Source organism: Centruroides vittatus, unplaced genomic scaffold (genome assembly GCF_030686945.1).
Source record: "Centruroides vittatus isolate TY-2023 unplaced genomic scaffold, ASM3068694v2 contig_766, whole genome shotgun sequence".
Taxonomy (NCBI): domain Eukaryota; kingdom Metazoa; phylum Arthropoda; class Arachnida; order Scorpiones; family Buthidae; genus Centruroides; species Centruroides vittatus.
In genome coordinates this window covers 901,765-973,853 of record NW_027122495.1, presented here as the reverse complement: position 1 = coordinate 973,853, position 72,089 = coordinate 901,765, and the positions used below count along the sequence as shown (strand labels likewise).

Below are 72,089 nucleotides of genomic sequence, written 5' to 3'. Positions count from 1 at the left end.
GCCCGTTAGTGAGACGCATTAACGGCTGAGCAGTTTTCAATTGTTTTATCCGCTCAACCACTGGTGAGCTACTTCTTGATTGTAAATACAGTAAAATAAACCAGCAACGAGTATAAAACTTCGTCAGAAATGTTTAAAATTTTGGTGGCACCATCTGTTATCATATTTTATTTTAAAAATTTTTACGTTTTTAACTATCATAAAATGGCAAAAAAAAGACTTAATTTTGAGAGTGGAGATAAGTTTTAAAAAGTTTTAAATTGCTAATAACGAGTTAAATCGTCATTTACTGTAGTCCGACCTACTCGAAATACACACGACCCCCATTATTTCCTCACTCCTTCGACCTTTAACCACCAAAATTCAACAGCATGAATACCCGTAGTACACAAACCTCCCTGCAAAATTTCAGGAATATTCGACAAAAACCACAGGAGTTGTTAAGCTTCAAATAGGGTGAACAAAATCGTGCCCCACACCCACCCACACACACTAAACATTCATATATAGAGAAATTATACTTAATTTTTTTGGATTTCTTGATGTTTCAAGGTCCTAAGTCCAAAAATGAAAAATCCTCGGGGAGAGGATCATTATTTGGCCGATCGCAATAGTTATTTGTATTATATATAACAGCCAGAAAAGTAATAACTCATAAAATAAAAATTTCATTTTCGATATATTAAATTTTCATATTTATATAGTTATTATGACTTGTAAACCACTACGTAAACAAGAAATTCAAAAACGAAGTACAGAATTAATCTAAAACTCACATCTTTTCCACATTAAACTTTTTATAAAAGTTATTCAATTATTTTATATATTAAAAAATATATATATAGAATAAAATATGGATATAAATCTTTCGAATTATTTTTTCTCTGCATCATAAAAATGTTCGAGTGACTTTTTATCTGTCCAAGGTCGAGCTTGCAGCACACAAATCAAGGTCGAATATAATTCGAGTCACGTATGTCTTTTTCGTTGCTTACTAAACTTACATTCTCTGGTTTCATCCGACTGCTATTATTAATATTTTCAATATAATTCTTCGTGTTTCACAGAAAGAACTAACCTTAGAAATTCCCGCGATTGAAGTTATGAAGTAAAAAATACAATTTCCTCCTGTTAAGCAACAACTTAACACTCAGAAAAAGTGTCTCGTATTTTCAGAGATGCGTGCATCTTAGGTCAAGTATCATTGTTCTAAGCAATCTCGTAATACTTTGCAAGAATTAGTAATGTTGAAAGTTATAGTTTAAAAGCACATAAAATGAAGATATAAGATTCTAATATAATATAACTCAAAGACAATCGAGTTTAATGAGGTTTGTCCACTGACTGGGTTATGGGAAATTCAATGTATTAGTGGTCCTTTTAAGTTTATTAAAATCATATAGATAATATAAAACTTCTTAGTTTTTCGAAATAAAATGTAAAAAAAAATTTATAAGTTTTGCTTATTGGAAGTTTCTAAATAAATTAATTTAATTACTTTTTATATTGTAGATAAAAATCTATTTTTAAAAAAGAGATTCAACTACTGGAAAGAGATGAAGATGAAGAGCGTCCAGACGTTCCTGATAATTTTTCCTATATTATCAAAGTTAACACAAGTTGTCTTAAGTGAAGAAGAATTGACTCTAAATTCTACAGAAAGTTTAGCGACTAAGTTTTATAATTATACAGAAATTAATGCAGAAAAATTCGGAAATTTTAGTGAGCAGTTTCTGTCGTGTCTGAAAACATTAATCGAACTCGAACATTTTCAAATACTAGAAAATGAAACTGTGTACATCCCGAATTATTCATTTCTTTCTCATCGAGGACTTTACTCACCAGCAGATTATTATCTAACTGAGAATGGTGTATACGTGTGTTTTCCGCAAATTTTCATAGAAGAACATAAAGAAGATTGCTACATGCAAGAAATTTTACAAATATACACCGTTGTAGGTTTCTCGTTGTCAGTTGTTTGTTTATTTCTACACTTCGTAGCATTTCTTTTCGTGCCAGATATGAGGAATTTGCCAGGTAAAAATATAGCATCCCTCGCTTTATCTATGTTCGTAGCTAATTTAATTTTTATGTTAGGAAGGATAAAATTCACGTCCACTTGGACATGCTACCCTCTGGGATTAGCCGGTTATTATTTTATGATGACGTCTTTCTTCTGGATAAATGCAATATCCTTCAATGTGTTTCGTTCCTTCAGACAAGCAACAACTAAACTGCGGTTGACGTGGAAACATGCGGAACTGAAGACGTTTTTCTTCTATTCCTTATATTCCTGGGGAATTCCGGCATTGTTCTTGATTGTAGTGATCACAGGAGAAGAAAGTGCAATATTTCCCGAAGTTTTAAAACCGGGATTTAAGTCACGTTTACGCATATGTTGGTTTACTCGACTACTGTCTATGGTTGTCTTCTTTGCCATTCCCATAGGTCTGCTAATATTTATAAATATTTTATTCTTTGTATTCAGTGCCCATATCATATTATCAAATTCCATGAAACTCGATAACCAAAACAATGGGAGAAAGAAAAAGTTTGTTTTGTATGTAAAACTTGCAATTATAATGGGTGTAGGATGGATTTTTGGACTGCTGACGTATTTTATATCCTCGGTGGTAATCCAATTCATTATGATTACAGTCGTAACGCTTCAGGGTGCCTTTATTTTTGTGGCTTTCACTAGATTTAGTAAAACCAAAACGATTTTACTTCATCGATATCACCAATTTAGAAAGTCCATGGGTTCGTTAAGCACATGTCGTAGTGAAGAATTGAGATCTAATTCCAATAAATTCAGTATTCCTACCACTAATTACTATTCATCTAGCAAGATAAAATATTAAGCAAATGAAATCATTTTAAAGGGATCTAATATAGAAACAATTAGAATTCTTTGACAGAGTCATGTATCAAAGAATTTGATGCACAATTCATTTGCGTGTTACTAAACATTTTTTCTATTAATTTTTTTTACCTTTTGTTATTTATTGTATTGAATATTTTGTAATATAAGTTAATAATAAATACGTTTTATGATTTTTATTTAAATGTCTAATATTAATTATTTCACTTTAATAACACAAAAAATGTTTAAAACGCTATCAGCAAAATTATATTCAAATTTTCTTTATTATAGTGAATTTTTTCTAATAAAATTTACCGTTTTCGTGGAAAAAATATTTATACTAAAAGTATTTTTGACTATTCTAATTTATTATTCAGCAGAACTGTAAGTAACATAGTCAATAGATGCTGAGTATAGTATTTGCTGTTGTGTTGATTATTTTATTTAGTGAACTGAAATTTGAAAAAAATTGTAGACCTATAAATTTCCTGTCTTCAGTCTGTTTCTCTGTTCTTCCGTAATATCGAGAAAGGTGTTAGATAGATGAAAGCCAAGATAGATATCGAAAGATTAGGAGCAGGAGGCTGGACTATATACGAAGGTCTTGTCTAGACCGGAAGTCACATGATTTCAATTCGAAAATTTTGTCCAGAAACGTGTTAGATAGATGATCGGACGACTCCGTTGCTAACTGGAAAAGTATGATGTATACGAGCAAGATACTACTAATTTGAAATGGAGAGCATATATTTTAAATTAATGAATTTATTAATTAAATTTAAACAGTATGTTAAAAAATTTCATCCAGGCATTGTGACGGTGTCAGAATAAATAATTGCTCGTTCAATTTATGAATATTTTACGAACAGAATATATTCTGAATAATAAAATAGAATTGATTTTAATTTATTATATAAGAACATTAAATTTCGAAAGATGAAAATCAAGTTGCAGACCCTTCGTGCATGAACTAGATAGATACTCTGTAAACAATCCTTATAATTTTGTTACTTTTAAATTATTCACTATTAAAATATTCCTTTTCGATACTTATCATTCCTTTCGTAACTTCATGTATTATTAATTTTATTAATTAAAAATACATTCAAATTTTAAAATAAATATCTAGTACATAATCATTTTAAAAAATAATATAAGGAATAACGAACAATTATTTATTATGAAATCGTCACAATGCCCTGCTGCGATTTTTAACCATTTTTTCAATTTACTTAATTTAAAATATATGCTTTTCACCTCGATTTATAGTGGCTTGTCTCTGTACGTTATACTTTTTCGTTAGCAAGAAAGTCGTGCCGGGCATCTATCTAACATTTTTCGGGGGAAAATTTTTGAATTCGAATATCATGATTGTACATTTGCATCGGAAGTTCGAGTATAGTTAATCGGAGCCTTCTGACCCTATGGTTTTTATATATGGTCTCGTCTCATCTATCTAATTCGTTATCGAGTTTAAGAAAAGACGAATAGACAGACGGACAGCCAGACTGACAGCACGGGAAATTTATAAGTCTTCATTTTTTTCAAATTGCAGCCCAAATAATTTGTACGCACTGAATTAGCCTCGTTCTTAAAGATTTGTCAACGATAATAAACATGAAATTATTATTTTATGACGTTTAAATTATGATAATTAATCAAATATTTGATATTAAATATATCAACAAAACTACATTATACTCTTTGACAATGGGTTTAATCCTGGTAATTAGGCCTAATAATATCTGATTACTTTATTGCCGTTACCAGATGGTTCAGCCTAGTATAATATATTAATCGCAGCTTCCGAGATAGCTGATGCAAAAAAAAAAAAAAAAAAACATGTATAACGTGATCTACGCAATGCACCTACCGAAGAATTATTCCAATAATTGCAAATTTAAGAAAGCCATGTGATAAAAAAAATCCTGTAAACATCAAACACTTGACTTTTATTGTTAATCTTCTTCCTGTTAAGTGATCAAAAAGCCGAGCCATTTATTATCAAAGTAACGATCAGTTGAAAGATTCGATCAAGATATTGGAGACTTGCTGGTGGCTCATTTGTCCAACAAAAAACGCAAAAATGACTGAAAGAGCTTTAGTTTATTATTTATTTATTTAACGTATATTCATACATTCCCTGTTCCGCCAGAGGCACTACCAGGGAGATAGTGTACAATTTAAATGTAAAGCAATTGTGATATTGTAGATTACATGCAGCAATAAGAGTGGTGAATCAATATATACATAACATAAGATTGCGCGATACAGCTAGACACGCAGGCACAGTGAGTAAATGAACATAAGAGAAAATGCTGTCATAGCTTATGACATGCAATTACAAACTGGATGCGGAACATAGGCATTTAACAGAGAAACATTAAGATTACCAAGTTACAATGATAAAATATGAATAGAGTAAGTAGAAATAGAAGTAGCACAAGGAGTGTGCTACTGAATGGCTATCCAAGTCAAATATCAAATACCTTGTGCACGAGTTAGGCTGAGATGGTCCTTACACTAAATTACATTATGTTGTCCGATGAGGCCTTCTTTGAAGGAGCGGATTGATGGTTATGATAGCTTTTTTGGCTAGCATTTTGAAAGTACGAAAAATTTCAGTAGTTTTCCATATATCCTTCATGTCGCAGGGCCAGTCTGTATGAATTTCATTTAAGAGGACGCATAGTTCTGTTCGCTCGCTGGTGGTGATGGTGCAGTCGTATAAATAGTGAGTGGCGCCGTCTCTGACGGTGCAGGTGGGGCAGTGATCGGAAGCGTGGTCGGTGAATCTGGCCAGATAACTGGCGAAGCCGCCGTGATCGCTCAGGAACTGTGTCGTGTAGTGATCAGGTGTAAACCAGCTGATCTTGAGGAATTGTTCAAGGTCGGGAATAAACCGATAAGTGATGTGTTGATTCATCTCATTCCAGCGTGTTTGCCATTTGCCAATGGCCTCTTCCCAAAGTAAGTGTTTTAGGGTGCCCTGACTGATCTTGTCATAGATGTATTGGTTGTTAGGGTCCAGTGCTGCCTCCTTCGCAAGGGCATCCGCCCTCTCATTTCCCTCAGTCCCTTGATGGGATCTGACCCAGTTGATTTGGAAATTGTTTGTAGAAGTGTTAATTTTATTCCAAATGTCCACAGCCAGAGGATGGAGTTTGCAACTGTGAATTATATTGAGGGCTGAGAGAGAGTCTGTGAAGATTGAAATCTGCATGTTGGTGTAGGTGGTATTGGACCAGTCTATTGCGTTGTTGATGGCCAGGAGTTCAGCTTGGAACACGGTAACAAATAAAATGTAGCTTGAATTTTTGGTGATGCGTTTTCCGTACGATAACGTATGCCACGTAGTTGCATCCCACATTCCCGTCAATGCCGGATCCAGGGCCGGATTTACCAATCCAGGGGCCCTGGGCAGAAATTCGGTGGGGCCCCCCTTTAAGAGTAGGCAAATTTAATGATTTAGAAAATTTACACAAAGTACTGTACTTTCAACTAGATTTGAACTAGGAAGTTGTAAATTTCATTTTAAAATAAGGTTATTGTAAACATACACATATTTTATTGTGTAAAACGAATTATTATTAATTTAATTGAAAAATATCTATGTAAAATTTTTTCCCGAAATTTTCCGATGTTTCATAGGTTTTTTCCCGGGTTTGGTTTTCTTTGCCTGTGGCCCTCACGATTAGGCCACACTAGTCTGTGGCAGTAATAGGAAAAAAATTATGTTTAAACATAGTTTTGTGGGGCCCCTATTTTGTGGGGGCCCTGGGCACAGGCCCCAAATGCCCTTATGTAAATCCGGCCCTGGCCGGATCCATCGGTATAAATTTCGATGTTGGCGTTAATACGTGTGTAGTTGCTAGTAGTGAAGTTATCATTTACGCCAAGAAATGTGTTAAAGTACGAGTACGGTTTTTCCATTCTCTGTGATTCAATAATATCATCACCAATTGGAATATCCTTTCCCCATCTAGATAGCTTTAGTTTATCACAAGAAAGAAATACGAGCTTAGCAATCAGGCATCAAGACAAAGTCACTATAAAGATTGTTCGAACTACACAGACGATTGGACTTGCCAATACTTCTTTCTTGAAGATTTTTACTCTGCAAAAATATCGATAAACAATTGGAACAGCTTTTAATGCAAAAATGAACAACAGTTAAAAAAAGCAAGAAACTAATCAATAGGCTTGAAAATATGAAGAGTAAAATCTAACCAATGACACTTCAGAATAAACAGTAGAGAAGAAAGAATACATATAAGTTTAATGCTTAATTTGTAAGATGGAGTCATCAGGCACTAACGAGTGTTGAGTATGTGTCCACTTAGTTCATATTATTTGCGATGAATACAGAGAAGGCAGTAAGGGTTTGGACAGAAAGTCACTTACAATCTGTGTATACAAAAGAACAAATTTACATTGAGCGGAATGTTGCTAAATTTGGTTAAGAACAACAAGCTGAAAAACTGGATTCTATTTCCAACTGAAGACTTCCAGCAGTTGATATTGGGAGAAATGTTGGAGTCAGGGTATCTGACGTTGATCTAATTGAAGACACAAGAAATGTCATGCAGTTATTTTGGATATCAATTCGTATTGGTTTACACAGTTTGACACAAAAGAGGACCTACTTGAACGACTTCGTGTACACAATTATCTTACAAATACTGAACAATTTTATTGACATATACAGAATGTGTTCTCATGTTTACAATTTTCGGTCAGGTTCAAATAACTTATATGAATTGGAAGTGAGCAAGGCTTAGTAAGCTAAATTTGTCAGAGATACTTCATGCGAATATGATTTGAAAGATATCAACTGTAATGTTATATGCTTTCCTCACAATTACTTGAAAATATAAATCAGATTTTCCTCTGTTCTTAATTATTATACATATTTAGTAAAGTATATTAACTGTATTTGCTTACAGATTAAACAAAAAATGATCATGACGCGTTGTGATATGTTGATAATGCTATCCTCTTTTCGGGGAATTTTTTAACCGTCACAATACGAATTTTGAAATAGGAATTTTTTATATTATACTTTATAGATATGTGAATTGTGATTAATGTAACAACTACATTTACAAAAATTATCAAATGCACAAATTCTCTAATTGTTAAATAAAGACAAAAATATTGTACAACAAAAAGTCAACATTGTCACTAAAGATTCCTCTCTGGAAAGAAGAGCATTGACGGATTTCACATTAGACCCAAGCCTAGGAGTGCAAAAATTCAAAACAATAATAACATCAGAAAAATAATGTAAAATACTCTATGTAGAGACAATTCATAAGGAATTAAAACAGGTTAAAAGCTACAATAAAGAAAATAAATTTCTCTTGCCCCACCAGTGGGCGAGTGGTCTCCGTTGCCGCTCATAGCAGTGGTGACCGGACCCTAAACACTGGGAAGTTCGGTCGTGGGTTCGCGCCGCGACTCGGACAGGCTGGCTGCTAGGAGTTTTCCGGGTTTTCTCCTAGCCAATAACGACTGAATAGGAGGCCAGTTCCCCATAAAAGTCCTCCCGGAAGGCACGGTTTCCCGCGCGTACGCTTAGGCCGTGAGATAAACGGCTGGCTCTTCGGTCGCGTAGCGATCATTACACCACTCTTCGGAGGAAAGGCGAATATAAGGCTATAACCTCCATATGAACCAGAGAGGAGACGAATAGAATAAATTTCTCTTGCAGACGATAGATACATAATGTTTGTCTTTATACAATCTGTCTTTTCTCACGCAGTTCAGGGATAAGTCATTTACACGGCGGAGTCGGCCTTTTTTAGAAATTGTAAATTATTCTTATTTTTAATTATGCTGTCACCGCTAGAGGGAAATATTACACTGTTTTACATTTGAAGGCGGACGAGAAGCTTCAAATAAACGGTCGACTCCGTCGTGGAATTGCCTTAACCCTCATCTGCGTGAGAAAGGACAGATTGCATAAAGACACATTATGTATATATTGTCTGCAAGAAAAATTTATTTTTAAACTATATTTTGTATACTAGTACTTTTTTATATATTAACAAGACTTATTATACTGGAAACTATGGATGCAGATATTTAGTCTTACAGATCAGAAATAATGTTTTTTATTTAGTTCACCTGAACACATACACTTTAAACTTGTGTTTCGGACTTGTTCGTCCATTCTCAGCAGGCCTTCAAACGACACTTTCTACAATTAACAATAAAACATTTTTTTGGGTACAATTATAACTAAAGTTCATTCCAATAAAAGAAAAGATCGGAATGAATTGGAATAGAGATTAAGTGGAAAAGAATAAACAAAAGAAGTAAGTTAGTTGAAGTAAAAATATTAAATTTATAGATTTAAATTGATTTATAATGTATAAAAAATAGGAATATGTGTCGAATTATATGGTTGATGTGGATCATGAGTTTATATGGAATTGTTAAGAAGTTCGGAAATACAGAATTTGTAAGAATTTTTTAATTTATTGTCGGGAAACTATTGTGTTTTAATTAACTTTAGTTATAATTTGTACCAAAAAAATGTTTTATTGTTAATTGTAGAAAGTGTCGTTTGAAGGCCTGCTTAGGAGGGACGAACAAGTCCGAAAAACAAGTTTAAAGTGTATGTGTTCAGGTGAACTAAATAAAAAACATTATTTCTAATCTGTAAGACTAAAATATCTGCATCCATAGTTTCCAGTATAATAAGTCTTGTTAATATATAAAAACTACTAGTATGCAAAAATAAATTTTAAATTACGATAGAAAGGACACAAAGGCATAATAAGATTAATCTAAAAACTACTAGTATGCAAAAATAAATTTTAAATTACGATAGAAAGGACACAAAGGCATAATAATTAGAAATTTAGTTTCTTTATTGTATTAAATCGTCCTGATTTAATGCAATAAAGATTTAATACTGGCCTTTTTTAATAAAAGGTTAAAAGCTCACAAAAATAACGCGTAAATTAGCATTTATGTAATGTAAATGGCATCCAAGTATTCGTCTTTAATTAAGTCAAATTAAATAAAAATTAATTACATACAAGAGTATTATATTATATACACTATTACATTGCATTTCTAGGCATTTCTTGGCATTAGATACGGCTAAAAACGTAAAGACGGCTTTATTTTTGGGGGTAAGGAACAGATTAATCTATTTTATATTGTTTTTATGAAAACATATGTTTCGGTTTTCGAACAACTTTTAGAAACAAATTATGTTCGAAAACAAAGGTTTGACTATGCAGGCGAAAGCGAGCGAGAATATGTGGCGAGAAGAAATGCTGGAATTTCACGCTCTCTGTTTCTCGCTCTCGTTAATTACGACCACACAGACGAGAGCGAGAAACAGGGCGTGAAACGACATCACCTCTTCTCGCCACATATTATCTTTCTCTCGGAAACTTCGCTCCTCTCGTTTGAATAGTCACACCCTACATTAACTCCTACAATTCGTCTAACACAGAGACCATGTTCCTATTTTAGTACGGGAAAACAGGAGCACAGAGATTATTAAGAAAAAATATAAGTGATAAAAAATTTTTATACTGATGGAACTATACTTGTTACCTAAAAAACTTCTTAGAATTTTTAAATGCATTAAGCTAGTATTGTTGTTCAATAATAAAATCATCTTCAAATATATCAGTTGAATATGGAAATAAAAGACTTATTAGGATTAAAAACAGCGAAATTTTCGTTCGGCGATAACGGAAGCGAGTAGCCAATCGAATTATCCGAAAGAATTTCAGAAATTTTTATTTATTCGAATATTCTTGCTTTTCATCACGTTGGAGATATAATAGCTCCTCTATTAAGAGTTATACCCGTTATGAGAGGAAAGAAAGATCAGATATAATCAAATATAAAGATGATATATAATCATATACTGTATAATAGTGAGGTATATTCAAATGTCAGAGTGACGTTTTGTGATTTCACTATAGTAAATCGAAGCGTGTTCTGTTTATCGAAATAATTATTTCATTTTTACACCATAAGTGATGACATTCTAAACGAAAATAATTATATATATCATCGCTTTTCATTACAATATGTTTTTATTTTTTAGTAATAAAGGAAATTTTCATTGGATTAAATGTCCGAGACACAATTCATTCTTTTTCCACATTTATTTGTCGATTTATTCCAAAATTGGAGTCATCCAGAAGTCCATCAAAATAACACGCCAGTTTCCAAATTAGCAATGTCTGCTGTTTCCTGTCAACACATTGCGTTCGTTACGCTACTACAATAGTACAAAATGATAAAAAATTTAGTTTTGTAAATAAATTAATTAGTTTTTAAACAAATAATTATCAGCAGCAGAGAAGCGATAATCAGTTTCAAAATCTTCATTTCTATTGACAATTTTGTTTGGATCGCTTTTATTCACGAGTACTTTTGAACAATTCTTTCGATTTTGCGCTTATTCATTGTAGTTCGATACAAAATTTTGTGAGTGTTATTTCCGTTTATTTGCACACGTGTTTAGTAATTTACGACAGAATATTTTATGACCAAACAATAAGTTATTTTCTGAAAATTTCACGTTTATTAACGTTAATAAAATTATTTTATATTATCTTTTATCTAAGTTTAAATACGTTTTATTTCAGGATTTAAGTGGATATTTATACATATGAGTATTTTTATTTTAAATTCATTTAATTTAATAATTTTGTTGTATGCATATTTAGATTAATAGATTAAAAATTGATATAAAAAATAAAATGTTAGAAATCAAAAATTTAATGTTAATTTAATTCTCACCACTTATATTTATTACTTCTATTCATTTCATCTTGTACACAACGGAGCAGAAAAAGTTAAAAAATTCATGTATGATGACTTTTGGACATGGCTATGACGTGTCTGCAACGTCACTGCCGCAGCGACCGGATTTAAAGTTTGCAGCAAAGATGGCTCGACATGATTATCGTGACACATGACACATTGATGGTGATTTCCTGAAAAGTGAACTGTAATCATTGTCGATTTGTCAGTGATTTTTTTTTCACAATGTTTAAATTTTTCCTCTATAGTCTATACTTTAACTATTTCTACGGAAGACTACGTGATAATTAAATAATCGTACATTTGAATTAAGTATCAAACAAATGAATTATAATTTAAGAAATATTTTTGGCATTATATACTTGTGCCAGTGCTTTATACCAATAAAATATCTTTTAAAACTGAGTGCCTGACAAGAAAACGTTTGCAGGTTGAATTAAATATAGACATATGGTCCAATATCATATTTTTTATCGGCAGAAATAAATGATTTAAAAAATGTCTTCCGATTATAGTAACGAAATTTATTGATTTTTATTCATAATAACGGAAATTCATTTCTTTAATGTTTGAGAGAAGTTATTAAATTCAATTAATAATCTGGTAAATGGTATAGATAGTATAGATACGTATTGAAAAGTTCTATAATTAGTAAATCTTTTGTGTATAAATAATTTTAAGAATTGGTTGAGCATCATGAATTAGCTCACGAACTTCGAAGTTCCTAAAATGAGTATCGCTCATTTCCAAATAATCAGAAAATGCTAACGAAAGGGAGTTTTATTCATAGATCACCGTAAAAAAATAAATCCTGACAAGTTCACAAACTTGAACAAATGTAATAATAGTTAACAATGGTTTTACGGTTCAATAGCTGAAATAGTAAATGTCTCAGTCGATCACTGTGAGGAAGGCAGCTTAGATTTTATAGCACAGCGAATATTCTTTTGAAGAAAGTGTCGAGAGTCGTTCTTACATGGCTTTTGTCATTGATTTGTATATCGGCAATACGATTTTACAGGACGCGAAATAGATGAAACTCCTAGCTTAGACTGGACAATTTCTCTAAAACAATGTATGTTTTCAGTATCAAACTTGAGTAAAATATTGTCAACGTTTCTTACGTAAAAAATTACTCTATATGTGTTTGCCAATCTCTCACGAATGTCGATATGAAAAACTCTGCTAGTTTACGGCCTGTAATTCTGCAGATTGCTATTCCATGCAACTAACTAAAATCTTATCCTCTACATTAAAATAATTCGAGCTAAAATATTTTTTAATGAATTGTATAAGTCAATAATCCAACATCGGTGACATCGTGACAATGTTGGGCTGCAATTCTTAATCATATTCTTAACTTTTTATTTAATTTAAAATATATGCTCTACATCTGAAATTAGTAGTGGCTCGCCCCTGTACATAATACATTTCCTCATAATAACAGTCATGATGGTCACCTACATAACACCATTCAGGGGAATAAATTTGAATTAAAATCACGTTACTGACGATCTAGAAGAGAGGTATCTGTAAAGTTAATCAGGACCTATTACTTCGATTCTTTCCAACTATCGTCTAATCTTTTAAATTTCTGACTGCGTTCTCATGATTAAAGACTGATAGGCACTCTGACGACAGTAGAAATTTATAAGTCTATAATTTTTTTCAAAATGCAGCCTAACTGTACCTATAGGTATTGCTTCATATATATACCTTTACGATATAGAAAAATACGTCAACAGAGTGATTAAATTCCATAATACCATATTCATTAAGTATTAAGTAGGCTTCTTAGTTTGGATGGAAACAGTTGGGTCTCTAGTCAGAAATCACTGTAAATAAAAGTCTTTGTGTTAGGGAATGTATAAAATTTTTAGGCATCAACTGTCTAATTCTGGAGTCACAAGTGATAAATTTCCACAATGTAGAAGAAACAGACTGTCATAAACTTTTGTAACTCCTTGTGCAACGTGACAGGAATACAAAATCGTAAAAATGTAATTGATCTGTCATAATTTTTAGATTTGAATGTGAGCTTTATGTTCTTTACATTTACAAAAAGTCTACTTTTGTATTTAACGTAAGATTTTCGATATTGTGAGAATCCCAGGACTATTTTTTTCTATAATTTTTAACAAAAAAATATGTTTCTCTTTTACCGTCCGTTTCCCACGGAGTTAGGAACGAGAGGATAGCGAATATTGACTTAACTGTCAACAAGTCCTTTCCTCCCTTGCAGCGACCCGCGAAATTATCGCAAATATGTGAGAAAGTTGACATTTAACTTTAGTTTAAGGAGGAAATCTAAAACAATTGAAGGAAATACGAAACCTTCGTTTAGTTTTTATCGGCCAGCTGTGACACCTTTGGCGTGTCATCGCTATCGAACAAACGGTCACCTGATCAGATCCCACACTAAATACATATATAACGCGAGCACACCCGACACTCTGGGAGAACATACCTTGAAGACGACCATATCGAGTCGTTCCGTCATAATCATAGTCCCAAAGGATTTCATTTATGTTTCTGCTTTGTGCAAAGTTCCTCCCGGTCCTCCACGACTAATTTAGCTACGAAACAACGGCAACTACTCCAAAAAGAGGTATGATCAATGTTCCCTCTAAGCTGAGCGGCTGCGCGGCCGCGCACTACTCAAATTGTTTTCGCGCACGAGAATTTATGTGCCGCGCAGGCGAGCATGCACACTGATTTGAATTGTTGTTTACTTATTTCTCACTTTGTCTGCAACATGATTATTGCTTCGTATATTTTGATTAAATACATTAAATCATTGACAAAAGATAATATTTTGTATGGAAGTATGTTTTAAAATGAATTTTAATTTCTACTTTATAATTAATTATTTTAAATTTTTATAGGAAAAAATAAGATTTTATATAGGCCTATATATGCTCAGAAAAATTTTTTGCTCAGAGAAGTATATGTTCCACTCATCTACAAAAAAAAATAGAGGGAACATTGGGTATGATGATATTGATGTAAACTTTCTCTCGATCGTTTAGCATTCAAGTTAGAGTCAGTAGATATCTACTCGCATAAGTATACTTGTACCCCCTTATAACTGTAAACGCATAGAGCCAAGGTCATCGACCTCTAGCGTAGTAACGCCTATCTATAATTGTATCTTATGCCTGTATATTGTATCTTATGCTTTATTTTTCTATTAAACTTATTATTTAATTACATGCCAATCTGTCATTATTCGGAACTTGTACCCCTATCGACTTATCCATCGCGCAGCACACTCGAAATTAGAAAAGCCCTCCAATAATCGCTGTAAGCATGACATCGCGTGTTAAGACGCGTTATTTCTTAACCGTTGTCAGTCCTGACAGAAGAGGAAAATTCTACGATTTCCCCGTAAACAAACAGAAATAGTCATCCAGTGACAACCTTGGAGAATCTCGCCGATCCGTCGCCTTTAAAAGTGGTTTAGAGGTTGACGCTCTACCCTCCCAGCTTCTCACAATAATGTACGGACTTATTAAACGTGGAAATCATGCGATGTTCAAAATACGATTCGAAAAGATTTTAAATTCTTTAATGTAAATCGTAAATAAACTCTCTAAGTGGAATATAATGTTATCTTCAACAGAGGATAGCCTTTATCAACAGGTCTGAACGTCACTTAGATCTTTGTGCTTACACTGTTTACTTGAAATATGGAATCAATAACGTGCTACTTAATGAAAGAATTTCAGTTAAGGTTGAAGGGTTTTTAAAAAATATAGGACCAATACTTCAGAAATGAAAATTGGTTTATTGAATTCTACTCAAAGAGAAATCACGCTTTAAGTATACTAGAAAATAAAACGAATTTAAAACAAGCAATTATTTATTGTGACATTATCACAATGCCGGGCCGAAAGTGTTAATCGTAATTTTAATTAATTTATTTTAAAATATATGATCTCTACCTCAAATTAATAGTGGCATGCCCCTATACATCATACTTTTCCTATAACAATAGAGTCGTGCCAATTAACTATCTGACTCCTCTCAAAGAAAAGTATCAAATTGAAATAATATGACTTCCGGTTTGCACATACAGTTTATCGGGGAAAGCTGTCCTTACGCTTTCCACATCTCGTCTCGGATTTCATCTAACTCCATTTCCGAGATTATAAGACAGACAGCCATCAGATGTACTACAGTGGAATTTATAGGTCAACAATTTTTCAAATGACGAATAGAGAAGAAATACCAGTAAAAAGCGGAAAAAAGTTTGACAGGTACGAACATAGAATAAAAGAAGTGACCAAGAAGACGTTTTAACCTTTGTTCTGCATTTTGATTTAAGTATTATGTAAATTGTCTCTTTGTGATCGATAATTTATTCTGTCTTGCGTACCATGTATAAATAAACATGTTATACGATATTAGTGTGTGTGACCACTTTCGATCAGGACGAACACAACATTAGTTTTTACGTTAAAAATATGTCGAGATTCGAATACCAAACAACGAAACCCCACAGTAATGTAGAAACTTTAAAAACTTCTTTATTGCTTTGGCCAAATGTAAACATACATAAATTTTATTAATGGTATAAAAATTAGGTTAATGTTACCCTTGGTGCCAAAATGCCAGCTCGTCTCTGATTCCAGCAAAGAAACAGTGGGATGCACGTTCTAACCTAAGCTAACCTATTCTAATAAATTACCGTAATTATTAGCAACCAAATTATTAGAATAGGTTAAGTTAGGTTAGAACGTGCGTCTTACTGTTTCCTAGCTGGAATCAGAGACAAGCCGCCATCTTGGCACCAAGGGTAACATTAACCAAAAATTATTACACGAACTTTTGCCGTAAATAAACAAACACATGCGAAATTTAAGCCAATTAAAATACAGAATTTTGTGTCGAATCTCTAAATAGTTGGAAAATCAAGAGTTTCAAATAAATAAATCAACTGCTGACTAAAAGAATTGACAGAAGAAATGAAGATTTTGATACCGATCATCGCTTCTCTATTGCTGATTGGTAACAAATATTCTTATATTTTTACTTGTATAAAATCCCCATTATGTAGTATCACAAACAGCTTTCTCACTGTTTTAAAGTTTAGCAACGTTTATTTATATTAAAAGCACAGTGCTATCGCACTCCGATATCTTTTTATATTCGATTAAGTTGTAGTATTTTATGCTAACTTTTACTTATAAAACAATGAAGTATTTATAGTTGCAAACATTCTTCTATCTACAGTTGTATATAGCACTATATGAAGTTATTATTGAAGTACTTTTCTGATATAGGCGTGGAGTGCAAAGAAGGATATCCTATGAACAGTAAAAGTTGCAAAATCTCTTGCGTAATACTAATAAGTATTGCGAAAACAAATGCAAATCAATGAAAGGATCGAGTGATTATTGCTACTTTTGGTGACTGGCGTGTTATTGCGAGGGACTTCGGAAGACTTCAAGATTTGGGATAGTGCTACAATTAAATGTGGTGGAACATAATGTAATTGTTCTTGCAACAAGCCAATGTAGAACAATGTAAACAATCTTTACTGATAAAAAATAAAAACTAACGTTATTGGAAGCATATTTGTAATTTATTATTGTAGATTCTCAATAGTAAAGTTGTCGTTTTAAATTAAAATACGCAACGGATTTTATCTAATTTTGGTAAATAATGTTGTTTTAAATAAAAAAGAATATATTAACTTTATAAATTTTTTAAGATAAGGAATAATTCATTTTGACACATATTTAAAAAAATATACACTATTTTTTGACTTCATTCCGATCAGTATTATTCAACCTTGATTTTCGACATGGCAAAAACAATACAATGGTTATTATAGAAACTTGTAAAACCAATACTTACTTAGAAAGATGTTTAATTTTCAATGTCAATGTAATTTATAATATTTTTAATAATTTGTAAGCAAGATTTAGTTTATAAACATCGTTAATTTGGTTTTGGATAATTTTACTCACAGTCGCATTTTTGAATTTCTCAGAAAATTTAATAAAGTATTAAACATACTAACGCTATATTTATCGAAGATAGGGTACAGAGAAATGATGAACATTTATTTATGCCTGCTGAAACATTGTTTTGGTGTTGACGCCTCGAGCGTCACCGTATTTTGTAACAAAAAAAGTTTAAAAGACTCCGTTAGAGAGTATCCTTGTAACGGCAATTTTGTTTTCTTGTTCTTATGTAAAGGTCCTGCAATCCGCATTAAACTTTTAGCAAACCGCAAGTGTGTAGTTTTTTTATTTTATACAATCTACTAAAGATCGACAAACACATTGAATTAATAAAATTTCAAATGGAAAAAGATAATGATTTTTATGAATATGTTACAGTCAAAACCCGTTTTTAGTTAGATCGCGTTTTAACTAGTTGAAACTAGTTGAAACTAGTTAAAACGCGTTCTAACTAAAAACGGGTTTTGACTGTAACAAATACACAAGATATAATTTTACGAACATCACTGTTTGTATTAATTTTAGAGTAATAAAAGTGCAATCGGGGAAGTGTTAGGGGCCAGAACTTTTCACTTTTGTAAGTAAATAATAAAGAAAATTATTGTTAGTGGCGATATCCACGTTTTTACAGGAGAGAATGTAAGATTGCCCGTTGTAATTCGAATTTCTTAGGGTGAATTTTAATTATTGTATTCTCCGCTTCTGTTAGTGATACTTGGAGGTATGTTATTCACTATGCATTTAATACTATCTTATTAAGGTTGATATATTTTTGAGTCAAGGAAGTATTAATTTATTAGTTACAACAAATTAAGAAATTTTTACATTTTAAAAGTATTTTCAAATGTAACATTTGATATATACTTAATAAGATGCTGAATGTGTTATTATTTAAAAACCAAGTACTTTTAAGCAGTTACACGTTGTTTAAATGGATTACGGATATCATAGATGTATCGCCAAAGTCGACATTCATCTTTTGCTTTCTCTCTGTAAAGACAGTTATTCCCGGGTGCTAGATTCATCGTCCTTCGAAAAATGGGATCAAATGAAAGCCAGGCTTCATCCATGCCCTCATAAAAAGGTTTTCTGTAAATACAAAATATAGTAACTAAAGTTTTGTGTAATTAATAAATTGATCAAATACTATAGTAACAAATATAGTCTGAATATGATCGGATCAGCATTTTAAGAGCGGCTATAATTAACTAATTATATCATATTACATACTGTATAATGATTAGTTGTTTATACAGAAGCGCTATCGTTTACATAGGTTTACTTACTGCATAAACTGAAACGGTGGGAAGAGTGACTTGCATTTTATGCATAATATAATCAGTTGTTCCATTTTTGTTTTAACCACCTTTATTTTTCACTTTAATCTTCTTGATAACAAGAATAGCAAACATATTAGACAACCTTCATGTGACGTATTGGAGTTCCAGATGTACAGTACGTGTTGCATACGTGCGTTTTGCCCGGTGATTTGGCTGACCTTCACAACATGAAGCAAAACGCTGAATACAGGAGAAATTAGTGTGAAAGGAAACAAGAAGAGCGGTGCCACAACTACAGTGCCAACTCGTTATGCAAACTTGATAGTATCAAGAATTTTTCAGACAAGCAATGCTTCAGATAATCCAGAAACCAGTTTGTTTTCGTGTTTTGGTACATTATTGTTCATTTAAAGTTTCGTGAACAACATATAGCGTAATGCAATTAGTGTATTCGAACGTATGTTAATTTATTCAAAATTTTGTCTAATTATATGTATGAGACAGTTTTATGGCGACAGATGAAATAGTGATTACCATCAGAAGGAGAGATTGCTCTTTTTGTACTGTATACTCTGTACAACACTATTCTGGTCTGAATTTTTTAATCCAGAGTTTCAACTATAAATAATAATTACAATACTACTGCTAAAATACATATTAATATTAATTGACTGTACGACCCAAGTTTAAAGAATATTTTATCCTCGAAACGTTTTCTCGAAATAAGTTACATGATTTGTGGTAATGTGTAACATTCTCTTGGATTTCCTTGTATAATTGATTACATAGACAACAGATAAAGAAATATCTAAATGTATAAAAAATAGGATTTAATCGTAATATAATTAAGCTTTCTCGTTAATGGTTATAACTTCGAAAAATACTAATATTCTCTCGAAAAATACTTTTTTGAGACAAGAACTTGTTTATCACTTGCTGACGATTATGTTTTATTTTCACTTACCACAACTAAGAGAAAATGCAACTTACCCTGTTTTAGCAAAAGAAGTCCACAGCTGAATAATTTGGTAACTAAAATATTTCTCTTCTTCTGTAAACTGTTCAGGCAACATGAACGGCATACCAAACACGAAATAATTCTCTTCGAAGTGGGGAACACCTTGCCATTTACGATATCCTGCTGTGAGTCGTGAGTAATTGAAGTTATAATAATAGACTGTATTTTGGTATTCCCATAGTTTTTCTGCCAACGCCACGATAGAACACACTAGTATGCCATCGGACAGTGCTTCAACAGTTCGAGTAGTAATGCCAGAATAATTCCACTTCGATAGTTTACCAAAGTATTTATCAACCACAGATTGAAGTAGTGTACCGTTTAAGAGATAAAACTTGCTCAAAATATATTCCGCCTCCGATTTTGTCAATTTCGGATAATTTTCTCTTTGAAATTCAGGCTTATAATATAATAAGATTGGAGAACCTTCTGTTTCAAGATGTCCAATCATTACTTCAGTGCCATGTATTGCACCACTGTCGATACCGCTTACAGGATCTTCGAGAAGGAAACGGCCATCGACTTCTGGTGAATAAGTGAAAAGCACGTCATTATCTGCTTGAAATTTTCTTTCGGCAGCGGCAATTCTGTCAGCTTTTTGACTTAGTAAACAGTCTATTAGATGTTCTTTAGATTCATATGTATTATTACAACCAGCATACATGGCGATCAATTTTGTTGTTTTCTCGTTCATTTCGGGAGTTAATGTAAAATAACTATTATAATTGCTGCCACTTTGAAGAATAGCTCTATTGATTATTCTTTTCGACAATGGCGATAACAAATGATTTAAAACTGAAATAGACCCAGTACTGACTCCAAATAAAGTGATATATTTTTTGTTTCCACCAAAATATTCTATATTATTATAGACCCACTGCAAGGCAACAACTTGATCTAACATTGCCATATTTCCAGGCATTCTGCTGTCATTTAAATTCATAAATCCAAATGAACCTAGACGATAATTGATAGAGACGGCAATAACGTTGCCAATTGAAGCTAAAACATGTCCATAGTGGACAGGAATGTTCGAGCTTCCTGTGTTATGTGCTCCACCGTGAATCCATACCATAGTAGTGAATGGGTGTGATAATGCCTTTTTAGCAGGAACCCAAATATTTAAATATAAGCAGTCTTCACTCATGTAACGACGATTGTGCGGAACCCAATCGAATTCAGGAAAAACAGGATCTTGCATGCAAATAGGTGCCATTATTGTGGCCTTTAATAGTCCACTCCATTTCAAGATGGGTTGTGGTGCTTGAAACCGGAGATCACCGATTGGAGGCTGTGCATAAGGAATTCCTAAATATGCATAAACATCGTTATAAAGAACTTTTATCTTCTTTCCTGTAATACTTCCAGTTAATGTATGGACGATTTCTTCTCCATGGATCACATGATAGGAATACAGACAAATAAGAAATGAAATAATGGATTTCATATCCTGTAAAATTTAAAAAGTAAAATAACAGTTAAAATCTTTTTATAATTGAATGTTATTGTTGAATGAATGGAAAAGTAATTTTAAATATATATTATCCATCTAGGAATGACTGATATATTTTTATAAAAGTGCAAACGAATTAGATATATTGTACATATTTAAATTCCTTTGCACAATGTATATATTGATATATTATGCGCTTATTTTAATGTTGAAAATGCTTTCTGCTGTAGTAGTATGCCATAAAAGTTGTTAGAGTATTTCTTTGGCACTCTGTAATATCGTAAGTTAAACGAGAACTTTATTTGCTGCGTAAGCTATAAGTTCTATATCGTTATGCGTCAGCAATTGTTCGTTAAAATACACCCGAAAGGGCGTATCAGTTTCTCAGTAATTGACCAACAGTTTAAACACATTATCTCCTTCAGTAAACAGCAAGTATTTGTTGTTTATAACAATAGGAACCAATAAACTGTTTGCGGATTTGACTTAAAATCTGTTATTTTCAGTTTAAAATGTTCACAAACCATTTGTAAGATGTTGTAAATCTACGTTTACATTAAGGCTAGCCTTTGATGTAGATCAGGGTCGGCAACCGATGGCACGCGGGACGATTTTCAGTGGCACTCTGAATAAAAATATAGTAAGAATAATATTTTTATTATTAAGTACATTTAAATGGAAGCCATAGTTCACTGTGAGCCGAAATTACATTAAAAACGAGTCACTTGCTTGTATATTTATATTACAATGTATAGACGCTCCGTATTGTTTTCTACTTGTTGTGAGTGCCCTTCACGTGAAAGAACATGATTTATTTAACAATTTTAAAATTATATATTTTTTCAAGTCCATTATAAAGGGACCAATTTTGATAATACTGTATATATAAAAAAATTGATAGAATCATGTCGGCACCCAGTAGAAAATTGGTTCGGCACAACACCTCTGAAAGATTGCTGAACCCTGATATACAGTACATCATTAATCGGCTCTATATATCAGGGGTGGGCAAGCAAGTGTTCAGGGGGAGCCGAAATGTAGGTTTTGCAAAATGCATGGAAGCCGCAGTTGTGTACTGTCGTGGCAGATAATATGGTAAGGCGCGTGATTTTATTATATAATATAAATATAATATAAAACAAATATTGAATTTTTAATAAACATATTTTCACAAAATTATAAAAATAAAATTGTAAAAATAATAATAAAAAAGAGAAATGAACACTTTCAGCAAGAGCCGCATGTAACTCAAAAAGAGCCGCATTTGCCCATGCCTGCTATAGCCTATATAATCAATGTTAATAATGAAATAATTAATGAAAATATATAAAATCACTTTTTATATATTTTCTTAGTTATCTGTTTTTACTATTTTCATTATATTTGTGACTAATGTACAGTATTTATGTTGTGTACTGTAACAATCAATTTCTAGCTATTAAAATATATAATTAATAACACGAGATTCTGCACTTCAAAATTGTTTAACACGGCCTTTTATTCTCATTGTCAATTAAAACATAATTTGCAGTACTTGTATCCTTATTTAACCTGCCTAGTATTATCCGTCTGAGATTGTCATTAGTAATTGTGAATCCTGAATTACTTAAGATAAGCTTGATTTATTACACAACATTATGATATTATTTAATAAAGCTAAATATATTTATCAGGATGTTTAAAAAAGCCTTTGACATTCATATGATGCACAATACACACATTTTTGTGTGAAAACATTATAGAAAACAGATGGAAAACTCGACTTTTCATCGATACACAACTTTGCATGTTAGTATTACAAATGATTTATCGAATTCTAAGTGTATCGTGTGTTGTCCAACAGGATAAATTTTCGCTGTGAGATGGAATGTCCCACAGCGAAAATTTGGCACTCTCAAACTTAGACCAACTAAAAAAGAAATCGGAAATGCTATTTTAGATTTTGTTAACTAATGTTTTATCAGCTGTAAGCTTTAGGGATCTCAGCGGGAAGTATTGATCTCTTAAAGTTTGAAGAATCTGATAACTTTACCGCTAAACAAGTTTTACGTTTAATATCAGTTAAATCAGTTAATTACTATTCTACATCTATCACAATATTATTTAGATAAGTGTAAGGAACTTCGTCATCTTACGGTTCCTGTTACAGTTTATTATTGATCGTAGTATCCAAACAATAAATTATAAATTTTATACAGAGTTCAATACAACAATCAACTATGTTTCATTACGGATATTCTTTATTTAATCATAGTTTAATATATTTAAATGCGAAGTAACGTTGAGCTAAACAGGTGTACGTGAAGCTCAAAATCATATTCCATAAGAACAATCTACCAAATATAATGAGAGATTCACACATTTATTACTAATGTCATGCTGGTTTGTTACCAGTTATTTGTATTTAATGCCAACAATGGATATTCATTACTAAGATTATATAATTCACATAATGTTCGATATTGCAATGTATAATTGATGAATCACTTTTAAATGTATTATGCTTAATCAATAAGAATTTAACAAAGAAATGCCGAATAAATATAGATATAATTAATTAATTAATAATTTATTTTTATTTGAAGTACAAATTTCTGTACAAAACAAGATATCGTTGTATATTCAAAAGAATTAAATTAGTTTTAACATTAAATTCTGAGTTTAAAACTTACCTAGAAAGTATATACTATTATCCTCTTCGTTGTGACAATTCGTTTCAGAGTCGATAAACTTTACTGTAATATATATAAATATATATGTCAATACATCGTAAAAGATAAACGAAATGATTTTTATTTTCCTGTAACATGTTATGTTTTTATGAATTACATAAAATGCATAAATATTTCTAATATTAAATCATTCTCTGTGTATATTTAGGTTTTTCTGATTTGTAACAGGAAAAATTCGAGACTATCACAACATATTAGCTGAGTTCAATGAATACAATAGGAAAGTAGAAACAAAAAATGAAATTTTTTAACGCTGTAGTAGGCATCTGTAGGACACCTATCAGGTCAAGGGACGTATTTATACATCGTTTAATTAATCGTCTACTTTCAAAATAATTAATTGAGTAATTTTTATATTTTACTTTTGCAACACATTACACTACATTTAAATTCATATAAATATATAAAACTAAGAGAGCATTTCCTTATGGATTAAAGCATGTTTTTCTTTGCGCGTATTATAAAATGTTTATAATTTTATTGAGCGGAGCTCTTCGTAAGTCAGAAAGTGTTTTGTCTGTAATCGCAGTTTGAAGCAACCGCGCCAATATTAAACGTAATTTTTTGCAAATATGCAAGCCAATGTCGTGACGAAGCTCGAATTTTGAAATTGGATTTATGGGCTGAGGTATTCGAAGGGCTGGTTGTGTATTTAGGACAGTCTGTTCTGAAATAATAGAACCACTGTAAAATAATGACATTTATGACAAAATAAGAATCACGTTGCCATACAGATTCCATTCCAGACACAAAAGGGGTTTAATATAACTAGTGAATGAATATAGAACTTCATAATGAGCGTTTCATGAGTCCTCATGGCCCAATTGGTTTAACTGATCCCTGACTTTAATTTTGTAATTTTGTCATGTAAATGGTCATTTTTACCTCTCTGTATTTCTTTTCAAAGAATATCATAAAACAATAGAAGAAAATACATTATCGGCTTATTATGATATCATGTAATCATAAGTTTAAAAAACAAAAAAAAATTAAAATAAAAAAAAAAATACATTTTAAACAGTGTTGTATAGGATAGAGGTTACTACAGGCACGTTTAGTTCAGCAGTTATATTGTATTTAATATGCAAAATAGCACACAGGGAAGTATAAAATAGAGGGAAGTAGTAGTTTGAGAATGGATTCTACAAAATATAGTTCGTGAATACATGATAAAGGTTTCTTGGAACGTGGAAAATCACTTTCTCAGTTTGAACGAGGTCAAAATAATTGAACTGTACAAATTGAAATTATCAATTAGAGAAAATTCTAGAAAACTGAATCATTCTCGTCACGTTGTGACAAATTACTACAATTTTAGTAGAGAACAGAACAGAATTTTATGGAACAGAAAAGTCTTCTGGGAGACCCTCTGCAGTGAACCCTCATGAAAAGTAGTAATTTCCAAGAAATTTACACAACTAGTTTTATGGGAATGTACTGTACATACTGTGCTCACACTTTGAAGAAATCTTTGATTGTCTTTTGCGTTTTCTTGTTTAGACAGTCTGTCATTGCTAGTTATTGTATCTGCTTTAACATCAAAATTTTCTCAAAGACATATGCTCTCTCTTCACACCAACGCATCAAAGTGTTTGCAGCCAACACAGCATCATTACAGTTGACTGTGAAAGATTTTTCCTCCTGTGCTTCCTGGGTCACGTCTTCATCAGATTCTGTCATTTCCTTAATTATTTCTTCATCTGTTAAGTCAGCATTGAGATTGTCATATAAAATCCACCTTCTTAAAGTTTCACTTGATTCTGATGAATTACTCACTTCATTGCAAATTTGAAGGGCAGCATCTAGTACTGTACAACTTGCAGAGATTTGTCGTCGGATTCTTTGTCAACTTCTATTGGAAGAAGTGGGTTACCGGGCCAAATATTTTTCCACGATTTAATCAATGTAGTAGTTTTGACTTGCTGCTAGGCAAACGCAGCATTGATAATCACATCTTTGATGTTAAACTTTTTCTAAATTGATGTGATGTCAGCATTAGGTTGACTGACAATATTCACAAGGAATCGCTTCTTGTAGTGTGGCTTGAAAGTTTTGATAACGTTTTGATCCACGGGCTGAATCAATGCCGTAGTATTTTTCGGTAAGTACTGTACAGTACATTGCTTCGATATATCCATCGGCAGTTTTGATTTTTAATTCGTCCTTATCAGGATGTCCTGGAGCATTGTCTAACAAGAGCAGGGCTTTCACTGGCAGTTTCTTTTTTCTTAGCTCATCTTTAACTTGCGGGACAAAGCTGTTCTTGTACCAATCCAGAAAAACTTATTTTGTCACCCAGGCACGAGTTTGGCACATGTACGTAACTGGTAGCATCAATATTTTAACGTTTTTGAGGGCACGAGGTTTTTTGGACTTACCCACAACTAACATTTTTAACTTGTGGGTTCCTGATGCATTCGTGCATATCATGAGAGTGATACGTTCTTTCACTCTCTGTTCTTTCTGAAGTTTTCTACCAGAAACTTTTTTTTCTTCTGCAGTGACAAATGTCTTTGCTGGAAGTTGCCGCCAGTTTAGACCAGTTTCATCGGCGTTATAAAGTTGTTCAGGAGTTAGGTCTAATTCAGTGATCTTCTTACTTAAATTCTGAATAAATTCGAATACTTCAGACTCGTCTGCACTCAACTTCTCTCCACTCATCTGCAAAAATCGTATTCCGTACCGTTTTTTGAAGTTTTCGAACCAGCCGTGACTAGCACGAAAATCAGTTTTCTTTGTCAATTCCTGATAAAAAAATTGAGCATTAATTTTTAAAAATGTCACCTGAAATAGGAGCATGTCTGCTTCATTGTTGCTTAAACCAGATGTGCAGAGCTTCTTCAACTTCAGGGAATTCACTCATTTTAAGGGGTTTATAAGCGTGTTATTTAGACATGTCTACCAATTTAGTGCTAAAACGTAGAACTACGTCAAAGAAGAATACAAACTTTAATTAGCAAGTAGTATTTTTATTAGAAAACTTATTTGTTGGTAGATTTTTTTACATTTAAAGTGTAATTAGATGAAACTAAATGGATGTGAACATAGAAAGTTGAATATGGCAAGAGTAATAGATAAAACTATTATTACATATTACTCGATCAGAAAAATTTATACTTAAAGAATTTTGTTTTGATAATTATTGCCTAGGGTTTATGTCGAAAATATTTTTCAGTTATATTTGTAATTACAGTTAATTCGAATAGTAATGGCGCTTAAATATTTATAGAAATAATTGAAGTTTTCGAATTTTGTATTGAGGAAACTGAGGAAGGCAAGAGTATCGACAGTTGTATAATGAACTGAATTTAAGTAAATTAGGTCACTTTGTATGTTTCGATGTAGTTTTTTATAATATTACGATATACGAACTTTTGATTTTGTAAATTGTATTATACTAAAAAATAAAGTTTTTCGTTATTCTCCTACTTAATGATGTATTTATAATGTTTCTGAACTAAATAATACTTATTAAATTGAAATCCGAGCATTACAAATTACTATGAATATTAGAGAAGACCGTTTTACTATAAACTACTACGTTTTACTACAGCTTACTCCAATGTTGATTCTACGAAAAGTAGGTCAGACAAGGACCGTTAGACTAATGACGTAGGCTGTTTACTTTTTCCGGTTGCATCGGTGCACTCCCGATAGCGTCATTTACAGAAGTCACACCTACTTTTTTCTGACGCGAGCCAATTAGGAATATTAATTTTTTTAACCAATCAGATGACGGCGGGAGATTTAAATTCGATTTATGTCGATAGATGGCCGTCTAAAATTTCATATTTATTTTAATTTTCTCTCTTTTATTGTAATTTCTCGAGAACTAAAGGATATTCCAAAACAAAGTTGGAGAACCCAACTACTCGTGAAAATTCTACGACTTCACGAAATGGTCCAGAGTATTTTATAAGAATTTTTTAACGACTATAGTCGTCCTTCACCACTGCCACTCGATCGTCTTGGACGACTATTCTCGTCCTTCACTGTTAAGAGGTTAATTATGAAAAGGAACATCACATCGAAGCATTAAATTTCAAAAATCTCTCAGATTAGACAACAATGGGGAAAATATGAGCGCAAGTTTCAAAGTTCCATCAATTCTTTCCAACCTGAGTAAACGGAGGGTGTCAAGTAGATTTGTCGAGGTGGTTCTTTCTCGTGACTCGAACAGGGGTCGTTTTTCGCTTGGAAACAAGCGAGGGACCAATCGAGAAGAGAGAAAGGAAGGACGTGGAGCCAATCAACATGAACAATACGAAAAAGAGAGATTGAAGTAATCGCCGAATTGGAAGGACAAGAGACTTTTCCGAGAGGTTTCAAGGGAGACAAGAGGTGTTCCAAGGTGTCCATCGAAAGGTCTGCCGACGCCAACCGACGAGTCGCTGCACCAGCCGCTGCCCCGGGGCCTTCTATCGAGCGACGATAGGAAACACATCGGCACAAAAACGTTCGAACGTTCACCTTTGTAACGATCTGTGCATAGTGTGAGTTGTTTTATATTTAAATAAACGGGTTTCTTTGTGAGACACTTATTGTCTGTGTCATCCTCCCTCACACCCACACGCGAACGACCCTAGACCATCCTGTCGCGGGATTAACGATCCCCCCCCCTAAAGGTCGGCGAACTTACACCAGCCATTACGGCGGCGTTATCGTAACATTGTGAACGACACTCCTGTAGATGTATATCGTCTTTCCCTAGCTGTTTAAGTATTTCGTCAACTAAACTCCCAGCGTCCTTTTGACTTATTTGGATGAAACCGAGAAAGAACTCTCTAACGCGGACTGATTTTCTCTCAAAATCAACCTGTACATATCTCGCTACTTCTGACATCTTCTCACGATATACCTGTTCAGGAGGCGAGTCAAATATGAAACCGTAGTATTTTGGTTTGCGAATGTTTTGCAATAAACTTTGGCGAACAGTGGTCGACAACAGATGAATGAACTCATTTTGAACTTGAGGTGAAAAGTAAGATGTGATTCCGGGGTTATTTTTAACATGAGTGAGATGGTTATTCATGACAGGGTCGAATATAGCCAAGAGTTTTATTAATCCAAAGAAATTACCGACATTGCTGGATTCGGTTCCATCGCATGTAGTGAGTGACTCCCTGTGACCTCGTAATGCAAGATTTTGAGAAGCAAGAAATTTGATACAGTGACGGATTCGTTTTAATACGTTACGTCACTTTTGTTTTTCTGTCTCGATCTGGGTCTGAAGTTCAGCGTCAATGATCCCTTTATTAGCTGCAAAATTTCTTTCCATTTCCTTCCACTGGGTGAAACAGTCACGATGATTCTTCGTATTTTCATGTAGTGAGCCTTTCAGGTGCTTTCCAGTGGGTAAATCCATCTTTGTGCTCTAATGAAAATTGATTTTCTAATCGTGAAAAGATAAGACAACAGATGCAAAAAGCCGATTTATTAGTCGGAGAATAGACTAGCAATTAGTGATTCACTTCTTCACCGCGATTTCCTAGTTTTTTCTTAAACCAACTTTTGTTCATTCAACGGTTATTTGTTGGCAAGAAAGGACCTTCAGTATTTTGAAAATATTTTGAACCCAATTTAATTATTTATGTTTTTAAATAATCTGACAGAATTGCTTTCCCTGTATTCTTATCAAACTCAAGAAGTCCAATATCATGCTGTATAATCACTTCTGATATGACAGTCATTGGGGTTTCAACATCATTCACCCTATCACCTCCGCCAACTTTTTCTCCTACTGAAATACAGTAGAACCTCGATTATCCGGACCTCTATTATCCGGATTTTCGATTATCCGGATTGTTCAAAATAAACAAAAATTGTACGAATTTGCTGATTTGCACTTGGCGAATTGCGACACTGTTTATGTACGTACGTGATGAAATGCATGGAACAAAATTTTGAAAAGACCACTAGTAAATTCCAGTAACAGTAGAAAGTGGTATAGGAGACATTGCGGAAGCAATAGCACAAATTTCAATATGTGGTGAATGTGACGAAGAAGATGTAACCGAGTGGTTAAATTGCGATGCGAACGATCCTGGATTCCAAATTTTGAATGATGAGGAAATAATTAAAGATGTATCTGCCTCAGATGAACAAGATCGAGACGACGAAGAAGAGATTTGCAAAGTAAGAGATATTGGTCCTACACATTCTAAAGCTTTTCAGTGCTTAGATATCGCCATGAAGTGGTTTGAGAGCTAACAAAATGTAACTTAGGACAACTTGTCTTAAAAGTGTTCGCGATTTAGCAGCTTCAAAAGGAACAGCTAGCTTTAAACAAAAATCGTTAATTGAATTTCTTAATAAAAAAATTAATTTAATATTGAAGCTATATGTAAATCTAGACAAATAAAAATTATTCATACTATATGCACTGTCAATTATTATTATTTTCGATTATCCGGATTTTTCCTTATACGGACTACCTTCATCCCCAATTAGTCCGGATAATAGAGGTTCTACTGTACTAATGTTTTCTACAAATTCTTCCGTAGCCTTAGAACTCATAGTCACACAGCTCGTTATCTCGTTACACTCTGAATTAGCTAAATTGATACCTTTTTCGTCTATTGCTGAGTTAGTCTGAGATTCTTTGGATTCCTCAGAACCTATCAAACACCCTGTAGCGGACTTTTCAAGGTACTTCTTGAAGTACTTACTGGATTTCTGAGCTGCTTCCTCCTGCAATTTTCGTCTTTTCCGTCCTTCAGCCCCAGATTCTTTTTGCTTTGAAAATATTCGTTTCATATTGTGTTGTTATAATTGAAGGCTCCGAAATAACCCGAAAATAATAATATCAAAAGATATATTTATAAGATAAAATAAATTATATAATATAAGTCGCTTTTAAAACTTCAAGATTGGGACACAAAAATCAAAAGTTCCATTTAAAATTCTGCAGTATTGTAGGCTACTCGAAACTTTTTCAAATTATCGATTGTGTGCCACTTCAAATTGACTAATAAATAACTGCTTATTAAGTATCGACTGTAGGAAAAAATATTGATTTGATTTATGTATTTTTGTTGCACCTACATGAACAACACTTAATAAACGCTAAACCTTAAAACTTGGTTCAATTTTTTACATTTCTTTAAACTATTAAACTAGAAATTCAATTTCACACAAGGCGCGAAACGCGAGTTAGGCCATTGAACTTTTCGTATAAACATACAGTACTTCATTTTTAATATTGTGAATTTAACTAAATATGTAACTAAAAGTGTCAAATATATTTATTTAACTACGCATTCAATTTACAAGTTCACAAACGTTTATGACATGAAATAAAATTTACATAAACTTACGATGTTTCTGAAGAGTTATAAATTACAATGTTTAAGTATTTACAATGTAGATTTCACACACACACAAAATAAATTAGAGTTCAAAAAGTCTATTAATCCTGAACAGGTCCGTCGAAAAGACACCTTGCAACGTGTTCCTGAGATGTAGTTAGATGTATATTCCTTCCAGTGTTCGTTAAAGAAGCAGAGAGACGAACATAACCTTCTTCTACAAGTCCGTTTGGCCAACTACCCTTTTCCCGCCAAAACTCTAACCTTTTATACGGATTGAAGTTAAGTTTGATAAACCAATCAGCGCTACCTAGCTCTGTCCTAGGTCCGGCTATGGTCCGATGATCCGCGGCCAATCAGCGATCGTGGATTCAAAACTACTGGTCGTTTTCCAACCGACTTCTGCAGCGTCGACTAATTTGAAATAAAATAAAAAGAAACAAGAAAAGGCGGGAATCCTACGTCCAGACGATTCTATCCCAACACTGACAATTAGATAACAAATCAACTAGCTACAATAACTCTCGCTCGCTCGGGAGTATTTAAATCAGAATCACAAATCACATGTAAACAGAATAAACAACTGCGAGAGAAGTGTCGAATTCGAACTAGCAAATGTACTGCCTGCGCGCACCATTTATTCCCTCTCGGTCATTCGCGAAGCGCGTGAGTCGCAGACGAGATTGTTTGATATGAATTGGTTTATTTTGATTTTTATATTTAATAATTGGCGATTTTGCGGGCCCCCTTTGAAAGGCGCCCGGGCACGTGCCCCACCATAACTACGCCACTGCCAAGAGTTAAGTGTATCTTGCGTAATTTGAGTAAAGTCTTTTGAATTGGTAGTTTAATTCCAACAACAAATTATCATCATCAGTAAAATACTAGTGAACTTTCTGTAGCCTCCTTTAACAGATCGGCAATGATTTATTTGAATGTTAGCTAAGAAAAAAAGATTTATTGAAAATTATACATTTGCAACATTTTTATATACACAATCTGTTATTGAATGTTTTCTTTTTATAGGTACATTTCAGAATTGAGTGTAGTCATAATCCCATGTGCCAGAGACGCACGAGTACAATTTATAAATTCCATGATGTTTAGACACTAAGACACAGTTAACTTTAGTGGTTCTCAACTCCTCTGCGGCTTTCCATTCGTAGAAATCTGTCAAATACAGTACATAATATTTTTATTTACTACTGAATGAGCTGTTAATATTCACGAAAACAATTATTTTAAGATATATTAATTAAATACAGCATTTTTAAAATTTCAGAACAGAGTTTACTTGCTCTTCATATTTTTGAATTCTAACTTCACAATTTCGCAGGCAAATCCATGTACGGGTACAGTACTTTCTCCAAATGTTCTCGTAATCGAAGGGAAGTAGAAAATCCTTCGGAACATGAAGTCTCACGACAGAATAGCGACTTTTCCTCCACGGGATTTGCTATGTTCTAATCTTACATGCTTGTTAGTAAGATTTCCTTTTGAGAAGAAGTGCTTATCGCAAAAACAACAAGTATTTTCTGATATATACAATGCAATATTCTCCGTAACGATTTCTTAGCAACGTAGCGAAAATACATCAAAACCAATTATCGATGATAAAGTGTGGTTTTAAAGCTAAAATATCGACAAAAAATTCCAAGCACACTGTACGGTACGAGGATTTGCTACCTGAACGTCACGAAACTAGCGGCATCTCGTGGTAAAAACCAGAACTACGGCTACGGAATCGTTCGGTAATTAGACGCCAGTCCACTCCACTCCACTTTGTAAAAGACTTTATTACAAATTGCCTCGGCACCGCAGTGCATTACCGAGGTGAGGTACAGAGAATATTTACATTTTAACATTTTTACTATATATAATATAAACACAAAGATAGTAGTCTATAAAAGTTCGCGTGAAGGTTACAACTGCAGAAATGACATTGAAAGTATACAAATCAGACCATATATCCCATAGATTACAGAATAAGGTTTAAAATATATACACTTTAGAAATACAAATCAACAAAGTTATTCGCTTTTGAATATAATACAGTTTAATATTTGAGAGCATATGCTTGTCAGACCAAAGTATATAAATAAACATAGCCAATATAATATTTAACAGCAAAGTTGCTCACATTAAGAATAAAGCATCAGAACAGAGTAATTCGCTTGGAGATTACAGTAACAAAACAACACTATCCATTATATTCCTATCTGATCATCGTTCTTTTAAAATACATATTAACAAGTTTGTTAAAAGCTTGATTTATGTTTTTATCGTTGATAAGTACATTTAAATTGCATGGCCAGTTGGTATGAGCAAGCAACATGGTAATAATGTGATAACGCATGTCCTCGAGCATGGGGCACCAAAATAGGTAGTGCTCCACATCATCAGGGACATCGCACAAAATGCAGTTCTGGTTTGAAGACTTGTTAAATCTGTAAAGGTAGTTCTGGAACCTTCCATGTGCTGTGTAGAACTGGGTGACATTATGTTGGATGAGATGTCCAGCAGTAGTAGAAACTTTGGGAAAGAAGTTTGTTGTTATTTTATTCTGAGTGTCCCAGATGTGCTGCCACTTGATAAGCGCACTTTCTTTGAGTCGACTAATTATGAAGCTTTGAGGGATTGCAGTGTAGCTTGGATTACAATTCATATTTGAAGCACACCGAGCCAGCTCGTCTGCTCGCTCATTCCCGCAGACTCCAATGTGTCCTCTTACCCAAACGATTGCAAAACTGTTGACATTCTTTGATATTTCTTTGAGGATTTGATTTACAATTGGGTGGCGCCAATTGTAGTTACATATGGATTGCGCAGAGGAATAGGAGTCAGTAAAGAGATTTATTTTAATACCACCAAAGTTATCATTGCACCATCTTACGGCTGAGAGGATACCCCAAATTTCCGCTTGGAACACGGAACAGAATCTTCCCAACTTATATGAGGACTGGTGAACTTCATTATTATCCTGATAGACAACGAAGGCGCTGCCTACCTGCTCTCCATCCTTCGATCCATCCGAGAAAATGGCCAGAGTTTGGTCTGCCCAGGGGTGACTGGCAATAAAGGGCCAGTTCTCTGGTGCTTCACTATACTTGCAGTGTAGAGTTTACTCTATATTCTTATAGTTCTCGTTGTTTATGAGGACATCCAAGCCATGTCTCATTTTCCATCGTTGCGAAACCATCTCGAGAATTAGACGCCAGTATTAGATGCGAATTTTTTAAACTGTGTTTTAGTTATAAAGGTAAAATTCGCAGAAAAAATTCGAGAATGCAAAACAAGAAGGGATTTGTGGAAATTATCCCCGCGGAGGAGAGGGAGAGGGTTAAGGATTATTTTAAAAAACTCTGCTTTACTGTACTACTATGGATGCAGTTATTTTGCAATTTTGCAGAAAATCGAACATATTTTTAGATCTTGTAAAAATTCTCTCGGAAGAAGGAAACCTAATTCTTGCACCCGATGAATATGGGTAAGATCAGCTATAATCTAATAATCTTAATCTTCGCTACAGTTACTTTCTGCCCGAGCAACGCCGGGCTCATCTGTTAATACAATATAATTGCACTGATTCTAATTTGTCGCTTACATATTTCATATTTAAAATTTCGTAAACTCATACTATCATCTAAACTAGGGGTGTCCAACCCGCGACCAACTTAATATTTCTATGTTACCCACTGTACTCTAAATTTTTTAAGTATATTTTCATTTATTTTGGTAAAGTATGTCGTAAAACTTATTCTCGTTTTACTGGATACACGTTGATGTTATAATGAAGTAATTGGTGTTAGGAAACTGTTTTATCTAGAGAACTGTTATGCATGTGAGGTAGTATATACTGTTGTGAACAATTCTATTTGTGCATTAAAAACTTCAAATCTGCGGAAAGAAATAGGTTGAGTGAATCCCAGTTAATTAACATTCTTAGAATTAAGACCAGTATCATAAAAAGCAGATATTCACAATACTATAAAAGGAAGGCAATGTCAAAAATCGCTTTGAATTTATTTCTATTTTGTGTGAGTATAATTTTTTTTTACTGTGAATAATACAGTATTTTTGTAATAATATATATTTGTTATTAAAATTTGATATTCACATATTGAACTTTTTAAAAGCGTATATTCATATAAAGTACCTTTGTGGCCCGCTGAATATACTAAATTTGTAATTTGGCCCATTAGGAAAAAAGGATGGACAACCCTGGTCTAAGCCTTAGTAGCCCAACTGGCACCCCACAAGTCACATTCGCTATTCCTTGTAGATAATTGGCCTGCTCATATTTACTAGGTAGTTAAGGTATTTTCATTAATATTTAGACTGCAATTTGAAAGAATTGTAGATCTATAAATTCCCACTCTCATTTACTGTCTGTCAGTCTTCTTTAAATTCGAGAACCGTTTTAGGTAAATGAAAATCAGGACCAGTAGTGGGAATATTAGTGGCGGCATATCCCGAGTAATTGTATTGCACCTTCCGGTTGCAAGGAAAGTCACGTTAATTTAATTCAAAAATTTTCGCCAGAAAAGAGATAAATGACCAGCACGACTCTATTGCTAGCACGTAAATTATTATGTACCGGGACAAGCCATTACTAATTTAAAGTTGAAAGCATATCTTTTAAATTAAATAAATTAAAAATATGATTAAAAATTGTATCTTGGTATTGTGACAGTGTCACAGTAAAACGATTGCTCGTCTGTATTAAATTGGAGGAATCATATATTTCTTGAGAAGTTTTTGTGGGGTTTTGGATGGGGGTATCTTAGAGGTTTTGTGGTTCATAAATAATTTGATAATAGTCCTCCTAGAATGAATGATTAAGAAAATTCTTATTTAGTCCAGTTTCTGTGCTCAAAAGCAGTAATATGAAGTAACTGTAATAATAAACTTTCTGCCGAAAAATATCCTGAATAATTATTTAATCTTGTGCGCTGTCTTCAGTCAAATAAACAATATCGAATAAGCGCAAATTTATGCTATGAGCTTTAATTTACAGTTGTTTATGCACGTAGCCTACTTACATTCTGAATTGTTTAATGTTTTAAAAAATTTTGAGTAGTAAACGCTTCCTTTAATGAAAAAATAGTTTTTATTCGTTTCTTATTATTTATCATAAAAAAGAAAAAGCTTTTACCGACTTGGGTACATTCATTATTGAGTAATAATAACTCATTAATGACATGTCATTCGTCCCTGATGTTAAACCTTAATAATAGAAACTCCGTTAATTGTGATTAGCGATAATATCTCCACTTATATCAGCTGTTTCAATGACACAAAATATAATATAAAACGTTTATAATATAAATCTTATATCTGTAGAAGAAATTCTCCTTCAGCTATTTTCGCTTTGAAAATGAAATTCCTTTTTAAATTACGTGCTACAGAAGTAAATAATACGCAGTAAATAATAATAGTACATAAATAATAAAAACATTTTGAATTCCTAATTTAAAAAGAAATGGTATAATTAAATAAAAACTTATACAATTAACTTGCAGTACTGCCAAAGAAATTAAAGTATAAAGAAATTCGGTTTATGTAATTTTCTAAAGTGTTATGTCAACAGACAACTTTCAAAGTATACAATTAAAGATCTTCAAAATACCTTCATCCATACGAGGCATTCGTCCTTCACTTCATCTCTTTGCAGATGAATGTTTCCCAAAGTCAAATTGATTGTAGGTCGAAAGATTATATCGAAAGGCCACCATTTTTCATTCATTCCTGGATAAGAAGGAATTCTGAAAATAAACATACCAACATTTTTTTTACATTGTAAAACTGTAACTTACAGCTAAACGTTTTTTTATATATTCATGAACGGATAGATAAATTTTCTTCCTTGATAGAACTCTGATAGATATAGATTAAAACACATGGAAGAAAATGTGACGACCTTAGGTCATGAAGAAAAATCCAGCAACGAGTTGTTTAACTTTCCCGGCTACATTTGGCGGCGTCATTTGTCATCATATCTTATTTTTAAAATTTTTATATTTTTAACTATTATAAAATGGCAAAACGCTTAATTTTGAGAGTAGGAATAAGTTTTATTTAAAATGTATAAATGCTAATAATTAGTAAAATCGTCATTAAGTCTAACCTACTGAAGATACACACTACCTCTTTATCTTCCCGTCCCTTCGAATTTTTATCATCAAAATTGAACAGCATCAATCTCCCTAATACAGATATTTCTGTGCACAATTTCAGAAATTTTCGACAAAAATCACAAGAGTTATTAAGTTTCAAACAAGGTTAAAAAATTTTGCCACACATATATAGGCCTATACACACACAAACATCCGTACATGAAGAAAAATTCACCGATTATTTTTATTTGCATTTCTGACGTTTCAAGGTGCCATGAAGTAAAATTCTTGGGATGATCATTTTTTGACCGATTGCCATACTTTCCTGTGTTATATATAAAAGCTGGGTAAATAAAAATCACAGAAAAGCAAGAGCGCTTTTGAAATATACTAAGGGCTACGATAGTAAAATTGATTTTAAATCACGGCCTTACAAAAATATAACAAAACATGTAAATATACACAATTATAAAAAATGAGAAACATTTGTATCCAGCTGCTTTTATTATAAAATACGTTACATTTATATAATTCAACAATTTCCAGTATTCATTGTTACTTTATTTTCAATATTTCGAAAAAATACTGAATTTCACTTACTTCAAGTACCTTTTTAGTGAAATAAAAGATTATAAAGATTATCGCTCTGAAAAATTCATAAAAAGAAAATTAGTGTTGGCCTTTTTCTTTCGTGGAAATATATCGAGACAATAATATTCAAATTATTTTCATAAATTCATACATCATTTGCATAATGACGACGTAACCCAGGTTATCTTCATTTGAAGTTCAAGACTATTTACAAAAATATAACTTTTTCGAGTCTATTCTTTTTATATCCTTTTCACAATACCACACAGAAGTAACAGTCTATCAGCTTGAAGATATAACGAAATTTTTATTAAAACGACAATTGTAGATTATTAAAAATTTTCAAACCAAGTTAAAATTGATCAAACGCCGACCTTTTATTTTAGGATTCAGCACTTTTTACAACAAAAGCAATGATAACCATTTCTCACAATAACTATCTTGTCTTTCAGCCTCAATATATAACTGCTTCAAGACATGGTAGTTATTCTTTTTACTGTAAAAAGTGCTGAATCCTAAAATAAGCGGCGTTTCTTCAATTTTAACTGTGTGAAAATTTTTAATAATCGATTATTGTCAATAATCAAATATCATATTCATCTCTTTAAAATAATTAATGACCCATCAAACACCTGATGCTGAGAAATGTTTATTAAACAAACACTATCGTTTTCAACCGAATAGAATTGACGATCTTCAGGTGTAACTGAATTGAAGCGTATTTTTTAAAAATTTAACTTTTTAACGATGGAACGTCCGAACGTTTTACATTTAAATTTAAAACGAAGATATTAGATAAGTTAACAAATAAATAAAACAATAAAATATATTAAATAAACTAAAACAATAACAATATAAATAATATAATAAAATAAATAAAACAAAATACATAAAAATGCATCCAAATATAAGGGCAGGTGCGAACTAAGTGTTTTTATATTTTAATTTTTCTCTTATGTATAATTTCCATGCAGACACTAGTCCATCCGCATCCGTGCCATCAACACAGCCATCCTTTAATTTACTTTTATAGAATTCAATTTTCTCTTCGTGCAATGCTAATGATAGGGAACGCATATCCCTGAGGTTAGTCGCTTCATTCCATTTAACTAGAGAATCCTCTGCTTGTGCCATACTTGAGAAAAGTGTATTGCAGTGCCCTTTACTAATGTCATTAGTAAAAGGCACTGCAACAGAATTTTTTTAATTTTTTCAAAATACGTTCGAATTCAGTTACACGTGAAGATCGTCTATTATATTCGGTTGAAAACGTTAATGTTTCTTTAATAAACATTTCTCAGGATCAGGTGTTTGCAGGTTCCATTATTGTCGTTTTAATGACGATTTTATTATATCTTCAAGCCGATAGACTGTTACTTTACTATGGTATTGTGAAAAGGATATAAAAAGAATAGACTCGAAAAAGTTATATTTTTTGTAAGTCGTTTTGAACATCATTTAAATTATTTATTTTTGCTAATATGCAATATATTCTCTCTATAACATTCTCTAAAAGTCGTCTTGTCGTTTCACAAAAAAAAATGTATCTTTTTTATCTCTTTAACACAACATTAGGATCAAATATCTTACCGTTCTTCACCGGCGACACTTGATAATAGCATTAGTTCTATGTGTTAACAAAGAATATAATGATATTTTAATGGTGACACTGCAAAACACCGTGACGCTATAGTTATTTTATAGTAACCACTAAATAGTCAATACGTTTTTAAGATTAAAATTTAACTACAAATAGAAATAGTCGCTATTGGTACTTATTTAATACGTGTATGAATTTGCACATAATTACGAATATTTTTTTATTTAGACTAACATCACTGCTATGCCCTAAATCTCTTCATTTTCGGTAACTCATCTTACCGGTCCACATTAAGTCGAGTTTGTGGGACTCCACTGTACTCTAATTATTCACGGTTTACTATTCGATTATCAAATAAAATAATCAAAGATAATTTATTATAAACAAAAAAGAAGTAAATTTTAAATATAACTTTTTGATATTTTATGCTACCATTCATTTTATTTTTATTGATTGTTATGTTTATTTTGTTTCTTTCTTAAAGAATATCAAACAAATCGTTTACTTAATTTCAATTAATTTTACAGCATCAAATGAAAGTTGTATTCACATCTGCTTATTTTAATTGTATTAAAATTAAGGCATAATAAACCGAAAATAAACAGAGACAAAATTAACTTTTATATTAAATTGCAAAAAAAAAGAAAAAATTTAAAGTGGTATAAGTTCATTTTTGAAGATTTTTAATTGACACGTAATATGCTATTCAGTAAAATGTTGGTAGAAGCCAGATTTACTTTATCAATGCATTACTTCTTTACTGTAAAAATCAACCGTCAGTAAAATTTACACTCCAAAAAATAAGATCTTTATATTAAATGAAATGGAACAACACGCTTTTTTTCCCACTAAACATTTTGAATAGATTTCTAAAAGATTAAAAACTACTGATGGAGAGCCAGTAAATAGGTTACAGATATGTAGGGTGCGATTTTTGAGATGAGAACACTTTAAAATGTCTTATAAAACTTGAATGGAAGAGGATGCAGAAAAGAAAATTCTTAATTTATTACCGCGTCAGAGAAGTCCAAGAATCTTTAATAATATTTAGTTAATAACATTATATAAAAATCCAAGACCAATTTCCATACGTAAATACAAGGACTGGATGGAGTTATTATGTTGTATACCGTTCATACACATCGATTGTTACAAAACTCGCGCCTATTTATGAAGATATGAAAAATGAATTACAAATTATCAACAACAATTTAAATTTAATCTTAAAAACTAATGAATATTTACAGCTTGTTACTTCAAAAATATTATCGTACAGTAAAGATTAGAAAAATCAAAGAAAAATATTTAAAATTTTTTGGCGCTTTAGATAGAGAATTTGGAGAAAGAGAGTACCTGTCGATGCTAATATTATAAAACAGAAGACACTACGAATTTATAAAAACTACAGGAATCGGTACCATCAACAAATCAAGCAATTTAAGTAAGAAAAAACAATTTTTACTGGTGAAGAATGGCGGACAGGATTCTTAAAAGTAAATTCATTTCACAATATTAAAATTAAAAAGGAAATTGCATCTGCGGATGAAAACTGTCAAGAGCTTTTCAGAAAAACTAGCCAAAATAATAAGAGAGGGTGGCTAAATTCCCGAGCAGATTTTCAATGTTGACCAAACAAGTCTATACAGGAAGAAAATTTTCGCCTCTATTTTACACGCGTTTTTGAATGAAATATAGTTATTTATTTCATCCCACACGGTTTATTTAATAACTTGAAACGTATCTCCCATCTTCCATTTTATTGTAGAAAACGTAGTTTTTTGCACGTCTTTTTACACGATATTTGACTAAGACGAAAGAAACTTCCGTGTAAAAAGTGGATGTACTGTACTTCTAAAAACAAAAACATATTTCTTTTACAATTTCTGTTGATTAATTCTTTTTAAAAGTCATTTAAAAATTTTATCGTAAAAATAACAATTAAATGAATCCGAAAACAATGATAATATCGAAATTTTATACATAACATATAATTAAAAAATAATAGTATTATATAACAGGATGTGGATTTTTCAGAAAGGAAATTGTCGTTTAATTAATTTTGAAAGTGCTTTAATGGCTTAAGTCCATTAGCGGCTAACAGAAATATCACATTTTTGGAATAATGTTTATGAATTGGTTACGTAATAAAGTTAAAAATATTTAAAATAAAAAAAGTAATACCAACATATTATCAGTTACGGATATTTATGAATTAATACAAGTACAAAATAATAAATATATCGATTTAAAAATAAATGGAATTAAAACCCTTTCTATTGCTGTTTGTTAAGTTTTGGCAACGCAACAATTAGACAATCTACCTTTCGGAAGGTTTTCGTCTGTAACGCCTGAATAGGGTCTATTAAGGGTAACTGGTACCTATTCAAGCGTTACAGACCTGGAGATAACCCGGGAAACTATATAGCCATCCCGACTAAGCGAGGCGCGTACCCACGACCGAACTCCCAGTGTTCAAAAAACGAAACCGCTTAGCTACTGGTGGACACTTTCAATTGCAACCATCAAATATTCTTCATTCAAAACCACGAAATTAATATATTTATAAGTTTAATCGTAACTTTATCATTCTAACAAAACCTATTATAAAGTATAATTATTAGAAGAACTCAATATTGTGAATTTAAACCTTTCTTACCCAGTTTTGGCAAAAGAAGTCCAAAGCTTGATGATTTGATAGCTAAATTCTTTTTCTTCCGGAGTGTAACTCTCAGGATACATGAATGGCATACCGAAGACAAAATATACTTCTGCAAAATGTGAAACTCCCTCCCATTTCTTGTAACCAGCATTAATTCGAGCGTGATTAAAAATATAATTATATACGAAGCGATGATGCTCAGAGAGTTTTTCTATTAAACCTATTATTGGGCAGGTTAATACACCGTCTCCAATTGCTTCTTGCGCACGTTGAAATATTCCACAATAATCGTCATCTGACAAATTTCCTAAATATTCTTCAACGACACTTTGAACACTGGAATCATTATAATTAAAAAATTTGCTCAAACTGTGTTTAGCTTCTGATTTAGTCATAATCGGATGTTCTTGATTGAGAATTTCTGGTTTATAGTATGCCAGAAATGTCGATCCTTCGTCAGGCACCCTTCCAATCATGATTTCTACATCGTGTATTAAAACCTTTTCTATGTTACCAATAGGATCATTGGGTAGAAAAAAGCCATCTCTCTCTGGTACAAAAGTTATTATAGTTTCCTTAACATTCATGAAAGATCTTTCTGCAGCTGCTAATTTTTCAGCTTTTAATTTAAGTAAACAGTTCATCACGTCGTTTTTCTTTTTATAGACATGAATCCCTTGATCAGATCCACACCCCGTATGTTCCACTATCATCTGGCTTAATCTAATATTGCCAATTGGATCAACAGATGTTATTGGACTGTAGTTGCTCCCACTTTGAAGTATAACTCTTTTAAATAAGCCGTCTGTTAAGGATGAAATCATATGATGCGTTACAGATATAGATCCAGCGCTGGACCCGAAAAGAGTAATTTCATTTTTATCACCACCGAAGTTTTCTACATTTTCATGAATCCATCTCAAAGCGGTAACTTGATCCAACATTCCCATGTTTCCTGTTGTTTGAGCGTTGCCCAAATTAAGAAATCCAAATATACCCAATCGATAATTTAAGCTAATGACAATTACATTTCCGATGGAAGAAAGAAATCGTCCATAATGAGCATCCATATTGGCAGTTCCCGTATTAAATGCACCTCCATGGATCCAAACCATTGTAGACAATGGCGTGTCTTCTATTTTGTGATGTGGGACTAAAATATTTAAGTAAAGACAGTCTTCACTCATGTATCTGTGATTGTCTGGCCCATTCAATATAGGAAAGATTGGATCTTGCATACAAATAGGTGACATTGTAGTCGCATTTAAAATTCCGTTCCATGCTGAGATCGGTTGAGGATTTTGAAATCTGAGATCTTCTACTGGAGGAAGGGCATAAGGAATTCCAAAAAAAGCATATAGATCGTTGTTCAAGATATTTACCTTCTTTCCCCGTATCTTCCCAGTAGAAGTTTGTACGATTATATCGCAAAGGTAGTCTGGTAAGAAACTCGTAATGGTTAAAATCGTAAATAAATATTTCATTTTAGTCCCTAGAAATAGTAAAACAATAAAATATTACAATTAGTTTTATAAATATTACTATGTATTTTATGCAAAAACTTATGTAATGTAATTAAATAATTAATAAGCTTGCTTGAATACAACAAAGTAAAATAAAGCATTAAGAATTAAATTAATAAGCAACAAATTCAAATGTATTTCTGTAATATTTTACAGTATTATATTAAATTACACAATTGAATATTAATATGGCAAGAACATATTATGATATGACAAATTGAGTTTAAGGTTCCAAAAACAACCACAGTTCTGTGGAAGATTTTTTTATAGCTAGGACCGCAGTGAATGCCATAGCGAATTTATCATAGAACAGTGGCTGTTGAAAATTATATTATTGGCTTTTAACTCAATATGTTATGTATTCTTTACCATAATAATGCTGAATTTTTTTTATAATCTATTGGTTACTTTCCGGATACTAGTTTTATTTCAGTGCATTAATGTGTATGAGTTGCAGGTTATATAAGAAAAAATGTGAAACGTATAATCAACCGTGTGTTCTCCTGAAGAAATTTACGTATAAATTTTTAGTAATAATGTGGCTAGAACAAAACATTATACAGGTAGCCCTCGGTTTACGCCGGTTCAATTTACGCCGATTCACAATAACGCCGCTGCGCAATTCGCCATTTCGCAGTGTAATTCCCCGATTTTCCCTATGTTAGACTGATTTTCGTTTCAGTGTTGACGTATTTACCGAGCCGCGACATTGTACATTCGTTAAAACAAAGATTTTTATTGAATATATTTAATTTTTCTGTTTAATATTATTGGGCATGTATACATTTGCATTAAATTAATATTAAAATACTAAACGTTTAGGTACCCACGAGTCAAGTTCAAGTTATTAAACTTAATAGTCCAATAAATGGCATCCGAATCCATAGCGCCAATGAATGTATCCCGTATCAGTTCGTTCAGGAAAACACCTTACGACGCAGTAGCACTTCCGACGATCACAAACTATCGTTAGTGAGACAAATCTACTACTCGTTGGCCAGACGATACTTTTTTATTAGCCAGACGATATCTATCTCTCTCCTTAGTCACCTTCAATTTTCCCGCTCAAACTGACCTTATATATGCGCTATGGCGGCCGGCGGTCGACCAATCAGTGTTTCCGCTCATCTGTAGCTCTATGTCGGGTTAGCGTATCTTTTCAACTATGGAAAGGTTGACGGATGAACTTTGTGAGTTAGACAATAATTGGGAGCGAAGTGCAAATGTAAAAAGGAGCATCATCGCATCCGTTCGACCATATTCTGAAATTCTTAATGAAAGAAAACAAAATCTAAACAATTAAAGATGGATACTTTTTCCGAAACATGTGAGATCCGAAACTTTGAAATATCATTTGTTTTTCTTAAGATTTTTTAATAAAACATTTCCTCATAAAATACATTTTAAAAATTAAATTTACAATATATGTATTTTGTATTATATTGTATCAATAAGCAAAATTATTTGTTTATTTTTCACTTATGTAGAACCTAACCCTATACCTCACTGTAAATATGGGTTCATTTTACGCCAATTCGATTTGCGCCGGCTTTTGTAGGAACGGAACTGCGGCGTAAACCGAGGGCTACCTGTATATGTTATAGTATCCCTTTCCGGAGAGGTGACTAAACGTTAAGCTTGAGAGGCTTATTTTATGTCACATTTAATTTTTTGAGAGTTTGCAATTTATATGCTTATCGAATTAATTACACTTTGCAACAAACAGCGTATATGTTTCATATAGACATTTGTTACATAAAGAGTAGAGTCTAATTGGTCATATTAATGGCATGGTCATGGTTTGCAATTTATTCTTCTATGAAGAACTTGGCAAAACAATTACTTACAAAGAAATACGAAGAGATATACATCATTTGTAGCAGAAATTTAATTGACTAGAAACAAACAATCTTCATCTGTATCTATAATCAATACCTGTATATATATTATAAGCAGAATGTTTCGTTCCCACAATTCGTTCCTCCCGTTAACTTCCTCTGTGGATTTGGCATGAATTCATGGAAAGAGTAAACAAAGGAGTAGGAACCTATTTGCACGGGGATAGGAGGAACGAAATGTCAGATTTGGAATTGAAGAGACAGCTATTCATTTGCTCCCGTTGCAAATATTTTTTAAGTTTGAATTTTAAATAAAAACCTTTGGTTATATACAGAATACACATATACAAATTTAGATTTAATGTTTATTTGTATAATTTTAAGGCCTGAATTGTAATTATTATTTTGTTATTTTTTAATTTAATTATTATTGTTAGTTTTAATTCATTTTTAAGTTTTGTTTATTTTTATTAATTTAGTTTAGTTTTTATGATTATTTTTTAATTTTTATTTACAGTAGAGCATCGATTATCCGACTTAATTGGGGACTGGGGTTGGTCGGATAACCGAAAAGTATCAAAAACTACATTATTAGTATAGTGTATTAGGCCTGGTTTAAATACTGGCCTCCCTTTCATGGCCGAGCCAGTGCTGCCAGCTAAAACATGCAAAAATTTAACAAAAATAATATTAAAGTAGCCAAGACATAACCAAATATTGTAGCGTCACATCACTAGCGGACATTTGAATTTGCCGACTAGAACGCGGTCGGTTAATCGGGGGTCGGATAATCGATGCTCTACTGTATTTATTATTATTTATTTCATTTTGTATTAATTTTGTTTGCATTATTTAAAACTTTAATTACAATTTTTCAATTAATTGCAATTCTCTTTTCTTTCTGGCAAAACTATAAAAAGTGTTTTAGTGTTTATTCGTGCAAATCCATTTAAATATTTTTAGTAATTTCATTCATTTTTATTTTATAAATTAGCAGCTTTTTAAATTTTTACTTTAATTTTAACTCTTAATTATAAGCGAGTTTATATTGATTGAAATATCGTACTACCTAGTTATAGTTTAACTAGCAGATAGGCCCTTTGTTGCTCGGGCAAAACATAACAACAGCAATGATTAAGATTGTCAGATTATTTCGTACGTCTAATCCTTCTATTATAATATATTATAGAATTCGATTTATATAACTACAAAGGTTATCTTACGTAAGAATTTATCACACATACTGTCCAATCTAACACATTTTAAAAATTCTTTAAATTGTGTACTGTACAGTAGAATAAAAAATTTAAAACTTGTCATTCGATGTGACAAACCCTTACGTAAGATAAACTTTACAGTTATATAGACGATCTTACCCGTTTTCACCGGGTGCAAAAATTAGGCCTCCTTCTTCCTAGGCTAATTAGACAATTTACAGATGGATCTAAAAATTTGTTATATTTACCGCAAAAACGCAATAAACCGCATATAAAATAGTAAAGAAGAAGCCGAGTTCTTCAGAATAATCCTTCACAGAATAAATTCAAACTCTTAATTCCTAACCGTTTGAGCTCTCCGATCATTATTATTATTGTTATCAACCCATCTCGATTGTATTATAAGATAAGTAGGTTTTCGGGTTCCCGCTAAATTAGGCATTCATTCGAAAATATTTTATCATTTAACGTTTAACTTATCTGATAATTTTTAAAACGCAATTTTTATTTTTTACAGATTATCATTAGTTTATACCTATTCTACATCTATCACATTAGCCGATTAAGTTTATTGAACTTCACCAAGTTCTTCCTGTTACAGTTGATTGCTCGTATATAATAAATTATTAATTTTGTAGGAAATAATTATATCAGTCAATGAAAAAATCGATTACGTTTTCTATGAATTCCCATTAAGTTAATTATAGTTAATATATTTGAATGTTACTTACAAGTTCAAACTCTTATTTTATAACAATTATTTTCTATATTCTAGTCACTGTGCATTAGTAATGTTATGCTAATATATTAATAATTTGCATATAATATCAACATCTCGCAACAACGAATATTTATTATTAAAGAAGATTGCATAATATACTTTGTATTCGATTTTACGAAATATAATTAATAAATCGCATTTAAATGTATTGTGCTTAGTTAATTATACAGTATTTATAACAGACAAATGCTGGTTAAACATGACTATTCTTAATGAAAAATTTATATTTTACTGTAAATTGAAATTTGTATATAAAACAAGAAATTGTCGTATACTCAAAATAAATAAATTAAGTTTAACATTAAATTCTGAGTGGAAGACTTACCTAAGAAGTGTATTCTGTTATTCGCATTGAAGTGTTAATATGTGTGGAAGTCAATAGACGTTGCTGTAATATATATGTTTATATATAGTAAAAAATAAACAAAATACTTTTTATTTTATCTAACAAGAATAATAATTTTTTAATTACTTTTAACCCATTCTTTATATATGTAGGTTTATCAGATTAGTAACACAAAAAACTCGGGACAATCACCTTTGACAGCCTGTCATAACAGATTGGGCTGAGCTTAATAGAATAGGAAACTAGAAACGCTATTTTTGAGCGTCGTAGAAGCATCTATAGGACACCTACAGGTCAAAGGACGTATCGGTACATCTTTTAAATAATGACCCATTTTGTTAAAAAACAAAATTGAGTAAATTTTACATTTTATTTTTACATTGCATAACACTAAGTTTAATTTATATAAATAATAATAAATATTTTATTAAAGATTTCCTCGTGCATTAAGACCTGTTTTTCTCTAGGAGTATTATATAATGTTCATGACTTAAATATATACACTTTAGATGAAAAAGTCTAGATTTTTTATCTACTATATTGTACAAGCCTATGAATTTGAGCCAAATATTTCTGACACACGCTATGTATATATGTGTTTTCTAAAATACTTTATTACTACTATAATGGCGGCAACAGTATCTTCAGCCCGATAATATATGATGCCAAGGCTGCATTTAATCAGACGCAAAAAAAACAGGCGAAATCTGAAATGGAATCTGTCATTTCAATATCTAAAAAACACAGACAATTTTGAAATTATTATGCCAACAATCTATTTTAGTGGGTTATATATAATGTATCAGTTGCATAATGTTTTATGTTATTACTATTGTATGTGTTCAAAACTTGATAATTGATAACTTATAAATTCTTCTGCATTATTATTAATGCAGAAGATTGGTATTTTATTTAACATTAGACAGAGTTCGAACACCAATCATAATTTCAATGTAATGAACAAAAATTAACAATAAACTCTCAAATAAATTATATTATCATTTTTGTAAAGGTCCGCTTTTAGCGTAGCAGGTCTAAAAGCCACACGACCGGGATAATTGGTCCCACCTGGCGTTGGGCCTATAAACGGCCGGGAAGAACAAAGGGGTAACGTCTCCGTTTATGGGTACGCGTCAATGTGTTTGCCACGTGTTGCTCGGTTTGAGAAATGTAAACAAGGAATGGACGCGACTGTAAGCTACGTTGTCCGGAGGAGGGCGGACGTCTTTAGAAGCTCTCAGGGGAAAAGAAGGACCTGATTGGTCGCAAGTTGTCGCCGTGGAACATTTTAAATTGTAAGAGTGGCGAGAGGAACGGGAAGAAGGGCGAGAGACCGGATACATGATAGTCTCTGACACTTAGGAAGCCCGTGAGGTGTAGAGAGAGTTTTCTCCTCTTAGGAATTCCTCTGTGAAGGGTTAGTGTAGATACCGGACGGCCACACGGTTGAGCCAACTCCGCAAACCGACCAGAGTTTTCCCAGAGTCTAATAGTCCCCAACAGACAAGCTGACGTGAGACACCACACTTTTGTTGCATAGTGTATGTAATGTTGTCAAACTTGTACATCCTGTAAATATTTGTTTTGTAAATAAACTGTAAATATTCACTGGACTGAGTGTGGAGGTGTAGCTTTCCTCGAACCATCGTACGGACATTCTCGAGTCGTAAAAACCAACACGAGACGGATCATCGTAAAGATCGTAACGGATTACATAAGGATCTTCACTATTTTATTGAAATTTTCGAAGGTAAAGCGTTTACATTTATACAAAAACACCGTTTTTTTCTGTAGGAATCGTCAATGGGACTTCAAACCTTAAATGTTTCAAGATATAGCCAATATATAAATCCAAATTTATAATTAGTGCATGTACATTTTATTTGTATATTCTCTGAGTATCTCCTTCCAAAATTTGCAGTTTTCTTCCAAATATGCTTTCTTAGGACGAATTTTACCAAGAGTCAGAGAAAGAAAGTTACGTTGTTGCTTATCGAACTGTTTCATTCAAACTCCATTTCATCGAAAGTGGGTTTCCTGGTGAATAAAATATATCAATTTTTGAAACCATTATACAAGATTAAGTTTTCTTATTGAAGAATTATTACAGTTTATTTTTTATAATCAAATTGTAATGAAGTGTTTTAAAAATACATTATGTAATATGAGATTTCTGAACTAATATTTCTTTTGTAATTTGCTATAAAATGTTGTCTAGCGAATAAGAAACACATAATTTGCATAGAGTGTAATTATAGAAATCAGTATCACATTTTGATAATTGGTAAACGAAAGACAGATCAATAACAGTTTCTCATAGTCAACCTGAATAATAAACAAAAAGTCATATTAAGTAAAGATGTAAATTGTTATAAATAAATTTTGCATATTAAACATTAAATAATGTGCTTTATTTATTTAAATGTTGCAAAGGAAACATTCTCTGGACTTTTCTATTTGACAAACGCACTGTACATTATAAAAATAAAGCTTACCTTGTTTAGCGAACGACGTCCACAGTTGTATGATTCTCCTGCTAAACAATACTTCTTCTTTGGTGTAATCATTCTGTTTTAATAAGGGTCATCCAAATACAAAATGCAAATCTTCGTTGTGTAGAGTTCCCATCCATTTCTCAAACAGAGATTTTATTCGAGTATGAGTGAACTTATAAACGTAGACTGTGTGATGATACTGAGAAAGTCTTTCGATTAAATATGATATGGGGCATGAAAATACTCCATCGCCTAGAGCCTTGATTGTTTGCTTTAGAATTTCTGAATAGTCATTTTCTGCTACTTTTCCTAAATGTTTCTTCACAATACGATCAAGATATTCTCCAGTTACTTTGTAAAACATACTCATAATATCTTTAACCTCTGCTTTTGAAAAATTGGCTTGTTTTCTATGGCTAAATATGGATTAAGTGCCAAAACGAAGAGTGTACCTTCATCTTTTACATCGCCCATTAATCCCTGGACATCATGAAATTTTCCGGCTTCAATATCGTAAAATGGATCGTCAGATAGAAATGGAGGACCGACTTGTGGATGATAATATAGTATTATTTGTTGTCGTTTAATCAATTTCTTTTCAGTTGCAACAATTTCGTATGCATTCTTTTCTCTCATACATGTTAATGTATCAGATACGTTGCAGCCTATTTGTTGTGAAAGCATAACTGTATTTTCTATATTAAATGTAGTATTCACTTCACAATATTCGAGATAATTGCTCCCGCTTTGCAAAATCACTCTGTTGAATAAGCCTTTAGTCAGGGGTGAGATTATGTGATGATCGATGGATACCGCTCCCGCAATCTGGCCGAAAACAGTTATCAAATTTTTGTCACCTTCGAAATTTTCGATATTTTCTTGCACCCATTTCAGAGCCACTACTTGATCTAACATGCCCATATTTCCTCGTTTATCTTCATCATTAAAACTTGCGAAACTTAATGCAGCTAGACGATAATTGAATGTAACTACGATGACGTTACCCACAGCGGCCAAAACGGAGCCATCATAAACGTTCATGTTAGATGAACCCGTGTGAAATGATCCGCCATGTATCCAAACCATGGTAGCCAATGGTTTTCCATCGGGCTTTGAGCTAGGTATCCAAATATTAAGATAGAGGCAATCTTCGCTGAGATCCTTAGGATTGTGATCGATCCATTCTAATATTGGGAAAGGCGGGTCTTGTATGCACGAAGGTGACTTTTGTGTAGCATTATATATGATATTCGGTTTGTAGTGAACTGATTGCGGTTCTTGAAATCTTAACTCATCAATTGGAGGTGCAGCGTAAGGGATGGCGAAAAATGCGTAAAGTATTGTAATACAATTGTACAATACAAAACTTGTATTGTATTTTCATTGAATTTACCAAATGTTGGGAAATTATTGCTGCTTTTTACGAAGTTTAATATAATGATCATTCCGTAAACAATTCTTGTTGACAAAGTCTTCATTCCTAATTCTGAAACATAAATAAAAATTAAAGTTAGTCTTTCTTACACTTCATATATTATAAAAATTAATTAATGAATTCAATTAGAACGTAAAATATAGACAATCTTATTTATATTGAATATTTAAACATTTTTTCAAGTGTATACAAATTATATCGTTATACAAATTATATCGTTAAGTGCCAAAACGAAGAGTGTACCTTCATCTTTTACATCGCCCATTAATCCCTGGACATCATGTAATATCTTATATTCGAATTAACCTCTACACTTGAGGTTAACACGCTTTTGTATAATGATATTCTGATGAAATTAATGCGTTGAGAACTCTTTATATTTCGTTTCTTGAAAACTATTAATTAATTGTGATTTCTTTTAACATGCGCAAGTAAGTTTCGTGTACATACAAACATTTCGCAGTATATCTGCAAGACCGTAGATGCGTGCCCAAACATTATGCTGAAAACAAGATAGATAAGCTGCCAAGTGTTAAGTAATTATATAATTGCCCAGGCGAAATCCTAGCTACTGGAGTAACGTTTGTACTTATCTTCTGAATTTTGAAAAAACTTCCCACGTTAGATTTTAATGATTTTGGTGCTGAAATTCTCAGTATTCGCCTGTAGTGTGCATAAATTATTTTCTGAAAAATATAATTAACACATAGATGATATATAATTTAAACACTCTTAATTATCGACGTTTAATAACAAAGAGGAATTTTCACATGTTTCAGTGATGTTTATTGCAGTGTAAAACGAGAAGTCTGCTTTATATTTTTGCAGAGTTTAGAATAGTTCGATTGAACTATGGAAAAGTTATCCGAGTTCAAAAAGATTTAGGGTGTTTTATTTCTAAATTTAAAAAGTTGATAATTTAATTTTAACTTTCTAATAAGAAGAGACTTTACAAGAAACTCCTAAAAACATGTTGCTGAAAATGTTTAAATAATTCGATACTACTCAGTTTAGTATAAATATATTTACTATAAAAATGCCAATACGGGAAAACCTGTTTATACTGGAATCGCATAGCACTGAATATTTTTGTGGTTTGGCAGGTTTCTGTTTAATTTAGGTGCCGTTTATGATAGGTTTTATTCTATGTGGATTTTTATAGTAAATACATGTTAACTTTATTACAATATTAAATTCTTCAAAAATTATCTTCTTCATACAAAATAATTTACACATAAAATATTTTACTTTATTTTTATAAATTAAAAAAATTTTCCATCTATTTACATCCAACTATTCACAGTAGCTTATTCCTAGATATTAATAATTTTCATAAATAGATCCTCAAAACTTAATAAGCAAGTTCTAAGCAAGGAAAAATATGTTAAAAATTTATATAGATGATTCTTCTTATAAGCATTTCTATTGCCATATTATGATATGCATAAATATAACGAATCGATTGTATATTTCTTAAAATGCCTAACAAACGTAGACGTATTTTCCAATCTGTAAAACTTTACAAATAAAATTAAAAAAATAAGCGACGATCAAAGAAATTTAGTAGTCTTATAAGACTACTAAATTTCACTTGTAAGTTGGTTTTGCTGTGGATTAAATAGATCCAATATCCAAATTAAAAACGTATCTACTCTAAACACGAGTGCTACTGCTTGTTTGAGTTTTCGATTTGTGCTATTGATGACACAATTACTGTATATTCCAATGACTAAAAGAGAAGTGTATTAGAAAATAAAGTTATAAATTATAAATAACAACTAACGTGCATAATTTATTCTGTTTGTTGCATGAATAAGGTTTTTAATTTCAGTTACAACAAAATTCGTGTTAGGAGGTCACAAATAATACATAGGAACACCAGTCATAAAAATCTTTTACAGTAACAAGTTTTAATTAATTTAAATCTTTCTTCTGTAGTATAATCAACACTACTAAAAAGCTGAATAGTGCACGTGTCCTCTTTCAATTGTCCGCTTCTCCCCTTTTGATTTTTTCACTTTTGGCACCTTTCAGTTTTCAGTGGTCTCATGAGGCTTGGGCCCTGGATCCTAATAGCTGCTGATATAAACTATATAATTATATCGATATATTTTATTCTGTATTAAAACCAAACCATCTGCCATCCTAGAGATCATGCAAATCAAACATATTCAGGACATACCCATTAGCATCAATCTAACAAAGGGATCCTATACCAAGCAATTCATTATCAAATGAGTCCCAATCGATTTCAGTGCGCGCGATATAGCGGAGCAACTACGTGAAGATGACTTCTTTCCTATCAATATCCAAAGATTTAAAAGATCTGTCGATGGCACGCCCTCCCCCACCTCAACAAAATGCGGAGATTCTCATGATGAATCATCCTGCCCAATCAGTGAACCAAAGTGCATCAACTGTGGGGATCCACATCTCTACACATCCCCACAGTGCTCTTACTACAAATCTGCCTTGGATATTGTTAATTACTAACGGAAACACAACTGTTCACCTACAGAAGCCGCAAAGCACGTGTCACCAGTCATCGCATCCATTCTAGATCATTTAGCGACGTCGTTTAAGAATCTCGCTTTTTTAATTTACGTATTTATTCAACAACAGAGCATCAAAAACTTATCCACCCCAAGACTCTGAAATACTTTCTTTTCTTCGTGAAATACAAGAATCCATTAAATTGCAAAATAAAACCATCCAGAACATTCTGGCATACCTTCAAGACAAAATACAACCTCCCATAAACTATCATCGTGTTACTAAACTGCATCAACTACAACCACTCCACATCAATCCGACCCCTGTTCATCAGCCTGCAGTGACTACAAAGGACCAACTTGAACCCTCCCCATCAGACCATCAACAGCACCCAGTGAACACAAAGAATCAATCTAAACCCATCCCATCAGATTACGACACACAAATATCTCTGCACCTTAAGCGCAGAACGCAAAGAAATTAACGACACTAATGACAAAAACCAGTGAGTCCTGGGAGAAAAAACCATAATAAAAAATACCTATAGTCAGTCCTCTAGCATTATCATGAAACTCCTCCAATGGAATATCAATAGCATATGTAATAAACATGATCAACTTATAGCAGAACACACATGGGATCCTTTTGACATTATCCTCTTACAGGAAACCTGGCTTCCAGCCCAACAACATGCAGAGTTTCACGGCTACACTGCTTTCTATACTCACAGGAAAACCAGCTCAGGTGGGGGACTTGCCACTTACATCCGGAAGTCCATCCCAGTTAATCTTATTTCCACCCAAGAAGCTTCTGGGAGAGGTCAACCAGAATGGCAAGTGCTGGATATTTACTCACCAAATCGACTACGGCTCATAAATGTGTACTACCACCCCAAGCTGATAACAAAGACCTTAATCTTCTATTCAGCCTTACTACCTCCTCTGACACCATCATCACAGGAGACTTCAATGCTCACCACGTAATGTGGGGTAACAAAACATCAGACTCCAGAGGAAAATTATTAGCTGACATCATCCAAAGTTCCAACATGTCTTTACTCAACGATGGTCAATTCACCCACTATAATATCAATGGCGCAAATACTGCTATTTACCTTACTCTAGCCTCAAGCAACATTGCCAATTCTGCCAATTTGACCCCTGTCAACATTGATCACAGTAGTAAACATAGAGGCATCATGGTGGAGTTCCAAACCAGCTACTCGACTAACTGAAAGAACCTTCTCTCTCTGTCCCTGGACTTACCGCAATTCATGCAAGATCTCAATTACTGGACTTCCAACACTGATTGGTTGTACGAACAACTACAACACCAACTTTCTTCTTTATACTAAAAGAACTCCTGTCTTCAATGCTGTTCCAACAAAAATAACCCTCCTTGGTGGAATATTTCAAGCCAACAAGCCCTAGCCAAGAAACGTAGGGCAAAGTCCAAGTTTGCCCATAACATAAATAAAGAAATCTGGATTACTCTGAAGCAAGCCACTGCAAATCTCCAATACATTATCAAAGATCAAAAACGCCTCTTCTGGGCTAAGCAGGCATCCAACTCCCAGTACAAGAACAATATTTGGAAACTACTACAAAAAATTCGATCATACTCTCTCAATGTCTCAAATCTCTATCTAACCTCTAATAATGGCCATATCATAGTGGACGCCACAGATCAATTCAATGCTTTTGTTTCCCACTATAATATACCCAACAATGATGCTTCACTCACCATCTGTCTGCTTATCCAGTCAGCTCAACGTTAAAGAACACAACACCCCGTTCCTTCTTTTCGAGATAAATGACGCCATACGACGATGTCATGACAAAATCAGCATGAAAATCATCACCCTTCTGACACCTCTGGCAAAACTTCAACTGTTAAATGTCTACAACCGCATATGGAACAAAGGCATCATTTTTTCTGTCCTAAACAAAACTGCCATCCGTAAATTTGGAAAAGATCCTTCCATGTTATCTAGTTATCGCCCAATTGCTTTGACCTCCCACGTCAGCAAAATTATGGAACGCATGATTTTGCGCAGATAGATGAAATTAGCTCATACTTATTCTTGGTTTAACCCTAAACATGCGGGTGGTCTCCCCAACAAAGGGTGCAGAAAAATCCTCACTCACATGTTCATCCGTATCCATAATCTCCAGAATCAGAGATGCTTCATTAACATCATCACCATCGACATCTACAAAGCATACGATTCTGTCAACCACAACATTCTTATCCAGAAAGCCATGTGCCTCGGCTTGGTTGGCAATTCTCTTACTTGGTTGCATAGCTTCATAACAAACAGGCAATTCCAAGTGAGATGGAGAGGCATTCTCTCCCATCCCGTGCATCCCACTAGAGCAGCGGATCCCAACCAATGGTCCGCGGACCACCAGTGGTCCACAAGAGCTAAAATATGGTCCGCGAAAGATTTAAAACTTTTATTCATTTTAAATTATTATTCCCACATTGATACAAACTGAATTTAATTTTCACTAAAAATGTTATTTTTTCTATTATAATAGTACTGTTAAAACATGTTACTCTTGACTTTAACGCTTACTTATGTTAAAAGTTTTCATTAAAGTTTATTTTTCTTAAACCTTGTGGTCCCTGGTAACAACAATGAAATCAAAGTGGTCCCTGGTCAAAAAAAAGTTGGGAACTGCTGCACTAGAAGAATTCCCCAGGGTAGCGTCATCTCTCCTTTCCTATTTGCCATCTTTATGCACAACATTTTTATCTGGAATCGGACAATATTCATATCTACGTTTACGCCAACGACGTTACTGTCATCATTCATGATAATTCTCCGAATCGCCTACATCAAATCACGAATATCTTCCTTCAGAACATTACGCGCTGGACCCATCAAAATGATGTTTCCATCCAGCCTCAAAAGTGCACCATTATGCCCATCACCACTCAGAAAAACGTCTCACAGACCTTTTAGCTTATGGGGCATCCTTGCGTCACCAAGACAAAGCTGTTGGGCGTTTGGATAACCAGCATTCTCACTTGGAATAAACACATTAACTATATCGCTACTAAGAGCAAAAAGCTCTTAAACATCTTCAAAATTTTCTGCTCCAAAAAATGTGGCGGCAGCCCATCCGACCTCATCACCATTGCTGAAAGCACTATCGGTAGCCTCGCCGTTTATGTTATTTCTGGCATCTGCCACATGACGAATCATCAAATCAATTCTGTCCAGACCATTCAGAACCAATATCTTAAGCTATGTCTTGGTCTTCCCTTCTCTTCTGACAACATCATTACCCTCTGCACTGCTAACAAACCGAATATTTCTACCTGGTTTCATAAATGCATCATCAAGCAGTTCAGCTCTTACTCCAAAAAAATTAATATCGACCCGCTTTTTAGCAAAATTTTGCACTACATTGTTTCTGATGCAGGCATCAGAAAGAATGTAGTGCAAAATCCCTCTAATTCAGACAGCCTGCGCCTGGATCTGTCATCACAATATCACCAGGATGGATGCATTCAGTCCACATCCGCCCCTTTCCTGTCAAAAAACCTCTCAATTGCACATCCGGTCTACCCTTCCAACAGCCCTCCCCCCTCCCCTTTCCTCTCCCCTTTCCCCCCCTTCCCCTGCCCCCTCTCCCTCCTTCCCCCGCGGTCCTACAGGCCAATTTCACTGATTGGATTTGACAACAGAACTGCGATGTGCTTATTGCTACTGATGGTTCCAAGAAAAACAAGTCTGTCTCCTTTGCCTACATTGACATTACGAATAACATCTCTGCTCATTCCTCCCTTCACCCTGAGGCAAGCATCTTCACTGCTGAAGGTTACGCCATCCTTCAAGCTACGTCCCATGCGGTCGATCTTAATACACCGACCATCATCTGTACGGACTCCAAGTCTGTCTTGGAAAGCATGATCTCTCCTAACTGTCCCCCTCACACCATCATCGCCACTGTGCCCTCTTATCCACTCCCCAAGCATCTCCTACATATGGACTCCTGGCCATGCAGGTATCTCAATCAATGAAGACGTCGATAAACTCGTCAAGAGCAATCCCAATCCCACCATCAATACTAACGCCATCTCCCCTGAAGACTTCCGCTACATCATCATCTATGAAACTAAAGAAAAAAAGAACCAGCTCTGGTTATCGTATCCCAAAAGAGCAGCCTATCATTGGCTGAATACACTCAAACCTGTTTTTATGCGGTCTATTTTTGTGCGATTTGTTTTGTGTGATTTTTTGTGTGCGGTATATGAATTTCAATCAAATTGGTATACTGCACAAAAATAATTGCACAAAACACATTGCACGTATAAAAAATCGCACAAAAAAAGACCGCACAAAAACAGGTTTGAGTGTATAATATCCCACCCCAGTTATGAAGACCTGGACAGATATACCTCCATCTTCATCAATAGAGCTCGCTCCAGTTCTCTCCTCACCAACCATTTCCTGCACAAACGGAACTTTTCCAGTCAGGACAAATGTCTCCACTGTCCCTCCCAAATCGATACCTCCCTACACAGATTGGATGAGTGTGTCATCTTCCAAGGTATCAGAAAACGCCTTCTATCTACTCAGAATCCTCAACGCTACGCCATCAACAAGATCAGCGACTGTCTCGTGCATATCAAAAATAAAACTAGTCTATGCATATTAAAGTCCTTCTTCTAAGAATATTCAAAACACTGTTATTATTAGCAAGCGCCAACAACCCACCTACAATCTATTCTACAGTGCCAACCAGTCTACTATTTTCGTCCTCATTTTTAACTAAGTTTTCCATCGCCAGAGGACGCCACCGTTCCATCTATCGGACTAACGGGGCGATATAGCCGTGTAGCTTCTGCCCAACTGTGACCCGTAACCATAACCGTAACCGTTAATAATAAATTCAGTATATTATTATTGCAATAGAAATTTATTATTGAATTGTTGACACGAATTTATTATTTATATCACGGAATGACACCATTTCTACTGGAACGCCCACTAGGGGGCGTGCCGGGTACTAGTATTAAATGAAAACGACAACTTTGTGCTCTTGACAACTTGCAAACATGTTGAAAATGTTACATGACCAAATGTGGGACACTTTTCAAGACTGTTCAATGCGGGACTAACAACCCAAATCTGGGACAGTCCCGCACATGTCTGGTCACCTTAGTTTAAAGCAGGAAGGGAACTTGTTTACCACATCTATACAAATTTAACACAAAATTATCGATTTTTATACTATTAAAATATGGGGAAAACTAAAAAAAGATTTATATAAAAAATTGTACTGAATAAAACACAAAAAAAACCCGCTGAAGTAATAGAAATAATGTTTTAAAAAATTTTACCTACGTCAAATTGTTCCAAAAGAAATTTAGAACGCTATAATTAATTTTATTTTAAAATTTCCATAAACAGCAATAGCGCAATTAATTAGCTAATTAATAAAATTTCGCAGCAAAAATAATTAGAAAAATCGGCATAGGTTATAGATAACAATGTACAGTACATGTACTGGTGTATTCAATTTTGGAAAAGTTAATTTTGCTAAAGCTGTTAATAAAATTTCAAAAACTCATTCATTTTTTAAAATGATACCATTCATTGTGACATTTGAATGAGGTATTATTTAACAAATTTTAAAGTGTAATATGTCATATTTAAAACAGGTACCAGACATAAATCCATCGCATCGTGTCACGCGTTAAATAACATTTAGGTATTCACAATATTTTAACAATATCACCAAGATTTAAAAGAGTCTTTTAGACTAATTTTATTTCATACTATTTATAAACTATTCAATGTAAATATTACAATAATTTAATTAATCGCTTCTACATGCAAAATCCTGTATTACTCAATAACCTATTGTAATTAGTCACTAAGTATTACTTAGTTTTCGGATATTTAAAATACATAATTTCAACTTCACTCCAAATGAAAAACTTTGTGCTGCTTTCACACAAAAATAATGCAAAAACTCTATTTATTACCTGACTTCGATTAAAAAGGTTGAAGAAAGTTTACACTCTAAAAGTAAGCAAATACAAATTGAAAAATATTCAGAACAACTTTATTTTTATTGTTTCTTATAACATTGTTGCAAATTATTACTGAAATTTATATTCATTAAATATTTGATGTTTTCAATTAAAATTTTCCTCAAAAAAATTCCAAAAAAATTGTTATAGAATATTCCAATAAACACATTTTTTCTTGTTTGCATATTTTTTAAACCATACTACTTTTCTGCAAATAACCCATTCTTAGTTTTTCTAGCTACAGTATCTGAAAAAATTACTGATTATATTAAACTAATGTTTAACACATAAAAATTTAACAGTAGGAATCTCGAATACTATCTAAGTTTTAATAGTTTTTACTAAAGATTTTAACAATTCTATATCCTAAATGTCATGCAGAAACTACACTTAAAACAGACGATTCCGAATACAGAATAATATAAAAACAGCACGAGATCTACAAAAAGTTAATATGTATCGAGGAAAATCCACTGTATTATAATCTCGTTCTTTCAATACGTTCGTGATCATAATATTTACTTTTAGCAATTTTATGAAGCTCATTCATTGAAGTCACTCCAGTGTTTTTTACAAAGTTATAAAAAGTTCCATTAACATTCTTTAGTAATTTATATGGCCTGTCAAATTCTTGAAGTTTTCCGTTATCAAGAACCTAGAAGATTCAAATGTGTAATTAAAAACAAATTTTTATTATATATTATAAACAGAACAAACTTACCAGTACTCTGTCCGAATCGATAATTGTATGTAATCTATGGGCTATTGTCAACACGGTACATGATTTGAATTTTTCTCGAATTATCTTTTGTATGCAGGAATCAGTTCTTGATATAAAACAGATAAAAAATAAGTTACAAATCTATATATCTGTATCAACAAAAACAAAACATACGTAAAATAGAGAAAAGTTACTTCAAAATATACTATGTAAGCCTTGTAATACAACAGCCATTAATAGACATGCATTATGTATACAATATTAAAAATTTTGTAGTATAAAATTTTTTCTGTACATAAAATGGTATAATTTGACATACGTCAGTAGGGGAGAGCGGGGCTAAAAGTTCCGTTTTTTAATCAACGTCATAATTTGTTAAGGAAACGTAATTCTAGCATAAGTATTGAGAAATTAAAATTTAGTAATATATCTAACTTTGCTATAAAGACAGTTTTTGGGGTTGTTTTGTGTAAGATTTTTTTATAATTAATAATACAATACCTAAAGTCGGAAAGTAACAACTTACCCCGGTTTGGGGCTAGTTGTTAACAGGGTGGGGCAAATTGTTACGAGATCTATGGAAGGTGTAATATGTAAAAAAAACAATAATTTATTTAACTAAGTATGTATTTAAGGACTAATCAATAATATCTTATGAAAAATTAGTTGTTTTTTTAAAATGTATTATAAACTAAACATTTTTACTTTTTAACATTTATAATTTTTATTTAACGATTGAAACATTAACGAATTTTTTGATAAACTTCTAACGTAGGGGAGAGCGGGGCTAAAAGTTCCCGGGGTAAGTTGTTCGATTGAAATAGCTCCATAAGGAAAAAAAGAAATATAATTAGCAAATACGTCATGAATCTAATGTGATATTAGCTTAAGTAGCTAATCAGCCTTGAAATTATCAATTATCAATGTTCAATCACATTAGTTTCATGACGTATTTGCTAATTATATTTCTTTTTTTCCTTATGGAACTATTTCAAACGGAACAACTTACCCCGGAAACTTTTAGCCCCGCTCTCCCCTACGTTAGAAGTTTATCAAAAAAATATCACCGGGAAGAATTTTCGATGGAAAACTGGTTTGGATGTTGATGGTATAATACTGCACAAAACAAACGGAAATTAACTTGGACAGCTCGTTGATGAATTAAGAGCTTTTGAATATCTACCAGTATTCAGAAATTTTAATGATTCGGCTACGAGTAAAAGCATATAAAACGTTGTAGTTCCAGTTTACATATCTAGCAGAGTTGCTAGATCTGTAAACTGGAACTATGAGTACGACGTTTGGCATGTACTCCATTTCAGTACTACTCTCGCTTGTCTAGTCATCTAGTTATGACTGTACACAACTATTACAGAACTTTGGAGAAAATATTGTACACAATTAGTTTAACACTCATTGCATACGTGGAAACTTTAGCTTCTAAAATCGAAATAAACATTTCTATTAACCTACCTGTAGATCTAACATTTTTTAGTTTAGCAATGGTGGAATGTGACCCTACAGTAGCAGAGAGAAACGTAGATTTAGACTATAACCGTTCTGTGATAACTTTCAAAAACTCAGTTTATTTTTATCGCGGGCAGTTAAATGTTTTTAGTATAACCAAAATTTTAACTCGATTGAACTTTGTTATATCAGCTATATATTTTAATATTTTGAATTGTTGCAATAGAAAAACCAATCTGAATTATAACACAACAAAATCTTCCAAGAGACATTTACACTTCCTGAACAATATGATTCTTTGATGTTCAATAAGCAAGCAGCAGATTTATGAAAAATTAATGGGTAGAAAGAATTATAAAAGAAACTCATAGAATAATTTTAAAAGGTTAGACAAAATGGTTCAACAAGCTAGACAACGTAATCACTCCAAACATATACAGTAGAACCTCTATTATCCGGACTAATTGGGGATGAAGGTAGTCCGGATAAGGAAAAATCCGGATAATCGAAAAATAATAATTGATAGTGCATATAGTATGAATAATTTTTATTTGTCTAAATTTGCATATAGTTTCAATATTAAATTACTTTTTATTAAGAAATTCAATTAACGATTTTTGTTTAAAGCTAGCTGTTCTTTTTGAAGCTGCTAAATCGCGAATACTTTTAAGACATATAAGTTGTCTTGGGTTACACTCTTCTTAGCTCTCAAACCACTTCATGGCGACATCTAAGCACTGAAAAGCTCCAGAATATGTAGGACCAATATCTCTTCTTCGTCTTCTCGATCTTGTTCATCTAAGGCAAATATTTCTTTAATTATTTCCTCATCATTCAAAATTTGGAATCCAGGATCGTTCGCATCGCAATTTAACCACTCGGTTGCTTCTTCTTCGTCACATTCGGCCCATATTGAAATTTGTGCTATTGCTTCCGCAATGTCTCCTATACCACTTTCTACTGTTACTAGAATTTACTAATGGTCTTTTCAAAATTTTGTTTCATGCATTCCATCACGTACTGTACAGTACAACAGTGTCGCAATTCGCCAAGTGCAAATCAGCAAATTCGTACAATTTTTGTTTATTTTGAACAATCCGGATAATCGAAAATCCGGATAATAGAGGTCCGGATAATCGAGGTTCTACTGTATAAGATAAAAGAAACAAACTTTCATCAACATCAACTGCACGCCCAGATTAAGAAAAAAATCGCTTCATGGCACAATGAAACTTTAAGCCCTGCATCTTCGTTCATGTTCTCTCAACAAAAAAACCACTCAACTTTAGCATCCACGGCATATGTTTCCTGTGCTGCCTGATCGATTTTTGTATAAGGACTTGTAAGACAAATAATTACTCATCGCATAGTACACCAAATGTATCATATGGACTCAAGAGAATCGACCTGAATCTATGTGACATAGGATTGAATGAATGTTTATTTTCTGTTTATGGATAAGTCCATTACGAAGTGTAATTTATACACAAAAGGGAATGACCATTCACATTTCAGCAGAGTAATTATACATCTAGATTGATTTTCTTTCATTTAATCAACAAAAAAAAAATTATTTTTTAATTTTTAGATATAAACGATAAGTGTTATCATAAATCCACTGAACACTGGAAAATTATATAGTAACACCAGTGTGATACCTGCGAACCACATTTTTAAAGAGTCTTACTTGTACCATTCTACATACGGTACTTATATGTACTATAGGTGTAATATATACACATACCATATGAACAACACCAAACTAACGATGCTAAGAAGAAAACAATGGACAGAATTTGAGCGTGGTCATTTTATGATGAAACATTATCTGCTAACGAAATAGCTAATATAAAAATATAATAACGTTCAGATAAATTTTTACTGAACTGATTTATTTTAACTATTCACAAACATTCATGTGCTAACAAGAAAATTAGTTATGATGTGAACCTACCAGAGATACTTTAAAATTGAATCCAGGCAAAAATCTCTCAAAAATTGATAAATCTAAGTCTATGTTCTATCAAATGTCGGCAGCCTATTTCCTAACCAACCAATTAATGATAACCATTGTATATATGTACGCACCTACAAAAGGAATGCCTTTTATATATGTGTACAAGCCTACAGTGGTTATCATTGAAAAGTTTGTTACTGTTCCAGATAGGAAAATATTATTTTCTAATTACTTTGGTTTATGAGATAAATTGTATATTTTATATTAAAATATTTTATAAATCACAGAAATACATAATTTTATTAAGAAGAACATACATCTCGTGTAAAATCTTGTATGATTAAGTGTCGTCTACAGTTGATGTAAATCGTAAATATGTATATACTTATAAGAGACAAATTGTACTTGTTTTCGAAAAACAAAATGAAACCATTCGATTGAAATAATTTATTCTTTTTCTGTTAATACAGTCTACATGAAGAATACAATCATATGCCCTGTTCTATCAATTGTTTAAGCTCAACTGCATGAGTCTCTAACACATGCTTTACAAACAACCAACAAGTCATAGGTTTCTTCTGTCATAGCATACAGAAGAAAACAAATGAGTAAAACAAAACCAAGTATAGAAACTGTATTCCAGACAATGGTTGACAAGTCACAAAATTACAACAAACAATAAGAAACTTCAACAGTTTATGTTCACAAAGCAGAACACCAATGTAATGTAAATAAATGCTTTATAATCATATCTAATGTCTCACCTTAAATGTTTTTTTAAATCATTTATATGTTTTTTTGTTCATAGACACCAACAGTACGTTGCTTTAATTTCTAGAAATTTCAGACTGAAAATGAGCACAAACAAATGGTGAAAAGGAAACGCAATTTTTTCCGGTCCTAACATCTACGTATAGAATATACTTAAAGGTTCATTCGATTTCGATTCCACATCCGAAAACGTTAAAATGAAATTATAACCAGTTAATCAATTGGTCATCTTCGTATTGCCATAACTTCAATCTAATTATCACGCATATCAAACATTGTACCTATTTCAAATTCAACCATTCTAGCATAACATATATTCTGAATAACACTTTTTAAAATGGAAAATAGTGCACTATAATACATTAAAAAAATATTGAAGCTTAAATTAAACGAACTTTTAACAAATTATCTATAAACTGTTAATATGCCACTCTTGTCTAAAAAATAAACTAGTAAAAAAAAAAAGTTAAAGAAATTTAATTTAAAAAAATTAAAGAAATTAAATTAAACGAAACTAAAGTAAAAAGTAAGAAGTAAAATAATAATAAAATGAAATCAGTTCGCATTTATGCGGGATGTCACTCTTTAAAAGCATCTGCGTTTGAGATTTTGTCCAGTCTGGACTGAGAGAACTGTGTCTCACACGTCACGCCGTTAAGTCGCTTGGTACAGTTAACACTTACACAGTATTTGGAATAGTTACATAAAAGTTAAAAATTTGCGATGGAATGAGAGGAAGGAGTTGAGCATAACTGCTTTAATGTGGACGAAAGGAAAAAGACAATTGGTTTAGTAAATCGGTAGAGAATCCAGGCATGCAGTTACAGCATAGGCAATCGAGGTAACGTGTTTCCATGTAGTGGGGAAGAGGTACGTAAACCTAGTTCCTTTTATTGATCTCGGATAATTTTTTCATAGGTCAATCGAAATTCACCAAACTCTGTAATATTATGAAGCAACTGTCTGACATTATACTCCAGAAAATAACACCCGACAATATCAAAATACTTTTTGTTTATTAAGCTTCAAAGAGGCGAAAGTTGACACTTTCGTTTTTGAAAATATTATAACTAATGTCAAAACCATGTTTACATGCTCAACTAATGAATATAGCCAGTTAATTATATAAATTAATTTATAATTAGTAATTACGTTTACACCAAGTATATGTGATTAATTAATCTGATTGTAATTATAATTCTTTCTTACACGAAAAACCTTGACGATCCAGTGTTTTTATATACAACTGCTAACGTTTTCAACACCTTCGGGGTCTTCATCAGGCACAGCACAAAGGTAGTTTCAAATGCCCGTGAATGGAACCAAGAAACCAAAGCGAGTTCTATTCCAATTTTTGAAATCAAAGAAATTGGAAGATAAAAATGGAACATTATGCACGAGTTATTATCTATTATCTACGCCTGCGTACTATTTACGTTCACCGCTCTTTAAATTTAAAACAATTAATGCAATATTAAGTTATTTGTGGGTGTGGGATTCCCTCATAGCAAAATTTGCATGCTTGCGAGATGTTGATTGCATCCTTGTAGTTGATGCACGTGTTGTGCAAACCCGCTTTATATATCTCTAGGGTCTCCAGCGTTCTGAGTTGGTCCGTGTGTTGTGACATTCTGATTATACGGGCGTTTTTGAGGTCGGCAGTGATTCCCTGCTGTGTGGCATACGTTGCCAGTGTGGTAGATAGTTTATTATTGGCAATGTCGTACCTGTGCTCTCGGAGTCGCTGATGGAGGGAGCGTTTGGTCGAACCCACGTAGACCAGACTTCTATAAAATCTGTCATCCCACAGGGGAACCTCATATACGCCCGGTGCGTGTTTTATGTCCAAATTGTCCTTCCCATTTCGAAGTAAGCTGTAAACTGATCGCGGTTCCTGTAAGTTATTTATAGCTTATTCTATAGCAAAATAAAATAACTTACAGGAGACCGCGATCAGTTTACAGCTTACTTCGAAATGGGAAGGACAATTTGGACATGAAACACGCACCGGGCGTATATGAGGTTCCCCTGTGGGATGACAGATTTAATAGAAGTCTGGTCTACGTGGGTTCGACCAAACGCTCCCTCCATCAGCGACTCCGAGAGCACAGGTACGACATTGCCAATAATAAACTATCTACCACACTGGCAACGTATGCCACACAGCAGGGAATCACTGCCGACCTCAAAAACGCCCGTATAATCAGAATGTCACAACACACGGACCAACTCAGAACGCTGGAGACCCTAGAGATATATAAAGCGGGTTTGCACAACACGTGCATCAACTACAAGGATGCAATCAACATCTCGCAAGCATGGAAATTTTGCTATGAGGGAATCCCACACCCACAAATAACTTAATATTGCATTAATTGTTTTAAATTTAAAGAGCGGTGAACGTAAATAGTACGCAGGCGTAGATAATAGATAATAGCTCGTGCATAATGTTCCATTTTTATCTTCCAATTTCTTTGATTTCAAAAATTGGAATAGAACTCGCTTTGGTTTCTTGGTTCCATTCACGGGCATTTGAAACTACCTTTGTGCTGTGCCTGATGAAGACCCCGAAGGGGTTGAAAACGTTAGCAGTTGTATATAAAAACAGTGGATCGTCAAGGTTTTTCGTGTAAGAAAGAATTATAATTACAATCAGATTAATTAATCACATATACTTGGTGTAAACGTAATTACTCTTTCCGCCCTGTGGGCACCAAGATGGCCTCTTTTAGTAGGCCCATTATGGGTTCGGCCAAGCCCACAATGGGGCGACCGGGTGGTGAGGGACAGGGGCCCAACATATTCGAACGGACCACCCCCCGAAAATTTCCGGGGATTTTTCGACCCGTTCGGATTCGATCCCGGGTCCCCCAGAGCGGTAGGCTGCCACCTTGACCGCTCGGCCATCCGGCCGTTTCAAAAAGGAGGCTAATGTAGCGAAAGGCGTAAATGTGCTAATGAAACAGAGACCGCAAACAATTGAAGAGGCCGAACAGTTATTATTAATTTCGATCAATCAAAAACAGTAAGATGGCGATTCTGTTTCTGAGACCATTGTATTAGTTTTTTATACTCATTTTATATTGATTTCTTAATTTTTTTTAGTATTAAGCACTACGAAAACAGAGGTATCACTGTATTACATTTACAGAGAAGAAGAAGGAATAACTCAAATAAGAACTCAATAACTCAATAAGGAAACTCAAATAAATATTATAAAACATTAGATATATATACTAGTTTAACAATGAAATTTAATATAAAAGTATTGATAGAATAAATATAAAGAAAACTGTCGAAACGTAATAAATAAACACATTTTAATAGATATATTTAAAAGTTATTATATTCACAAATTATTAGATGAGCAACTATTTACATGATATTTTGGGTATACTATAGATTACTCCCTATGGAATTTCGTGTGTTTGGGTTTATATCTGAACTCAGGGGACCGAGACGAGTCCAACGATACTCTACTTTTGGACCGGAGACGAAAAATAATAAAGTTATCATACTTTTTTCCGGTGATCGCGCGATGATAGGGAGTCGCGTGGCTTGCCGTTAAAATTGCCTTTAGTAGACGTTTCCCTCCTTTTTTACTTTGTTCAAGAACTACCGTGAATCGAGCACATGCCGCCATGTGCTAAACCTCCCCATACGACAGGTCAGTCGGGCCGCTATGTTCGCTGCCATAAGTAGCATTAACCGAAATGGCGATCGCGCGATGATCGGAAGTCGCGTCGCTCTCTCCGCTCTCGTATCGCGTGTTTAATGGAGGATGCACACATGCGGCGCGGCAAGGAAAAGCGGTGACGCAAACGCGTCTTCGCCGCGCGGCAGCACGACCACACAAGCGGCAATCCGTTTACATTTCGGCGCATGCGTTCAGTATTCAAGATGGCGAACGATATCGACGCTCCGCTATCCACGTGTTTACAAATTTTGTTTAGTACGGCTCGTTTTATTTAGCTAGAAGATTTCGTCGAAGATTCGAATGAATATTTTGGATTAGAGATATCGTATTGGCAAGAATCTTGCTGAGATATTTTGTTGGATCGATAAGAACTCATGTACAAAATAGGCTTATTCTTCGATTAAGATCTCTCGATAAAGAATACTATTTCGAGTAAGATTCGGTTGTTTTGTTTTTTGAATTAAATAATATATGATTACTGTATCTGTGTAAAATTTGTGTTAAATTTATTATTCTTTCCTCTTTATTCTGATGTTAGTTATCTCGGTTAACCACGTCGAACTTTCCGCCATTGAAACACCACGTGATTGTATAATTGTATTTTCGTTGTATTGTTGCGTTGTATTTTCTCACGTGACTGCCAGACGAAATGTTATTGGCTGATAGAAACGCGTCTTGGCGGCGGCCGCCGCGAAAGATAGAATTCGACCAACTTTCGCGGCATGGGAAAAGCGGCACGAAATAGACCTCTGCGGCGAGAAAAAGTGACGTCACTCTGCCGCTTTTCCTTGCCGCGCCGCATGTGTGCATCCGGCTTAACGCTCCGGGAGATGACCGTAGTCCGACGTCACGGTTTGCAGACTTTACCGCAAGATGGCAATACTAGCAACTACGGTGCCGTCTGCATGAGAGCATTAAAAAAGTATGGTAACTTAAAAAGTGTGATAACTTTTTTATTTTTCGTCTTCGGTCGAAAAATAGGCTACCGTTGAATTGAACTCGTCTCGGTCCCCTGAGTTCAAATATATAATCAAAGTCCTGAAATTCCATAGGGATTAATCTATAGTACACCCGATATTTTTCAACAAAGCAAAATAAACAAGGAATCTGTTGGCATCGTGCACATTTAACAAATCGAAGATTTTCGCAATTACTCTCGACACAATTTAAACTGTCAGTGTTTAAAAAAGAAAAACAAACTTGTTTTACATTTAAGAATTGACACTTTTCATTTATGAGTCCAGAAGCGAACCATGCATGTTTAATCAAATTATTAAATATTGGCGCAGATAATTGATGATGAAGAATCGAATGTAATTTTATAATGCCATTTCTAGTTGTCCAAAACAATTTCATCGAAGAATCATTACAGAATAATTGTATAGCATTTAAAATTTCTTTAGCTAAAAGTTTTGTCTATGAAATCCGACATCTAAAGGTTGGCATATAGACGTACACTTTGGTGGAATAATTAATATTTCGCATGAATTTTGATTTGTAGATGTTTGAAATACTGTATTATAAATATTAATATTTGTTTGTCCACTCCACGAGTCAATTATTAATAAAGAGTTTTCTGTTATATTTGGAGATAATAAGTCTTTGACATAGTTTGTAATAATTGCTGTAGATAATTTGCCAGATGAGCTAGCTGTAACAGTTACGTTTGGGGCATTGAACAGCGATGCTTGAACTCTACGTCCAAAGGTTCCACGAGCCTCTTGTAAGCAAATAAATACATTACCTACAACTTGTCCGTTAGCATTAATTAAATATTGAACAGCGTAGGAATGCGTAACTTTATTACTTGGAGAATGTGCAAATCCAATAGTGTTTTTTTCTCCTTTATATGAAAGTGTTCTTAGTGAAATCATTTAGTATGAATAACCACACTGATCCGTATTGAATATGAAGTTACGCGAATAAGATGGCAATAAATTTTTTACTGTTGTTTGAAATTGCGCAGCTTTTACTAAAATATCCTGTTCGTTCACTATTTCTGTTTTATTTACAAGTTTTGTAATCTTTCGAGATACTAATCTATATTCTTTTTTAAATTTTGCAACCCAAGAATCACTAGCTGTAAATTTAATTGAACTATTCAGTTGAATAAATTTCTGTAATGCCCATATTTTTAATTGATTTCCTTTAACAATTTTATATCTGCCTCGAGCTTCGTCAAACATTTGTTAAGTATGTTCTTTAATGATTTTTAACGTTTCAATTCTATGCTTTCGAGATTTAAATTGTTTTTCCCATTTATATAAATCACTAAAACGTTTTAATTCTTTAGCTCCTTTCCGCTGTAATGTGTGTAATTTTCATTTTGGATGTTTCTTATGCAAGTTAAGAATTTCTTCTTTTCGTTTTGTTGAGATTATATTCTTATCGAATTTTTCATCATCTGAATATCCTGATTCACAGTCAGTGTCTGCGTTATCAATTTCTTTTTATAGAAGCGGACGTGTTATTTTATTATCTGAAATAGGCCTATCTATAATCAAATTATTAATATCTATCTGACAAAACTCTTCGTCATCTCTACTTACATAACTACTTAAAATATCGCTAAATGCATTAAAAAGCAGTTTGGCTACCTGTTTATCAACGTCTGAAATATTAGGCCTACAAATATTTTCTGTAGGCCAAACATTATCACATAAACGTTTAAATTCTGCTATAATGTTTTGAATATTTACATTTAATTCTCCCATTTTCGAAAACTAGAATTCATTCATAAATGTAATAGCTCTGTCTTCCTCCGCGACCGTTTCACTACTGAAAATTTGCATATTTGTGTTAACACTTTTAGTAAACATTACAAATTTAATATAGAGTTTGTATACTTTTAACATAATTAAACTAAATTATATTAATTTTTTTTCCATTTTCGAAAATTCC

At 33.0% G+C, this 72,089-nt stretch overlaps 3 protein-coding genes across 3 annotated transcripts; 1 reads left to right on the top strand and 2 right to left on the bottom strand.

Moving 5' to 3' along the window:
• The first annotated feature begins 1,556 nt into the window (after nucleotides 1-1,556).
• Nucleotides 1,557-2,909, top strand: LOC136981515 (G-protein coupled receptor Mth2-like). The gene has a single exon (XM_067277820.1). The coding sequence runs from the start codon at nucleotides 1,557-1,559 to the stop codon at nucleotides 2,859-2,861; it is 1,305 nt and encodes a 434-aa protein (XP_067133921.1). The 3' UTR covers nucleotides 2,862-2,909.
• A 27,619-nt stretch (nucleotides 2,910-30,528) lies between these two features.
• LOC136981513 (acetylcholinesterase-like) lies at nucleotides 30,529-50,960 on the bottom strand. The gene is made up of 5 exons (XM_067277819.1): nucleotides 50,841-50,960; nucleotides 50,597-50,669; nucleotides 42,394-43,888; nucleotides 37,060-37,195; nucleotides 30,529-30,858 (listed from the first exon to the last, which is right to left on the bottom strand). The coding sequence occupies exons 1-5, from the start codon at nucleotides 50,958-50,960 to the stop codon at nucleotides 30,529-30,531; spliced, it is 2,154 nt and encodes a 717-aa protein (XP_067133920.1).
• A 2-nt stretch (nucleotides 50,961-50,962) lies between these two features.
• LOC136981512 (cholinesterase-like) lies at nucleotides 50,963-58,511 on the bottom strand. Its single transcript, XM_067277818.1, has 4 exons — nucleotides 58,189-58,511; nucleotides 56,672-56,948; nucleotides 55,790-55,848; nucleotides 50,963-51,962 (listed from the first exon to the last, which is right to left on the bottom strand). The coding sequence occupies exons 1-4, from the start codon at nucleotides 58,509-58,511 to the stop codon at nucleotides 50,963-50,965; spliced, it is 1,659 nt and encodes a 552-aa protein (XP_067133919.1).
• Nucleotides 58,512-72,089: the final 13,578 nt, after the last annotated feature.

Coding starts and splice junctions, on each gene's coding strand:
- LOC136981515 (XM_067277820.1), top strand. CDS start 1,557: ATGAAGATGAAGAGCGTCCAGACGTTCCTGATAATTTTTCCTATATTA.
- LOC136981513 (XM_067277819.1), bottom strand. CDS start 50,960: ATGTTTTACAAAGTAACTGGAGAATATCTTGATCGTATTGTGAAGAAA. Junction 43,889..50,596: donor GACGTCGTTCGCTAAACAAG/GTAAGCTTTATT, acceptor TACTATTTCTAG/GGACTAAAATGAAATATTTA. Junction 30,859..37,059: donor AATGCCTCGTATGGATGAAG/GTATTTTGAAGA, acceptor ATATTTTCAAAG/CAAAAAGAATCTGGGGCTGA.
- LOC136981512 (XM_067277818.1), bottom strand. CDS start 58,511: ATGCTTGGGGAGTGGATAAGAGGGCACAGTGGCGATGATGGTGTGAGG. Junction 56,949..58,188: donor CCAATCAGTGAAATTGGCCT/GTAGGACCGCGG, acceptor ACCATATTTTAG/CTCTTGTGGACCACTGGTGG. Junction 51,963..55,789: donor GAGATCTTGCATGAATTGCG/GTAAGTCCAGGG, acceptor ATACAATACAAG/TTTTGTATTGTACAATTGTA.